The 70883-nt window shown below is 35.2% G+C and overlaps 8 protein-coding genes across 16 annotated transcripts; 3 read left to right on the top strand and 5 right to left on the bottom strand.

Annotated features, from left to right (window-relative positions):
* Positions 1-9431: 9431 nt before the first annotated feature.
* On the bottom strand, positions 9432-10272 carry LOC105955097 (hypothetical protein). The gene has a single exon (XM_088818273.1). It carries the CDS (start codon positions 10153-10155, stop codon positions 9604-9606), a length of 552 nt encoding a protein of 183 aa, XP_088674399.1. The 5' UTR covers positions 10156-10272; the 3' UTR covers positions 9432-9603.
* A 2918-nt stretch (positions 10273-13190) lies between these two features.
* Positions 13191-14007, bottom strand: LOC148770772 (late embryogenesis abundant protein At1g64065-like). Its single transcript, XM_012978794.2, has one exon. The coding sequence runs from the start codon at positions 13936-13938 to the stop codon at positions 13360-13362; it is 579 nt and encodes a 192-aa protein (XP_012834248.2). The 5' UTR covers positions 13939-14007; the 3' UTR covers positions 13191-13359.
* Positions 14008-22564: 8557 nt separating this feature from the next.
* LOC105955078 (LURP-one-like protein (DUF567)) lies at positions 22565-23524 on the top strand. The gene is made up of 2 exons (XM_088818272.1): positions 22565-22896; positions 23013-23524. Exons 1-2 carry the CDS (start codon positions 22606-22608, stop codon positions 23400-23402), a joined length of 681 nt encoding a protein of 226 aa, XP_088674398.1. The 5' UTR covers positions 22565-22605; the 3' UTR covers positions 23403-23524.
* A 646-nt stretch (positions 23525-24170) lies between these two features.
* Positions 24171-29961, bottom strand: LOC105955132 (uncharacterized). Of its 8 annotated transcripts, none has more exons than XM_012978834.2 (6): positions 29425-29961; positions 27920-28255; positions 27327-27479; positions 26403-26737; positions 25732-26236; positions 24171-24964 (listed from the first exon to the last, which is right to left on the bottom strand). In XM_012978834.2, exons 1-6 carry the CDS (start codon positions 29582-29584, stop codon positions 24501-24503), a joined length of 1953 nt encoding a protein of 650 aa, XP_012834288.2. In that variant the 5' UTR covers positions 29585-29961; the 3' UTR covers positions 24171-24500. The 8 variants fall into 8 exon arrangements, with proteins under 8 accessions (XP_012834288.2, XP_012834289.2, XP_088673929.1 ...); XM_012978835.2 differs by having other exon boundaries at positions 25732-26224; positions 29425-29935; XM_088817803.1 differs by having other exon boundaries at positions 25732-26224; positions 27920-28228; positions 29425-29873.
* A 3023-nt stretch (positions 29962-32984) lies between these two features.
* On the top strand, positions 32985-41960 carry LOC105955134 (RING/U-box superfamily protein). 2 transcript variants are annotated; one of them, XM_012978838.2, is made up of 16 exons: positions 32985-33394; positions 33985-34057; positions 35203-35268; positions 36594-36659; positions 36749-36831; positions 37224-37275; positions 37368-37439; positions 37569-37636; positions 37728-37776; positions 37866-37950; positions 38043-38144; positions 38311-38362; positions 38788-38839; positions 39400-39516; positions 39803-40567; positions 41084-41960. In XM_012978838.2, the coding sequence occupies exons 1-16, from the start codon at positions 33186-33188 to the stop codon at positions 41696-41698; spliced, it is 2526 nt and encodes an 841-aa protein (XP_012834292.2). In that variant the 5' UTR covers positions 32985-33185; the 3' UTR covers positions 41699-41960. The 2 variants fall into 2 exon arrangements, with proteins under 2 accessions (XP_012834292.2, XP_088673931.1); XM_088817805.1 differs by having other exon boundaries at positions 33146-33394; positions 35203-35806; positions 36242-36659.
* Positions 41961-43295: 1335 nt separating this feature from the next.
* On the top strand, positions 43296-45681 carry LOC148770771 (DET1 complexing ubiquitin ligase). Its single transcript, XM_088817800.1, has 4 exons — positions 43296-43484; positions 45088-45148; positions 45308-45369; positions 45456-45681. Exons 1-4 carry the CDS (start codon positions 43410-43412, stop codon positions 45537-45539), a joined length of 282 nt encoding a protein of 93 aa, XP_088673926.1. The 5' UTR covers positions 43296-43409; the 3' UTR covers positions 45540-45681.
* A 1719-nt stretch (positions 45682-47400) lies between these two features.
* Positions 47401-48603, bottom strand: LOC105955098 (heavy metal-associated isoprenylated plant protein 39). The gene is made up of 3 exons (XM_088818270.1): positions 48470-48603; positions 48152-48227; positions 47401-47824 (listed from the first exon to the last, which is right to left on the bottom strand). The coding sequence occupies exons 1-3, from the start codon at positions 48476-48478 to the stop codon at positions 47535-47537; spliced, it is 375 nt and encodes a 124-aa protein (XP_088674396.1). The 5' UTR covers positions 48479-48603; the 3' UTR covers positions 47401-47534.
* Positions 48604-51916: 3313 nt separating this feature from the next.
* Positions 51917-53412, bottom strand: LOC105955100 (protein ROH1A). Its single transcript, XM_012978799.2, has one exon. It carries the CDS (start codon positions 53172-53174, stop codon positions 51921-51923), a length of 1254 nt encoding a protein of 417 aa, XP_012834253.1. The 5' UTR covers positions 53175-53412; the 3' UTR covers positions 51917-51920.
* Positions 53413-70883: the final 17471 nt, after the last annotated feature.

Genomic DNA, 70883 nt, shown 5'->3' with positions numbered 1-70883 from the left:
CCTCACATTAACATATGAGGCTATAGATTGTGCGAGAAACAAATGAAGAAATGAAAATAAATTGACCCGTTCTTCGGCAGTTAAAACTGATTCTTCCGTAGATTTAGTACGTCCGCGACCACGACCTTTGAGGTTCGATTCGTTCCTTCATTCGGTCCTTTAGTCGGGATTTTGCGCCCCCTTGACCCCGGAGATGATTTAACTTATGTTTTTCGATTCATGATGTGCTCATATCCGGACAAATCACTCTTCATCGCGTTACTCTTAGGTCGTACCTTGACCTTCACAAATGACGACTCTCCCAAATGTGTTGAGAAAGGATTATTTATGTCCCGTAAATAGTTGGCTGCATTTTTTTGGGACATGTAATCCTTCTTGGATAATTTCTCGAACTCGTCAAAAATAAATTTCTTAATTGCAATTGCGCGATCAAACAGTTCCTCATCTTGGTATGGAATTGTCATCGGCTCAATGGTCAATGTTCTCCAGAATGGATGTATCATGTGTTCTACTTAGGTAGCAGTTACATCAGTCCGGATTCTGTTGCAATTTCTCCAACTATTCATCCAAAAGGTTCAATGCATTATGTGATACGTTGCATATCAACGCACCAAAACACGGATATGAAGTACCGTACATTCTGACCATTCTACTTCTCTTGTTTTTTTACCTTAAATCCATTAATTTGAAGGTGAACTTGCGCATCAAGTTGATTTTGCACAGTATCAATAGCTCCAGTCGATGATTGCTACCAACTCTTCGATGGACGATGTGCACTCTCCACCCTGTTTCAACAAACGATCAATTAATACATTACATGAAACATTTTACGTAACAAATATTAAAAAAAAAAAGACAAAAACCAGTTGTATATCTGTGTGTCGTTGTGTTACCAAAATGAACGATGTTGTTGGTCCAACACTTTACAAATCTCTCCTTGTAAAGTAACCATTAACCACGTGTGATTGATGTATGTTATCAGCTTGGGATATTCCCCGTACAAACTAACCATCTCGCTATAATTGAATCCATACTCTTCATCATTCTCTAAATTCACTAACGCTTCCCAGACCGTCCTCTGGAACAACACACCGTGATTTTTGTTGCCCAAGAACTTTGACGTATTTGCCTCAACGTTTCTATTTATGTGATATAAACATAACATGTGATTCGACTGTGGAAACACGTAAGGCAATTCTTTCAATAGGCCCAACTCACGGTCTGTCTGTATCACTTCCGGTTCTACTCCGGACGGTAATATATCTTGCAGACATCTCAAAGTTCATGCATAAGTGCCCTCATCTTCACATGACATAAAAGCAACAACAATAGTGAAATTCCTTCCCACCGGAGTAACCCCAATAATTTCCAAAAGAGGCATTTCATATCTACATGAAGGTAACTATAATTTATCAACTCGTAAATATAATATAATAAATCAAAATTCACATTTAAATATATATTACATGTTAGTCTTGTAAGTGCAATCCATCAGTATAACGTATGGAAATAATTGTAGAAGGTTGATTGAATGGGGGTGCACGAACATAACGTCTTGGATCTTATGAATTAGCTATAAATCGTATCTACTCGAGACGATGAAAAGCGTTTTCACCAAGGCGTCTCTCATCTGCAAGGCTGCTCGCCGCACCTCCACGCTTTCTAGTGGGCCCATTGGGCCTGAGTCTTTTTCGTCCAAACCCGACTTGAAGTTACTTCAGGACAAAGCTTTCTCAATGGAGAGAGCCATCATTAAGACATATAAAACAATCGCTGAGACAACCATCCTTAACACAGATAAAGCAATCCTTGAGTTGAAGGTTTCTTTTTGGCAAGTCATGTGCGGGATCTGCTTATCAGTTGGCTCTATCGGTGTCGGCACTTTGCAAATGGTTGTGAAGACCAGTATCACTTCCAAAGCTTCCAAGCAGGTTGGCAAACGAATTTTTGATCTGGACACTAGGAGAAAGTGATCCGGACTGTTTTGTCCCATATAATAAAAGGGACAGGCCCAGCTGAAGTTAGCCCAAGAGAGCTCGTGGGCCCAAGATTGAAGAGGCCCAATGCCATGATGGACCAAGACAGACAAGGTAGACAAAGAAGAATGGGGACGAAGTAAGAATAGGGCATGCGAAATGACTAAACGAGATAATTTTATATCTCGGAGAAATGGTACTTTCTCGGCACTGCAAGAGCCGTTCAGAGGACAACTCTGAGAGACAGTAAAAAGAGCTAATGAGAATGGGCCACATGGCAAAATAGGCAGAAGTAGGGTGGCGGCTTAGGAAATGTAAAGCTGAGCCCAATAAAAACCCATGCTTGTAATAGTATATATACTAGGTTATTTTTCAGGTTAAAGGATTCCACTTTTTTGGGATAAGAAATCCAGATATTATAATTGTTGCTTGCCCTTCAAGAAATACATACTTCCCCTACATACGATATAGGTTGGTTTTTATAGTATGATTGTCTCAGCCCATCCTAGATCCAAAGAGTAGTATAGTGCCGTATATTGTAAATAAAAGCCTAACATTGTTGCATGTGGTCAATATGGCCTCATCAGAAAGTCAGATAAAGGTTTGGTTAGTCTTCAAGCATCTCTCAATGCTTCGATAACTGAAGTAAATCAGTTGATCTACCAACACAAGACATGTGCGGAACACAATGCTAGAGGGGAAGCTGCTGGAGCTGTCATCAAACCATGAGTGTTCCACCAAATTTGTTTGCAATCTTTTCGAGTTCACGTTGTATACTTTTTTCCGGAATGTACATAAAATTATCTTCCCTGTTTTGACTTGAAGAAATAAATATAAATCAACTATGTGTCAAACATTCTATAAAAAAAAAAAAAAAAAACATAGCGTCTAATATTGTTTTTCTTTTCATTTTCCTCTCGTCTAATACTGTTTTTATTTTAAGTATTAAATACTTAATGTTCAAATATTTTAGATTTTGAAATACTTGATAGATAAATAAATTAAAAAAATTACTTTTAAATAGGAAATATTAAAAGAATTAAAAGAATCGCTCAACGTTCAAAGATTAAAAGAAATATTTTTTTTTTAAATTCGGGTGAACTGCCAGGTTGAACCGGCGGTTCACGGTTCACATTATTCAAGAACCGTTGCTCGTCCCGAGGGACACGAGCTGGTTCACGGTTCCGGGAGCCAAGTGGTAGAGGACCCAGATCGCGATCCGGCCCTTCTAGATCGCGATCTGGGGGCAAAACCTGTACTTATACGAAAGAAAAACCTCTCTTCTTCTCACTTATTTCTTTTATAAAATTCGAACACCCCCTTTTCCCCCAACCCTAGAACTTCGATTTTCTTTCAAAATTCCTCTTCAAACTTGCATGTTCTTAGATTTTCAACAACTATTAACGATTATTGCTTGCTTATATTGAGAATTGTGGACGAATCTTCAACAAAGGTATGTTCTTGACCCAAATTTTTAGGTTTTGCTTGAAAATTCGAATTTCATCCATTTTTCTTGTCTTGTCCCTTGGTTCTTCAATTCTTATTACTTGTACGTAATTAGGTACTTGATTTTGGGATTTAAAGGCTTGTTTAATTGGTTGAACCAATGTTTAGATATAGGAATTGCCCTATTATGCTTAATTTTGAATTTCTTGTGAATTTTTGAATGGGTCGAGTCATATTATGCTAATTTTTGCTCGTTGATCGTTATTAATTGTTGATTGTTGTGGTGATTGATGTAGGAGGGTTAGTTTTCGAAAGGAACTAACATTCAAGGAGTTTCAAAGAACTTGCGCAAGCCAAGTGTTCGACGAATTGCCCGAACCAGTTTCAAGTTTCATTTTGTGCCCTCATTCACACCATGACTTCACCGGCAAACAAACTCCAAAAGACGGGCAAGAATTCCAAGAAAGCCCAACCGAAGGGCAAAGGAAAAGCACCGGAAAAGAAGAAGGGCACGGCTTAATGCAAAAAGGGGGGAGAAGGCTCTTCACACTCGCCTTCACGTTCGGAGGGACCAACCGAGCAAACCATTCCAAGAACCGGTGACGTGCCACTCAACACGTGCGCCCGTGCGAATCAACGCACGCTCGTGAGCGAAGTCACCTTTGACGAACACGATGAAGACATCTACGTGAATGTCGAAGCGAAGATCGAATTTATCGACCGCCTCCCTCGTCCGATCGTCCCAGAGCGTGAGTTGTGTGTCCGTACGATTGGATGCCCCTCGGTCGTCAACAACATCCACGAAAGGTGGTGGAGAGCACTCGTCGACAAACCGGGCACCTACAACGAGAACTTGGTCCGGCTCTTCTACGCCAATTCCGGTCAGTACAAAGGCTCGGTGGTTTTCATCCGGGGCGTCGAAGTTCGTTATGACGCAGAAGCCATCAACTGAGTCTACAAGCTGATCCCCCCCCCCCCCCCCCCCCCCCGTGTTCCAGACATCCCGACCGAGCCGTTCCAGGCACTAAAGATGGAGACGACGTACATGGACCTCATTCAGGCCCTGTGCCCCCGAGGATCGTACTGGGCAAAAGGAGATAAGTCGTTCTATCGAGCCGAGCTCTCGAGGGAGGCAAAGATTTGGATGTACTTCGTCTGCTCCCGACTCATGCCGACGGTTGCAACGGCCAAGCCCTATGCCACTCGCCTCACGTTGATATATGCAATCATGAAGGGCACCCCTCTGAACGTGGGTGCCATTATCCACTCAGAGATTCGACGGTGCATGGGCGACACCTCTTTGGGCCCGATGTTCCCCTCCCTCATCACCACCTTGTGCAAAAATGCCAACGTGGCGATGTTTGCCGACGACAAGGTCACAAAGGCTCCGAAGCCAATCTTCCCGTTCAAAAAGCTCCAGCCAACTTCCGGTCCACAGGGCGAGGGCGATGGCCCTGAGCCAGACGCGCCACCATCCGAGGATTCCCGACCGGCCCGATCCGCACCACGAGGCGGCAAAATACAGTCGACAGCAGCATCAGCAGCTCCGCCACTTCCGGAGTATATGACCGAGTGGATGGATGCCATGGAGGAGAACGTGGGCTGGTTCAAGAAGATGATCAAGGTGATGGCAGCAGCACTCCAGTGCAGGACGGACGACGTCGTCGAGCCACGACCATTCCCACCACGGCCTCGTTTTGACGGAGCATCTACCTCCACCGCAGCCGCAGAAGAAGCTGCACGAGAGGCTGCCACCACACTGGTGAGGCCCCTCTGGGAGGAGCACGAGCGTGAACTTCGAGAGGACGAGGACCAAACTATCGAGGAAGACCAAGACTTCTAGGGACGTTGTGTTTTCTATCCCTTTTATTTTTTATTCTACTTTTGAGTATAGGGACTATGCTAGAGTTTGAGTTTGAGGGTGGTGTTTGTTGAACCTCTTTGTTTTTGTTTTTAGTCGTTTGTTTTGGGATAAGTTGTAGGATTGATATTTCGTTTACGATGTATCTTTGCTAGACTTTGTTTTTATTTTTATTTTTTTTATCTTATTTTGATTTGGTCTTTTGCATGCATATCATATAATTTAGTTTCGTTTATGTATTTCGATTTCCGTAATTGTGTTATGTTTGTCACATGCATTTCATTTAGGATCGAGTGTAATTTGCATTTACGGGTTATATTGAAGCAAAGCAATTAATGAATTAGTAGATGGGCTAGTTGATTTTAAAATTGAAATTATGGATCACCGGCTAATTATAGATGAACCTTCCTACTGCGTTTTTGCAACTTGTGTGGATAGCCTTTTGAATCCTTTCCGATTAAGTTTGAGCGCATTTTTCTGAGGGGTATAATAGCCTGAGGTTTGGGGGGCGAGTTAGAATTGAATTATGTGTTCACGATTTCGAGTTGTTGGCTAAAAGTTCTATCAATGGTCTTTAAGTTTTTATTTTATGTTAAAAAAAAAAAAGTTGTGATGAAAATCACAATATATTGTTGTTGTCATTTCTTATTGAATAAAAAGACCTACTTATGCCCAACTCGAGTTTTTGAATTTCACAATCAAAACTTACTTTTCACCCACATTTCTACTCAAAACCCTCGATGATTGTGTTTATTGTTTAATTACGGATTCTTGAGTCTATCTTTCATTTTGGTGTAGCAACAACTAATTACGGATTCTGAGATTTTAGGTTATCTAGCTCATTTTATCTTTGGAATTAATTGCAATGCTTTGACCAATCCGGCAACTTTGTGGGTGTGTTGTCTGAAAACCCTCACGAGGCACAACTCATCCTTTGGGGGTACCCAGTGGTTCAAAGGCTTGTTGCATATGCTAAATGCAATCGTGATTCCCTACGTTAGTGGCTTAGTTTAGTTTGTTGTTTTTATTTCCTTTTTGTTGTTGTTTCGTTTTGATTTACTCGGGACGAGTAAAGATCTAAGTTTGAGGGTGTGATAAGTGTTCGTTTTGCACGATTTTTGCTTATCAAATCTTCGAGTTTTGGTCTTCGTTCGTCCGAGTTTCGGCTTTATTTGTATATATTATTGTGTTTCTTGTTTTATTTCTATTTCAGGGTTTTATTAGGTATTTTTGCCGAGTCGAAGCCATTTGGAATTGAAACCGAATTTTCAAGCCAATTTTGGGGCCAAGAAGACCCAGATCGCGATCCAGCATTCCGGATCGCGATCTGGGGGGTTGTCACAGTTCGAAAATGGATCAAGACCCAGATCGCGATCCAGCATGCCGGATCGCGATCTGGGGGTGCTGATAGAGAAGAAAAATGGGTCAAATCCAGATCGCGATCTGGGGGGTCCGACAGAGCAGAAATGATACAGGACCCAGATCGCGATCCACATTCCTGGATCGCGATCTGGGCACGCCTTTTGAGGTAGATATTTTATTTTACAAACTTCTTGAGGAAGCTTTGCATTTCACTATAAATAGAAAGGCCCTTTCATTCTTCATTCCATCTTCGACTTTTTACGGTTTTTCGACAGTTTTTCGCGGGAATCATCAACGGGGGTTCCGACTTGGGTTTTTCTTACGCAATTTCTTTACGTTTTGTTCTTCATTTCTTTTGTACATTCTTTTGATACTATGTTTGTTATAAACTAAGAACATTTCCTTCTAGGGTAATGAAGCCTTGTATATATTGATTTCGATCGTCATTCCTATTATCTATTTGTCGTGTTTTGATTTCGTTTATGTTTTCTTGTATTAAATGCTTCTGATTGTGTTGATCAGCTCTCAGATTGATATTAAATAGGAATGAACTCGAGAGAGAATTTCTTGTTTGAAGTTACGAAAACATAGCTCGGGGTGTGGAAACGGAGACGTGATGCACTTCGGGTAGCCCTTAAGGACTTGACCTAAAAGCTCTCTTAATAGCAGGTTCTGAACGGAGACGTCGGACCTGTGGGTAGACTCTAACTACACTGGAGACAGGGGTTAGAGTACATTAGCGTCTGGGTTAACGAATTGTGATTTTGGATAGCGGATTTGTAGATCGTTGTTGATTATACATAGGTGGATTTGGCCCTAGAAGTCCCCTTTAAATCGAAGTCCCCCCGCGTTGAGTTGTCGTTACTTTATTTACGTACATTCTATATTTGCATGTTTACGATCTTGCATGCTTTTAAATTAGGGTTTCTCACAATTCCAAATATTTACGATCGGCTAGATAATATAACGATAATATAATTACACTACTCAGCATGTGAATCTACAAGGTCCCTGTGGATCGATATCCGGAACCACTGTTCTGCAAAATGCGATACTGTATACTTGCGGTAATTTATACGTGAGGAAAACGCGTATCACTTCATATTCCAATAGACCAGAATAAAAAAGTGTAAACAAGGACTGTCACAAAATAGCAGAAACCTACATGCTAGAATTCTCAAAATCGAACGAAAAATCGGAAACATGCTTAACCACATTCACAACAGCAACAGAGTTAGAAGAAAATATAAACAAGAATATACAAGGTCTGGCATAAAATACCCACAAAAGTGATGTCAGAGGTAAAGTAAAGCAAAACACTCAAAATCGCACGAAAAACCCCAAAAAATGCAAGAACAGTATATCCAACAGTACATGAAAAAAAAAAATTATACTATACCTTAAGTGAAGCAGCTCAAACACTCAAAATCGCAGAAAAATCACAAATAAGCAACAATACTCGTTTTGTGTAAAAATGCAATTTCTGGTGCACCACAATTTGTTATTTACAAATCACGAGGCACATCTATGATCATCTTATTTGAAAATGTGGAGCTCGAATGGGGCAAAATTGAAGAATATTCAGCATAATCTAGAAGATTCCATTAATTTCAATACGCCAACATTTCATACCGTTTATCGAACTGGATATACAATTTAGTTCGATAAATAACCGAATTACATAACTTGTATGTAAAAATATTTAAAAAGTGTGTTTTTCCGTAGTTTAATCTTACCTCATGGGGTGGTGGTATAATCGAGAAAGAAGAAACAGATTGCAAATCGCATTGAAACTTCAAATAACACTGGAATATTGTACTATAATCGAGAAGAAAGGGAGTGCAAACCCTAGGACAAAATAAAATGAATTGAAATTGGGGTAGTGCAAATAATATTGGGGAATCTGCTACATTAATACGACGTCGTTTTGTTCTTTAAGGGGACGACGTCGTTTTGTTGTTTAAAGGGAGTTAAGGGTATTTTTATATTTTCCTGTCTCAACATTGCCTAAAATACACGCCCACTCACACGAAACGCGAGTGCACTTCACTAGGGATGGCGAAAAAACCCGAACCGCTAGCTATCCGCGGGTATCCGCTCCGTTTAAAACCCGTTACCGAAACCATTAGGGTTTGGTAGTGGTTTTGGTAAAAGAAAAAAAACTGTCATGGTTCTGGTATGGTTATGGTTTTACCTTTACGGTCATGGGTACCCGACCATTTAATATATATATATATATATATATATATCAACAATATGAATAAAAAAAAATTAATTTTACGAAATTTTAAATAAAGTATTAAATAATTTAGGGAGGATATATTTGTATAATTTTTTTTTTCTTTTCTTTTTTCTTCCTCTTTTCTGAGAGTTACTTAAACGTTATCAAGACCTAAAGTTACTTTTGTTTTATTACCATAATTTAAATGGTAAATGGGTACCCGTGGGTACCCGGATATTTGTGGTAATGGTTCTGGTATTTCCATGAACTTTTTAAAAGGGTTTGGTATGGTCATGGTTTGAGCTATATTAAATGGTAATGGTTCTGGTATTGCACTTTTTTTAGGGTATCCGCCCCGCTGCCATCCCTACACTTCACGTCGACCTCTCAGGGTTCTTAATGTCGTTGACTATCTTTCATAGGGGGTATGTGCTAATTATTTTAACATATGGACTCTTTTAGCCATTAAACATTACACAGGGGTACCGAATGCTAAAACCTATACTTTTAAATAATAAGAACAAAAATATTTTTCATAATTCCCCTAAATTTGTGAAAAAAAAAATTTTAACTCCTAAAAAATCAAAGTTATATTCATTGAATCAATCATTGTACATAAAGCCAAACCACCAGAACTGAAATTACAAGCTGAGGAGACAGAAATTTACCTACAACGAATACAATAAATGAAATAAATACTGAGAAATTGAAAACATATAAAAAAATAAAAAATAAAATCACTTGCAATTCAAATTCTCCACCATTCTAGTAGCCAAATTGACAATCCAATCACAATTCATGTTTCCAGATTTATTCTTCTTAATAATCTTCATTAGATGCACCTTCCCATTAACCCTAGCTTGGCTGCTCAGCCTCAAAACCCCGGAATTTATGTCATTGCCCAAATTCGTATTATTACCGTTCAACCTGTCCGAATTTAAATCGAAAGAAACGTTAAATTTCAATGTTTTTCTAGCTTTAACACGTCCCCGGGGAATAACAGCTTCACCGAGTGGTACCCCATTGTACAAGATGGCAAGCGTGGCGTTGTCGTACTTGAATTGCCCGAAATTGGTGTTCTTTATTGTGAGCTGAGTCAGCAGCCTCATGTTGATCGAAGGTGTGGGGCCCGCGTTGTTGCCGTTATTTGAGGTGAAGCTTTCGACCGCAATTGCGTTGAATCGGATTTTCGGACTTTTTATTTTCAAAACCGTGAGAGCTAAAACCATAATAACGGCTGCTTGGAACAACACGAACACCGCCACGCAGGCCAAGCATTTCTTCGCCATTTTCGGTTAATTAGTACTATATATGAACTAACTTTAATTCGATCAAATTTATCGAGAAAAAAAAAATCTATATAATTATATATAATTATATAGATTTTTTCTTTTTTCTTTTTTCTTTTTTCTTTTTGAGATGATGAAATGATGAGTTTGAAAGAACGGGGTTGTTTGTGTAGATATATATAGAGAAAGGAGTAGTTGTTAATTTGAACATGAAAAAGGGATTTATGTGCAATTTTAGACAGTAAAGCGTGTTTTGGAGGACTTTTGAGTTTTGACTGTGTGATAAGGCGTGAGAAGGTTCCATCAGTTAATCATATGCTAATTATTAATTAATTAATACTTCATCAACTTCATTTGGCAAAAGATTAGCTTTGAAATTTTAATATCTACTTTCATTGAATTTACAATTTAGTCAATTTGAGACAACCCACCTCCCATAATTTAAAAAAAAAAATATAATTAATATCAAGTGGTAAGAATGTTTTATTATCACGTTCTTCTCCATAATTTTATTTTATTAATTACTTCCTATGTCTCATATTGATTGTCTTTTTAGAAATTTTTTTTTTTTCATACCAAATTATCTGTCATTTTACATTTTTAATGAATCATTAGTTGCATTATTTTTTGTTTTACTATTTCATCACTCCTAATTAATTAGTTATAAAACAATTAATGTCAAAGATATTTAAGTATTTTTTTATAATAATATATTCACATATATTGATTTTCTTTATATGTGCGCAAGAATTCAAAACGTCATTTACATTGGAACGAAAGTAGTATAATAGTTAATTTCTCGGTATTATGTTGGAGATCAATGAAGCAATTGCCAATTGTAATGACAATTATACTATTTTCGATGTATAGGGAATGTTTGGATTCGTTTTTGGACTTATTTTATTTTGAGGAAATACGTTTTGATTGAATAATTTGATAATGAAAGCAATGCTTGTTTATATTTTGAGATGAGACAAGACGCATCGTAGTAATCAAATTATGTTTAAATGTATTAGAAAATAAGTTTTTAGGATAAGAATATGAAAACTAAAGTGTGCCGATTGTTTGTTTACTATCGCAATCAAATTGTCTCTGAATGAGAAATAATTTTTTTTAAATTTAAAAAAAAATTGTTTCCGAAAATCTTAACAAATAAAAATTCATTTCTCGGACAGAATAAAATTGAGATGAAAACCGAACCAAACATTACCTATACATCACGCGGATTCTCAACTTATATACGACCATAATTAAAATGGACTTACCTTAACAAAAAATTGTGTTAAATTGGAATTGATCATAGATCTCTAAGTTGCTTTAATTGAATAATTGATGTGGAAAGAAAGCCCTCGAGTTGTACAGGTCTTCCACTTGCTTAGGCCTCCATAAATTTAAATATATATATATTAGAGGTATTTTTGTAATTTTATTACTATATATTATCAATTATAAGAATAATAATCGCTTATAGTCGGTGGCTCACTTTCTCTCGGACACATCTTGAATTGAATATTTAAAATTTAATAAAGTTTTATGTTTTCTATTCTTTCTTTTATTTAAAGGGTTCAAGTTAAACTGTTATGTTTTTCTAAATTCAGTCTAATTCGAACGTACATAGTGCGAAAGAAATAAAATCACTCTGCAATACTGAAAAAAAAAAAAAAACTATATTTTCCTACAAAAAAAAAATTATTATTATCTCACTAAAGCATCTGATTGATGAATCTTTTATTGTAATTGATGAAAATGTTCGGAAGAAAAATATATATTTCGGATAACTTGCTAACAAAATAGTTGAAGGAACTTTATGTTCCTTTACTTTTAATTTGTAAAAGAATTTTTTGTTATAAAAAAAATATAATTTTTAAGTATGTTAATGAGATGTATTTATATTTTTGCACTTTGTAGTTTCGAAAGGATTGATGAATATAACTTTTTTTTTTTAATTTGATAATTGTTATTCTAAAAAATAGGATTAAAAATATTTGTTTACCTTCACTAGCTTTAAAAATTCATTTTGAGTGCATTATGCATGATTTATTGTGTTTGACATTAATATTTTTCGAGGGTGCAAAGTACAAAAAAAAAAAAAATTAAGGGTGCAAAGCGAGTTTAAGGTGTTTTTAATATATAATCAAGAGAAATATGATAGAAGAACTTGAATATTGTGATTTAATTAATTAATTAGTCAGTAGAAAAATCTCATATAATCTAAACTTATCGGATATAGATAATCATACGAGCCCTAAGTTTTCCTAAAAATAATAAAGAACTAATAAATACTATAAGCATGGTTGAAAGTTAGATATGAAATGGCCAAAATAATTAGATAACTCTTGTATTTTCTCCATTCGCTAATTAGATCAAAAGTGTTGTACATTGAAAACATGTGTTTATCTATCTATATATATATATATATATATATATATATATATATATAGACTCTAGTTGGGGGCTGCTTAAGCTAACTACTCTGTTTTGTTCTGTTGGATGAACTGTTATATTCTACTCGTTCAACATAAGACAACTAACTATTTGCCCTTATTCGCATATTTACACGCAAGCATAATTTGGATTCATATTCGAATTCGGGACATTTTATTTCGTTTGACTCTAATACTATATTAAATGATCAGCTCAATCAAAAATTCAAGTTGCTTGTTAGATGTATCATTTAATATTAATATATCGAATAATATTTATGTACTATTCACCCGATAGATTATAATTTTAAAATTCGTCGGCCATATACTAAAGTAATATTAAATCAACAACTAGGTAATTGCGAATTTAATTAGATCGTTTGTCACCGTCGGTTAATTATTTAGTGAAGTTTCATCATGACTTATCAATCAATTTTCTGATTACGACGTTTTTACTATAAATCAATCACGAACAAAATATTAAAAATTACAACTCAAAAATTAATATTATATCAACAACAACAAAAATTGCCCTTGGCGCCTTGTTCGTGGTGGAATAATAGAGCGTTGTGTCGATTGATCTGAGTTACGAGACTAAAAAACTCATTTTGCCGAAAAATCAAAATTTCACTCATTGAATCAATCATTTTACAGAAAACCAAACCACCAGAACTGAGATTACAAAGGAGACATAAATTTACGTACGACGAATATATTAATAAATGTAATTGATACTCCGTAATTACATAAAAGTAGAATTATAACATCAAAAAAAAAAAAATCACTTGCAATTCAAATTCTCCACCATTCTAGTAGCCAAATTGACAATCCAATCACAATTCATATTTCCAGATTTATTCTTCTTAATAATCTTCATTAGATGCACCTTACCATTGACCCTAGCTTGGCTGCTCAGCCTCAAAACCCCGGAATTTATGTCATTTCCCAAATTCGTATTATTACCGTTCAACCTGTCCGAATTTAAATCGAAAGAAACGTTAAATTTCAATGTTTTTCTAGCTTTAGCACGTCCCCGGGGAATAACAGCTTCACCGAGTGGTACCCCATTGTACAAGATGGCAAGCGTGGCGTTGTCGTACTTGAATTGCCCGAAATTGGTGTTCTTTATGGTGAGCTGAGTCAGCAGCTTCATGTTGATCGAAGGCGCGGGGCCCGCGTTGTTGCCGTTGTTTGAGCTGCTGAAGCTTTCGACCGCAATTGCATTGAGTCGGATTTTCGGACTTTTTATTTTCATAACCGTGAGAGCTAAAACCATAATAACGGCTGCTTGGAACACCACGAACAGCGCCACGTAGGCCAAGCATTTCTTGCTGCTCTTTTTCCCGTCACCTTTCGACATTTTTTCGTTTTAATACTAAGTATGTTATTGGATGTTATAAATTGGTTTGTTATATGAGAGAAAGGGTTGTGTGTGGATATATATAGAGAGAAATTAAATTAAATAAAAGTTGTCAAAGACATGCATAAATAGAACCGGTTACATTTTGAAACAGTTAAAAGCGTGTTTTAGAGGACTATAATTTTGACTATGTGTAAAGTGTAAGAAGGTTCCACTTATTATATATTTGGTAAAATCGAAATACAATTAAATTTATATAAATTAATATAGTCGGGATCAGAAAAATTTTATTAATTTAACGAATTATTAAATTATCGAGTTAATATTTTAACACGTTTTCACCGAGTCATGACTGGGAGAAACTATTATTTAATCGAAGTTATTAATTTATCGAGGTTCTACTGTATTTGAATTGTTTCACTCATTTTAATTTTTTTTTGTTTTTTCGATAAATGACCTGGCGGACAGGTTATTGACTGGGCCGAAATAGAGTTTGAGGACCAAATTATAAAAATAAAAGGCCTTTTTTTGGAGGTATAGTCCATTTATACTTGCACCAAAAGGCGAAATCCCTCGCCCCCAGGACCCCCATCCCTTGGCTTGACAAGGATTGATGGAGGAATGTAAATCATGGTAACTCAACGGCCCGTTAAGGTAGCGGACCCGGACCTGGTGCCCACAAGGAACCAACCGTCATTGAAGTTGAAATTCCCACACTGCGGCTGCCAGGATTCGATCCTAGGACATTGCACCAACTTACCACTTCTGGAACCAGTTGAGCTACACCCATACGGGCATAGTCCATTTATACTTGTAACAATTAACATAATATATAGGCTGCATATATAGATAATTATACGTATCAACTATTTAGTCTAACATTAGTATACTACCATGAGGGGAAAATATGCCAGGTGCACATTGATGACATGGCCTCTTTAGAAGCTCGCTGGAAGAAATTAAAGGTTGTTAGTACCAAGTTCGTCGAACGATGTCTGGTTAACGAGCTCGACAGCCCCATCCAAACAAGCAAGAGATAATTAATAGAGTAGGTAGCAAGCTGAATGAGAGTCGTGGAGAAAAGAAGATTCAAAAATAATAATCTTCCTAAATAAATTATGATTACTAATTTAGCAATCAATGTACATCTCAAACTTATAAAGAGATTCAAAAATAGAAACGTCTATTAGGAAATTTTTCCTATATAAACAAATGAAATGACTCGATTAGGGTCACAATTCAATAATGAATAAAAGCACTTCCTTATGGATTCTCCATCTCTTTATTATTTTCAGTCATTTTTCTTATCTTTGTCGGTCCAAATTCTAGCGTTAGATGAGTTTTTCGATGATCGAGATAGTAGGGTTCAAAGAAAGGTTTCAAGGGTGCAAAATTTGCTCCAACACCCACTATTATTATTTTTTGTCATTTTTTTTTATCTTCACCGGCGTTACGTGAGCTTTCCGACAATCGAGCAAGTAGAGTACGAAGAAAGGTTTTCACGGTGCAGAATTTGCTCCATGACCCACTAATTAAATCCATGCTCATCTACAATACTCCATGGTATAGAAACCCATGAAAAGGATAAAATCTTGTTATTTTATTTATTTATTTATTTTTAAGTTCTCATAAAAAGGGGTTAAGCAGAAGACTCTAATCTTTATTAATTAAAGATAAATCTCTCTTATAAGAGATTAAATTATGAGCGGATCAGTCGATTTTAATATAAATAGGATTCTACTAATTTTTTGATACGTGGCATTCTTAAGTCTTAACTCTTAATAAATCACGCTAATGGACTCGTTCGGTTACCACTATAATGTGCTATTAACTAAATAGTATGTGCTAATAACATGTTTGGTTGACAAGATTCACATTTTTTCAAACACGCTACTAAAATCAAAGTCCGCTATTAAATGTTACTATATCATTAAATTAGTAGCACCCCTCTCCCTGAGATTAATTTTATAGGGGGTGACTAAAAAGGAAAAATACAATTTTATTCTTAAAATTATATTTTCTTATTGTAAACTAAGTGGTTTTATTGACAATTCATGTATAATACCTGATTTTAACAAATTTAATAGAAAATATAATCTAAGAAACCGAACATGCTACTAATTAAATAATTAATTAGTCAGTAGGGAATTAATTCAATCTCATATAATCCAATTTAATCCAATATAGGTAACAAAATGAGCTAGGGCTAGAGGGGTTACGGATTCTGCTGGGTTTTTCTTTTTTTTTTCTTTCCAATTATTAGAATCATAATTATATTTTTATTTAAACTATCAACGTGTCAATCATTCTATGGCTTCCGATTTTCCTATTAAAACATGTCATCCGGTCTAAATTTGCATCCCTCTTATAATTCCAAATATAGATCTAACCAATTTTAATTATGGGCGAATGGCAAAAAGACCCATCACAATGGACTTAAATACACATTGGTCCACAAAAAAAAACAATCTCTCAATTAAACCCATCCCCATGTCTTTACTCTAAAATAGCCTCCATAATATAATTCTTATCAACTCCATCCTTTATGCTCTAACTACCTTAATATTATACATTGACCCCGAATTTAAACAAATATATCACATTAACCTCAAAAAATTCTGAATTTTGTTTTCCGACCAGATTCAGACGTTGACTGCCGGAGACCGCCGGTCTCCAGCGTTGACCTTTTTTTTTTTTGGAAAACATTTTTTTTCTGAATTTTTTTTCCGGCCGGTTAACCACTGTTGACTTTTTTTTTCAAATTTTTTTCCTTCTTAGAAAAAAATATTTTAATTAATATTACTGTCTTGGCTACTAAATTACTGTCTCAGACAGTAATATTACTGTTTGGACAGTAATATTATGAATATTATTTTCTCGAACAGTAATATTATTGTCTAAGACACTTACATTACTGTTGAAGACAGTAATTTAGCAGCCATGGCAGTAATATTAATTAAAGTAATTTTTTTTCAGAAAAAAATTTCAAAAAAAAAAAAAAAAAGTCAATTAACAGTTAAATTACTGTCTCCGACAGTTAAATAACTTCTGGAGACAGTAATTTAGCAACGAATACAGTAATACTAATTAAAAATATTTCTTTTAAGAATAAAAAAAATCAACTAACAGTTAAATTAATGTCTCCGACAGTTAAATAACTGCTAGAGACAATAATTTAGCAACGAATACAGTAATTTTAATTCAAAAAAAAATCAATTAACAGTTAAATTACTGTCTCCGTCAGTTAAATAACTGCTGGAGACAGTAATTTAGCAGCCAAGACAGTAATATTCATTAAAATACTTTTGAAGAAAAAAAAATGTCAATTAACAGTTAAATTACTGTCTCCGAAAGTTAAATAACTGTTGGAGACAGTAATTTAGTAACCAAGACAATAATATTAGTTAAAATATTTTTTTTAAGAAAAAAAATTATATATATAAAAAAAATAATAAATAAAAAAATTCAACGCCGGAGACCCGGCGGTCAACGGCGGTTGACCTACCGAAAAAAAAAAAGGTTTTCAAAAAAAAAAAAAGTCAACGCCGGAGACCGGCGGTCTGCGGTGGTGGCGGGTCAAAATTGGGATCAAAATAGAAATTATGATTAAAATTGGTTAATTGATAAAATTGGGCTAAATTGTGGTGTAAATCATGTAATTGGAGTTAAATTAAGTTTCAATGAATTGGGGGTAATTTTGGTATATATAAAAGGATTTTCTTTATTTGCAAATAGATTTGAATAGGTTGGATTTATTTGATAGACAAAAAAGTTGGATTTCCCGCATTTAGAGCAACTCCAATGGAGAAACTAAATGGGGTATCAAACTAAAAAACTACCACTTTGATGCTCCAAAATTAAAAAATCCTCCTCCAATGGAGGCATTAAAGGGAGAACTATTTTGATATTCAACCACCCCGAGGTGCAAAAATACTCCCTGGAAAATGAGGTATAAAAAATGTAACCACTCTATTAACCTATCACAATTTGCCACGTGGCATTTAATAATATAATTATTCATATATTTAAAATTTGATAATCTATTTGATACTTGTGGTTGGAGTGAATTTTTTTTCTAGAAGTATCAAAGTATTATATCAAGTATCAAATGAATGTTTAATACTCCATTTTGATGTCTCTTCATTGGAGCTGCTCTTAATTAAGTGCCCTTATTATGGGCTTATTTGTCATTTGCCATTTAATTATATATATAGTCCACGTGTACATGCAGTATTTGTAGAAACCCATCAAAATTGTGATTGTGTATGAACGTAACCCTAAACATTTTTTCTTAAATTTATTTATATTGAGAGTTTTTAAGGAAACATTGTCTAGTCTAGAAGTAGTAATTGATTCGTACAAGATGTGATTGTGATTGTCGCGTGAAATCTCACACCGTCCTCTAGAAGTACTAATTCAAGCTTTTCGGTTTTCAGATCAGCTGGTCACCTAGCTACCTCACCTCATATGTCCTTATCTAAGGCATACCGAGGACATATGGCGAACTATCCTTGCCTTTTGCATTGATTCTTATATTTTGAACTATGACCAGGCAAGCTCCAGACGTATAGTGTGAACTATTGGTTTTCTTTAATTTTTTGTAGTTTGTCGAGTTTTTGACCTAATACCTTTAAGTATTATAAATCTAGCCTAATGGTGCCGAACTGTCCTTCGTCAGGTCATTTGAATTTTTTGGGATCTACTGATTTTTGATTCACTAACTCGATATGAGAGTTCGACCAAATGGTGTCGAAATGACCCCATCATGTTCATTTCTTGTTTAATGGGGAATTTCTTTGGTCGGTTTTAGAGTTTTGTGTTGTGAAGGCTAAAAGGGGCGAATTCGAATGAGTTCATTTTTTTCGTTTTTTGTCTTCTTTTTTTTTTGGTCTTTTTTGTTTTTTTTTCTTGGGTTGTTTCTTGAAAAATGACATGGAGGACAGGTCATAGACTGGGCCGAAAGAGTTTGAGGCCCAAAGAAACAAAATAAAGGCCTTTTTTGGAGGTACTTATTAATTATAATCCGTTTTATACTTGTAACTAGGGCCGGAAAAAAAATATCGATTACCACATACCATGGTATACCAACCAAGGATTACCGAAAAATTACCGAAACAACGGTTACCATTGTCTACGGTACGGTATTAGTACCGTACCATTACAATATGGTACGGTATTGGTATTGTATTTCTAATACCACGGTAATACCGTACCGTACCGCAATTTACATTTAATCCGATTAATATATTTTTTTCGATATTATTTTTTGTAATTCTATTTTGTTTACTTAGAAGCTTATAAATGGCATCAGTTATTTTTTCCTTAAGTTAGTGGTAGTGTATTTGCTTTTTTTTTTTTCTACAAAGTTGCATTTTGTAATTGAACATATATGTTCTACTAAATTGTCTTTTATGTTACTTATAGCCAACTAATTTTATTATATATGATGCATGAATATTTTATTCTTTTACCTACATGTATGTATATATAGCATTAGTAAAGTATTTATTGTATGTAATAATTATTAAGTACAATCAAGTTCCTAACAAATGCCTAGTTGTTCCATTAAACAACATTTACATTATCATGGTATATGTTCTTGTTTCAATGAAGAAAATTATGTTAATTATTCTCATTATACATCGGACCTTCTTAGAAAATAAGATATAACTCATACAAGAGTAACTAGAACTATTTTCAATTAGGATATATATATATATATATATATATATATATATATATATATATATATTAAGTCATTTGTTCTTTAATCTTTGATGCATCACCTAGTACGATAAATACCACGTACCGATTTTGCCGTACCGAAAATAACGGTATACCGAACATTGGTATACCGAAGTTTTTGGTACGGTAACGGTATGAATTTTTTCAATACCGCAATGTACGGTAGGTACACGGTATTGAGCTAAATGTTTGGCAACCGTACCGAATCCACCCCTACTTGTAATTACAATTAACATATTAGGCTGCACATATCTGTACATCTACTACACTTAAATATCAAAAAATTAATAATTATTCAGATCAATCAAATTTTATTAATTTATCAAAATATTAATTTAGCATGTTCTCCTCAAGTCTTTTTTTTTTTTTTTTTGATAACTCATGTTCTCCTCAAATCGGGACCAGAAAAATAATATTCTATTAATAGATTATTAATTTAAATGAGGTTATTAATTTATTGTGTATTAATTTATTGTGTATTAATTTATTGAGGTTATGTTTAAACTTCTATAAATTAATACAATCGGTACTATATTTTTTATTGAGCCTTACCAGAATAAATTATTATTTAAACAAAATGATTAATTTATCGAGATTATACTCTAGTCGGTCTAATATTATACTATTACCCGCCTGCCCGGGCAAAAAGACCAATTTTGAGTTGTCTTACTAATACTAATTAATTAATAAACACACATAACGATATTTTCTCTAGAGCAAATTACCCTTTTAATTATTAACTTGTCTCCCAATATAGATCTAACCTATTTTAATTATATATACAAAATCCACGTGTACATGAAGTATTAGTAGAAACCCATAGAATTATTTGTCTTGTTTTTCACAGACCACAACAAGAGGGAAGATCTTGCTGGGAAAATGGGAAAAAGATTTCTCATCTTTCTTTTTTTAATTTTTTGTTTTATTACATGAAACGTGTGTAGACAACAATCTGCCACGTCAGTTAATAAATTATAATATTAATATTAATTAATATAATCGCCAATGATAGACAGCATCGTGGTACAACAGTTGTGCAGTGATATGAAACTTAAATTAATATATCATATGATATTTTTTTCTGGTATGTTCAGTTTTTGGTCTTCTTTGACCATATATAGATTAGTTATAGAGAGAACTCTACGTGAGAAATGAGTAATTGAATAATTAGGGTTTTTTGGTTTTCTCGAAAAAATGTTGTAGTCGAATTCGATTTGTAAATTATACGAGAGACATATTTTCTTCTGTTTTCAGCTCTCGTATAATAGTTTGTAAATTATACGAGAGACATAAACCACACCAGACTAACTATGTGTGACAAACTCGATTTATGGATCGTTAGTAAGGGAATTCAAATTTGGGTCAATTGACACCAGAGCCGGTTCTAACTATAGGCGAAAGAGGCGGCCGCTTCGTGCTCCTGATTTTTAGAAAAAATAGGGGGCCCCAAATAATGTTTATATATATACTAGGCATAATATTAAATGATACTTCAAATTTAAAAAATAGTTAAACAATTTGAATAACTATAAATATATTATTTTACATAGGTCAAGTATTTATTGTAAATTCTTACATTATTCTAGCATTTGATGTGAATGAAATGTCTTAGATCAATTACAATTAGTTAGATATTGAGTTCTTGTATCAAATTTTTTATAACTTTTTATTTACCTTAACTTCGTCAATATTTTAATCATGCTTTCCCAAAAATCCTAACTATTAATCAAAGTATCTTGTCCAGACGTGCTCATTAGAATGAATTAATGTGTATATTATACAATACAAATCGGGGGCCATTTTTAACAAATTCTTAAAACTCGCCTAGGGTCCTCAATTTCTTAAGAACGACACTGATTGATACAAACTCACTTGATCCGACCGCTAGCGTACGTCATCCCTTATCAGATATTTTTTTATATACTTCAAATACAACAAATGTGTTGAGTTAGTTTATTTTATTATTTTCCAAAAGAGGATGCTGAAAAATATATTTTCTTTTCTTCTTTTGTAGTCAAAGGAAATGGTCAATGATTTTCTACATCAAGATTATCTTTTCTTAGACTCTTACCTCTTTAATTTATTTTTTTTTTCCAATTATTATATTCTTCAATTTTAGTTTTGTTCATTTGTCTCTTCTGCTAATTACTCAATCTTCTTCCAAGAAAGCAGCTTGTTTAGACATATACCTAACTCTTATTCCAATGTTGTCCTAATTAACCAAAAAGTTGAATCCAAGCATTGAATTTTTCTGAATTATATCAATTCAAGTGCCACTTTAATTTCTCCAACACTGTTGATTGAATCATTACACTCAATGAGCATTACATGATATTGGAAATGGATATAAAAAGTCACGATATGCACTCTATTTCATTAATTTTGACACGTGGATTTGAATCGGTGGCGGAACCAATATAAGGGCAATATGGGTTATAGTTCCCCAACATTTCTCAAATCTCTAAAAAAATTTAAAAATCATGTGTCTTGCATTATCGACCCTCGTCATAAACTTCTTAATGCATTATCGTCGTAAAATAAATAAATAAATATTATTTGAGAGAAATAGATAAAATGTTGGAAAGTGAATTGCCACCGGTGTAAAATTCTCATGCATGCATGCAAACTAGGTATAAAATTCTATATATATACACTTTCTATATATATATATATATATATATATATATATATATATATATATATATATATATATATATATATATATAATCGGTTGTTAAGTAATCAATGGTGTAGATCAGGCCACGTTCTCACCAACCATATATCCTCTTAATTAATTAATTAAGCATATATAATAAAATTTTAATTACATGTTTAATTTATTTTTCTTCTTCTTTATAAATATCTATGACCACTTGATCTTGCAGTACTCTATAACAAAACATAATTAAGACACATAGCAATATGCTTCTCTTACTGAAATCTAAATCAAGAACAGTCCACCATTATCAAGAAGAACAAGAAAACAACGACGACGACAATATTATTAATATTCGTAATAATCGGATAAACAAATTAGAATCTATTTTCCTCACAGTTTGGAGAAAATCACTTATTTTTAGCTGCAAAGGGTTCACTGTGATTGGCTCCGACGGTAGTTTAGTCTATAGAGTCGATAATTACACCGGCTGCCCTCATCGAATCGTACTCATGGATGGCTCGGGCGAACCAATCTTCACCATTTGTCGTCCCAAGGTATATTTATATATATCGAAATTAATTATATATCTAACCATGTTTTAATTAATTAATCTTAGTACTATATTTTTTTTTTTTGGCTTATATTTTTTTTCTTCTTTTTAATTGGTTAGAAGCTGAGTATAGTGAACAACTATTGGCTGATTTACGAAGGAGATGAAGTAGGGAAAGACGGTATAAATTCATCGTTCAAGAAACCTATTTTTTGTGTGAGGAAAAATCTAAGCATAATGAAGTTCACGAGACCGAGTGTTATTGCATATGTTTATAATGGGGTGTCGGAAAAGAAGTGTGTGTACGTGATTGAAGGCTCTTATGAACACCGATCGTGTACGGTTTTCGACGAGTCGAGAAATATCATGTTTGAGATCAAGAAGAAAGAATGCTCGAGAGGAGGTGTGTCTTTTGGTTCGGAAGTGTTTCATTTGATTGTTAGGCCTGGAATCGATTCGAGATTCGCGATGGCTATTGTGTTATTATTGGATCAAATGTTCGTATCATGACTTGGATATAGTTTATATAAATTCTCTTGTTTTTTTCTTTTTTCGTTTTTGGTTTTGGGGTTTTTTCTTTTTTTTTTTTTTTTTTTTTTTGCGCGTTTATAAAAATTCAAATCTTGTTACAAGTTAGGAAAGTAAGGGAGCTGCAGGATTTGAACGATAGAGTAGATTTTACTTTGTCTTCTGACGATACATACTAACAAAGTCGATGATTTGTAAATATTAACAAACACGTGGTAATGTTGTAAAGAAAAACTTCTGGTTTTTCCATATGTATTCTAGGCGCCATGATTTGGTAAACTTTGAACACATCAGAACAAATCCACTAATTTTGATTGGATGGATTCATTTTTAAGTCGTGTTTCAAATAAATATTCTAATTTTTTAGCTATCTTCGAAGCGCCTGTAAGAGTAGCGTAGTTGGCTGAGTAAGAGAGCCCTCAGTCAAATTACACAAAATCGAACTTGCTTGTTTATCGAGCTAAGGTATGTCTGTAGATGCTATTGTAGATGCTATACACCCAGGTAAAATACATCGAGTAGTGTGTGTATATATATATATATATATATATATATATGTGTGTGTATGTGTGTGTGTGGATGTGTGTCAAATATATATATATATATAGATCTATACAGGTGCATGATAAAATATAACCCAATAAAATTCTCGAAGTATAGCATAAAACAAACCGTCAAATGTGCATTTGTTGTTGCCTTTGATAGCAATCATTTTGTTTAAAACTGCAAAACTAGTAAAGAGATTTTAAATTGTCAAAGTACCCCTCAATTTTTGTCGGAATCTTCCTCACCTTTTCGAGTTGGGACCAACTCATAAATATTCCATTGCCCAGCGCAAAGGCAAAGACAACGGAAACGTTAAAACGATTGTACAACAGTACAACATCTCGAAACTCTCGTCTCTCATGAAGAAGACACAAGGATGAAAATATCACAACACAACCTCTCTCTTTACATGGTGACACTATATACAGGATCTAACAATTGTACATGATATCGGCACCTAAATACTCTGATCAAATAACAATTTACGAGCAAAGAAAGAAACTGTGTGCTGCGGCCTCTACGTTTATAGCCACTCTACTCGAACGACTTCCAGATCTTCGGTTTACTACTGGCGGGCTTGTCTTCTCTCCTCTGGGTTTTCATGGCAAACGGTTTCTTTACAATGTTGGCACCATAAATATCTGTATTTGCATTTGAGTCCCTATATACCTTCCTAGGGGGTGGTTTGAATGTTTCTCTCTTCACAGGCTCGGTATGACTGATGTAGTAGCCATTAGTAGTAGTAGTTACGTCTGTGGAGAGTTTGAGCTTCTTGGATGAAAACCCTTCACCTTTTAAAGGATTTGTTGGTCTCTTTGTTGATTTCGGTGCTTGATCGAGCAGTTTATCCGATTGCTCAATTGCTTTCGACTTGCAAGCTTTAATGGCTGTCTGGGGATGTCTTTTCAGCGACTTCACCGATGCACATGGATTTCCCTTGGCGAATGCAGCGATGTCTAAGAGTGTTTGAGCAGCAGCACGAGCAATTGAGTGCTCATCTGGTGTTATCGAGAGAACAATGTAAAGAAAAGGACAAGTGAGATTTCATATAAGGTCTGTAAAAAGAACCGCATACGCAGTTAATGGTATGGGACAAAACTGGCATTTAATAGAAATTAATCGAGTTAAATCGCACATGATAAATGGAAGACGAGAAACAAATTTATATGAACACCCAACAAAGATTGTACAGAGAAGTATTATTATTGAGTCAACTTAAAAAACATTTGCCAAATGAACCAAATTCTTGATTGTAGATGGATATTCTACATTAATTCAATTCGTGCGATCAACAACTATTTGCGTAAATAAATGAAGTTGTGAAGAGCATTTTGTTCTGCTCAAAACAAAGCATGTTTTTACAAATTCTTATTGGTTACTATTACCTTACTTTTCTGCTTAAAGTTGTACATGAAGCTACTGAAAGGCATAAAAAAGTTGCACCGAAATGACGGTAACATTTAATAATAGATTGCAAGTCTCAGCAGTGCAACGCCTCAGAAGTGTACCCTACAGGCCAAATATTCAGCGAAGATAGCACGCCTACACCTAAGTTGTAAATTCCACAAATTTGATGTGATGGGAGACATTCTCATAATATTCATATGCATATTGCTGCTGACAGTTAAATTTGACAAAAAAAATATTGAAGATAAATATGTATGCAGGAAATACATGGGAAATACATGGGAACGTTAAGAGCAGAAGCGAGATCCTGATAAATACAATAATAACTAATAAAATTCAGGAATTAGATGAGATTTACCTGCAACGACCTTTGAGGTCGAGCATGCACCCGAAGCAGATAAAACCCTTTCAATTGGAGCAAATTCATTTGCTGGATGATTAGATGTAAGACTTGATGAAGGAACTAAACTTTGGTCAAATGACAGAGATTCAAAGTCTGTCAGTAAGTCAGCAGAACCTTTCTGAAAAGCAGGGGGTTTAACTTTTACCCATCTACCTTGGCATATTGTCCGAGTTGTGGATAGCTTAACAGCATCAGATCCCAACTTATTATGCCCGGAAAAAGAATGAGACCATGGAAAGGGTGGAAGTCCAGTTCTGTGAGAAATTTGTTTGCCTGGACGATGATCAGTACTATTTTTTGATGATGAAGTATTTTTGCCCGTATCTGAAAGTAACAAATCCAAATCCTTCGGTGGAGGAAGTGCAAGACGCTCCAAGACATCTTTTGGTTTGTGTAGCGGGAAATCGGCGATGTTAGAAAGTTTGATCTTCTCATCAGATTCTTGAACCTTCAAATGAAACTGCAGTCAATTCACTACTCAGATATTATACATTTTCACGAGTATGACTCGTTCTTAGTTTTATAAGAATATAACTCCCATATATCTGCATAATTCGAGTTTTTATTATTCTGCCAGTTTAATACATCATAACATCAAAAGAGTTGACACAAAAATTTAGACAAACCTTGTCAGAGGAAGGCAGCTCTCCGGTGCAGCCATCTATTTTGTTGCCATCAGTTTGGGCTATTGCAGAACTTACAGTAACCAAGCCAGTCGAAAAATTCCGCAAACAACTGCCATCAATCTCACCACAATTTTGGGGCGGCGAGACCTTTGGAGCTTGAAGAACAGACCACGCACTTCTAACTGACTGCAAAAGACTGGTGTTCGGATTTGCAGCTTTTTTTCCTTTGTCTTTGGCAACAGGACAGTCATAATTTCCATGGAGTAGCTCATCTAAAGACAGCTCATTGACATGTTTTGTGATGTCAAACTCATCAGGTTTTAAGCCATATATTCCTGAATAACTTGCCTAAAGTCAGATCAATACTCTAATAAAGTAGTTTCTTGAGAATTGATAAGTGAACAACAAACATTCTTCATCGTCCATAAATGAAAATAGAGAATGCAAATAGTTTCATCATGTACATTGAACTGTTCAGATAATGCCAAAAAAATTATACAAATTCATCCATTTTCGAACATGCGCCTATGAACCAGAATCTTGAGACCACCAATAGCTGAAAGGATTAGATCTTCAGACAAATACAGGATTCGATTATCAAATAAATCAGGATAGCTCAGTGGCTTCTCACACATATATTAATTCCAATTAAAAACTTTAGTCAATACTTTATAACACACAACTTAAGTGTTTCAAGAAATATTGTTCAAAAGCGAGTACTGGTATTATGAAATCATGAGAAGAAGCGAGTTTAACACGAACTGTAGCTTCAGTATCTGATGGTGGTAGGCGTGGTAGCTAAGCTATTACCAATTTGTCCAAAAGAAATTTGTCAACAACCCTACACTCGAACTATATCAAGCGGAACAAGATATAAACCCATGATAAACATTGAATTGGATAGAAAGAGGAACTGTTTCATACCCAAAAAGTTATTTCCTCCAGCAGCTGAATTAAAGCCGATCAAGCCATTTTTAAGAGAGAAGTCACATTTTATCTTGTTCTTAGCTTTACTGTTTCTTTTGTCGCCACGTTTGCTGATCGAACTGTTCCTTTCCTTAACCAGTTGATTTTTCTCTACAACAAAAAATGGAGAGAAGTGTCACTTGTGCAGATTAAAGAAATTAACTGAAAACTCAAAAACAGAACAACAAAAGCCAAGATGGCTAAATGTTAATAATCAGAGATGTAAACTTATAACAGCCAAAAAAAAAAAGATAAGTATAAGTGAGTTGATATGCCTTTCTGATAGCAGACCTCATAAAAGATGTGCGGCAATAAAGTTCAATCATATATCAACCTGTCGCTTTGTGATAAAGCCAAGTATTGTCATACTAAAAGCTCAACAGCGATCTTGTTAAATAGGAAGATATTACTAATATTTCATAACAACGAGGTCATTGAACCAGAAAGATTCTAAAAGGAAAAGCGAGTAGAAAACGAAAGAAGATATACACTTTAGTCTAAATAATAGATTGAAAATGCTATAGCAACAAAACTATTAAGACATGCCGTACCTGATATATTGCAGCTTGCAGATGATGAGGCAAGCTCGGGAGAAATTCCTTTCACATCACGTAATCCAGATTTACTTTTAGAAACTTCCAGCTGTACCATCCCTGATCTCTTAGTGCTTCCACTATTTTTTCTTACCACTTTACCAGAGTTCTGCGCTATAGGTTTAGCATCTCGATCTAGAGTAGAAGAAATAGACTTCATGTTTCCAAAACCACGTTCATCTGAAATAACATCACTGTGTAAACTGGAGGGTGGACGAACCTCCAAACCAAGTTCAGAATCAGGAATCTTCCGCAAAAAATCTGGCGCTGAGACATTAATAGCATGAATGTCATCTGAAACAATCATATTTTTGGGCAAGCATTATATTATTGGAAGAAACATATACATCATTTAATAACTTTATCACTCAAGGAATCAAAATAAAAAACTATATGCATGCTATTTTTTTGTTTTCCTCAAGGAACCCATCAAGTCAAAGATAATAGGCTTTTATCCACAATACATAAGCAATGACATGGATTCAATATAGCAAAATTATGAACAAAAGATGAGAGAGGTAATCTAAGATGACCTTCACAGTGCACCTAGATCATGATAATCCCTTCGTAGATTACGAATTACTTTTGGCATAACTACAAAATCATATTGAGCAAAAAACCTTCACACTCATCTGAGTACTGTCAAGAAGAATGAGTGTGTATGGCATTCTAGAAATACCTGAAGTTAGGAAAAGTAATTATTAAACAACCGTTTCATCAATTGTAGCTTTTCCATATCATGTTGTCACTTTAGAATACCAATTTTTGCTTTAGTAAACTTTTTTCCATTTTAAAACGCAAAGGAGTATTTTCTTATGAGTGTATCGTCTCCTCAACATTTAAAAGAAAAAATAACATCACATACAAAGTAGGAGAAAATCAGAAGAAGCATAAAATAAACATTTAGCTTACACGTGTAAACAAAAATTAGCCCGGAAACTAATTTGATTTAATACGTTTCCAAAACGACTTGTTCTCTCTGGTCAAACATATTCAAACCATCATCTCATATCTACGGAATGATATAAACACGTAGTACCACTTAAATGCTGCAATTACTATATTCTATTTCACCCAACAGACTTGCAAACAATACCCCCTTTATATAGTGATAAAAGCACGAAGCAAATCAATTAATGAACTCTCAAACCATATCACTTCGACCGATACTCACTACCAAAACAACGGACGGTCAATAGACTGTATCATACAAATCAAACGTGTAACAACATTCAGCTTAATTATTAAAATTCACAGGCATAAACAAATTCAGATCAACTTTTTTTATTTGTCGATAAATCCAGATCAACTTTTCGAGTAACTAATGGTTGACAATTGAACCTCAAAAATCCACTTTCCAAAAAGAATCGATAACTTCTCACACCCAAAAAAATAAAAATAAAAATAAAAATCTTTAAAAAATACTTCAATAAAAAACAGGAGCTGATCATGTAAACACTCACCCTTTTTACCTCCAGAGCTGCATGCACCTTGCACATGCCACCGAACTTCCCCAACCGCAACACCGCCGCCGCTGCCGCCGCCGCTGCCAAAACCCTCCTGTGATCCCATGAGCCTCTCCGCAACCGCTGCCGGGAGAACCACCTCCACCGGCGATTCCATTCACCTCCAGAAACACCAAGTCGCCAAAACCCCGAAAAAATTCAACAATATTTCCATATCAATCAACAGCCACGAATAGAACGATATTCCCAATGAATTCTCTCAAATTCGAGCTGATTTCACAGAATTGAGAGCGGGGCTGAGGCAAACGGCGGCGAAGATCGGAGCTCCGGTGGAGTAGAGGAGCGATTTGAAGGGCTAAATTGGATTAGTTCAGGCGGGGTGACATGTTGCGGCTGAGGAAAGAGAAAGTCTAGGGCACGAAAATGAGGGGAAAGAAGATTAGAGTATTTATAGTTTTCGGGAAAAGCAGATAAAAAAAGAGGGGTATATTCCAGTGCGGGTGGCGTCACCGTGATCCCGTCAAACCCGATTATTTTATTATTATTTTTTTGTCTACGTGCTTTATATATGCTTCATTTTTTATTTTTTATTTTTCTTTTTTCTTTTTTCTAAAGTAGACACAACATATACTAGATACGACATTTTTTATTTATTCTTAGTCCCTAAATTTTATCGCAATTTTACTTTTAGTCCCTTATGTTCCCAGGTGAACAAATTTCACTACCAGTTTATCAATTTATAACACTTTTGGTCTAATTCGTTAGTTGAACGTTTAATTAGGACTAACGAAAGATACATGTTTGGGACTAAAATTAGAATTTAGGGTTTAGTTGGAGCCATAAATAGAGTTTTTAAGTCTATTTTATTTTTAATTAGCACAATTAGCTGCCATATTAGTATAGAATTGAGGTGGTGGTCGGGACTTTTACTTGCTCGGCCCGATGCATGCCCCTTAGGTGAAGAGGATTTTTTATTTTTCCACGTTGTTGACACATCTTTTTTTCGTGGATGGTGGCAAAAATTGATAATATATATGAGAACGCCATTGTTGCTGAAGTAAGTGTGTGTACGCGCGCGCGTGCATGGTGTTTATTGTACAAATATAAATTGAGATCTTATTCAATAAATTTCATCGGTTGTACGTACAAATCCTCCTTGCATGGGGTTATATAAGCATATAATCTTCATGTGGTTCTGAGTGGGCAACGTTAGTTTATTCTGTTAAAGTTAGTAATTTGTAATTTAAGCCACGGAAGTAAATTTTCAAAAATACCCAAAATGGTCTTTTTATTAATGGAAGTCCCGCACATTTACTTTAAATAATTTGTTTCATTGTCTTGCTGGTCTTCTTCCTCAACTTGTATCTGAAATTTATTCACCTTGTAAATGTTTGCAAAACTACAATAAATAGAAAAACCTAACTTATTTAGTTGTAGCAAAAAAAGAAATGATTAATTACATCGTAATCGCGATTGCCAAAATTTCCGTCATCCCTTTAAATTTCTTCTTGTCATTGTGGTCACGGTATTTTGAAAATCCCAACTCTTTAACTATGATGATATGAAAACCTTAATAAGTTTGAAATTCTTTTTAGTCCTCTATGAGTTTTGATGATATTTGAAAACCCTAAGTTGTTTGATAGTGGAGTGTATTGTGAGTTTTATGTTGTTTACATGTAGTTTCTTTTACTTATGTATGATACTTTTCTCTGGTTAATTGGAGTCAATGTTTGTGTTTGCCGATGCAGTATAGTCGTTTAAGGTTTGTATAGTTTATTATCATTTTTTCTGTATAGATGTCTACCACATTGATGATTTTATTGAGGTTTTGAGGTTTTGAGGTTTCGTTGTTGTTAAAAAATGCTCAAGTCGTTGACTTGGGACACACTCTTGGATTTTGCGAGTTCTAAATATGGACAGTTGAACAAACGTAACATAATGTTAACGTATATTTCGGAGGTGTATGGTGAGTGTTTTCTTTCGGACGACGATGTCATGGTTTCGATGTTTGATATGATGAATGTGTTGTCGTTAGAGAGTATTGAGGTCATTGTCAAAGAAAAAAAAATGTTTCTTTGGTTGGCACAAACATTTCTTTTATGATCAAGCACATTTCCCCTGATTGAGGACAATAAGGATGTGGCTGTTAAAGAAATGAACGTTGAGGGAGTTGTTGACTCCTTTGTTGGTAAGAATTTATTGAGTGTTTATTGACTTACTTTGATTAAAGATGTTGGACATGTTTGATGAATTTAGAAAATATTTGATTAAGTTTTTTGTTGAAATGATTTTGAGTTTGCGTATGTGAAGAATGGGTCGTATAGAGTGACAATTGAATGTAGATTTAAATATGAGAGGCAATGTTCACGAAGAATACATGCATCAATTTCTAAATCGAATGGTTTGTGCTACATTCGAAAGTACAATAAAGTCCATGAGTGTGGAATATTTTTGGAACTATAAGTAGGATGGGGTTAACTTCCCGGTCATTATTGCCCTAATTAAAGGTGACATCAGAGCAATGCCAATCACAAACGTCTCACGAGATTAAAAAACATACGAAAATTTTATGGGGTTGAAATTTGTTACTTTGTTGCGTGGAGATCAACTAATGCAGGTAGCAGTAGAATACTTTGTGATCATAGTAGCTCGTACACATATCTAACATCGTATTTTGCAAAAGCCGAGAGGACAATTTCTTTTGCAAAAGCCGAGAGGACAATTTCTTATAGCATTTTCTATTTGTATATTAACGAGTCCAAGAAAAAAACAAGTTTTAAAATTCCCTCTTTAGGGATTATTTCTTAACTGAAATAGTGACAATTGAATGTAGATTTAAACATGAGATGCAATGTTCACGAATGATACATGCATCAATTTCTAAATCGAATGGTTTGTGCTACATTGGAAAGTACAATAAAGTCCATTAGTGTGAAATATTTTTGGAACTATAAGTAGGATGAGGTTGACTTCCCGATCATTATTGATCTAATTAAAGGTGACATCAGAGCAATGTCAATCACAAACGCGTTTACATGAAATTTTTTTAGGGTTGAGATTTGTTACTTTGTTGCGTGGAGATCAACTAATGCAGGTAGCAGTAGATCATACTTTATGATCATAGTAGCTAGTACACATATCTAACATCGTATTTTGCAAAAGCTGAGAGGACAATTTCTTATAGCATTTTCTATTTGTATATTAACGAGTCCAAGAAAAATGCATATTTAACAATCTCCTCTTTAGGGATTATTTTTTAACTGAAATAAAGAAATATAAATTAAAGTTATGTGAGAATTACAAAATTTAGGAAGATTTATGTAATGTTTTATAATATAAAAGGATCCATATATATGTAATTAGACCTAATTTTAAAGGAGAACAATGTAATTTACACAATATTTAATCAAGATTCAAGGGTGGCAATATCATTAAAAAAAAAAAGCCAATCAAGAGAGTTAAATGTTAGATAATATCGAATCTGAAGGACCATATGTAATTTCCAGAAATAAGAGGCGGTCTAGTTATAAATATAATTAACTTCGAGGAGGTATATATAATTTAACCTATTTTTAAAACTTTACCATTCTACAGTAAAACGTTTTCCACAGTAAAAACCTAATTTTACCTCGGTAACCCTCAAAAGTTTTTGAATTACGGAGGATAAAATTCACTCATTCCAAAATCCAGGAAAAGGGGAAGAGAAAATAATTCACAGAAATTTGCTGTGGAAGAGGTTTCTAGAGTGAACGATAAGAATGGCAGGTATGGCGCTAACGCCGGCTCCGGTGATCGGAAGAACATTGAACGGCGGCGGCGGCGGCCGCCTCCCTCACAACAGCTTAAACTCGTCGGGCGTGAACGCCCTCCGAATATCTGCCATGATTGAGCGCTTATCTCGTTTCGTCAACAACAGCAGTGAAACCGACGCTTCGCAGTTTTTAAATCTCTGCCTTTCTCTCTCTAGGTACTCCGATTTACGCGCCGTTTTTCTTATTCTGCTTCTGATTTCGTAGATATTTGCTGGTGTAATAGCCAAAACGAGTTCTGGAAACGAGGGCTAAATTAAGTACCAAATTGACTTAGTTGTATTTATACCGATGGTGTGCTACACTAGTTTTAGCTTGATTGATGCATATGCATGCATTTGGCAACTGGTTTACTGTTAATCTATTTCTGTATTTGTGCATATGTAAGATTCTTTGAGTAATCTGTATCCCATTTGCCCACGGTTGATGGTGTATAGTGGTATACATGAAGGGAATGCAATTCTTTCAATGTTTTTGATAGACAAGTGATGACAACCAAAATCTATTTTGGGGATTCTGCGAATCATGTTGGTATTCAAACTCTCATATACTTCGTCTAGTAATGTGGTTTGACATGAAACTTTTTCCCCGTAAATTTGATACACTGTTTTATTAGGTCTTCTCTGTGTTTTTTAAATAATATATCTGTAGAATCCTGTAATATCTGTTTTAACATGTACATTGTTGTTTCTGGATCGATTTTTTTGTTTGTTTAATATGTCTTCCTCCTCGTTTTCTGTCAATGCAGAGGAATTGATTTTGCCATTACAAACCATGAGGTTCCGAGCATGTCGCATGACTTACCTTCACTAGTAAAGCAGGTAACAATATTATGAGTGATTCTTTGACTTTTTCAGAGATATGTATCAGCACTTTGAGGTATAATTAGATTAGATGATTAAAAGGTTTTTGACTTCTGGGTATAAAATGCTGTCCCACACATATGTAGATATGTATGTATACATATATATCTGCAACTACTGCTTAGATTATCATGTCATAAAACCATCTTTGCTATCCTCTAACTTCCTGATGCTCAGTATTTGGATGTAGTGATAATAGACATATTTGCTATGTGCTCTGTGCATGTGCTTAAGTGGAGGGATTCTGATATTGACAGCAGAAGTAGGTTGGGAAGCCAATCGTCTTTTCAATTGCCTGTAAAAATCAACAAAATGCCGTCGAAACCCCAAAATTTCAACTCTTGTTTGGTTAGCTTCGCCACGTCAGCTCATTTGTTTGAAACCTGACTCATATTTCTGTTATAAAAAAATGATTTAGCTTGTTAAGTCAAAATCTCATCCAGCTTTCCCACCGCGATAGCTTTGAAGCTTGTTGGAGACCTGCCAAAGGATGTTATTAGTACCAGTGGAATTGTACTCACTAGGAGATTTTTCATACAAGCTCCTACCTAAGCTTAGTGTTTTCTGCATTTCCATGCATCACTTGATTATGTGTGGTAAAAACAGTAGTTAGTTTCAGGTTATATTCCATATATTTGAGTATGGAATATAAGATCATACCCATAAATATATTCGCTACTAGCATGTGCTATATAACTTTTTGCTGATACCCTGTGCCTTGACTTCATTTTGATTTAGTTATGTTAGATCTAGGTGCCTGATTTAGATGATGCCATTTATCTGTCATTTGCATATCATGGAAACTTTGGCCAGTTATGCAACAACTCTGATTATTTTCTCACGTACATTACACAGCATAATTGTTGTTTATTGTACTTCTTTCATTAGATTGAAAGGCTGTTTGATCTTATTCTATGCTAAGGTTTGTGTAAACATTTGCTGATATTCTCTGTACTACCATTAGTTTTTCTGTCTCCCACAGGCCATTTGTGCTAGTCATGGCCCTTGATATGGCATCCTTAAATTTTTTTTCAAATGTTAAATCTATCTGATCTGAAGCTTTTTAGTCATTCTATTTCAATAATTTTTTCTTATGTTTTCAGGTGTGCCAAAATAAAAATGATAACTTTCTGCAAGCAGCTATTATGGTCCTGATGATTTCTATTAAGGTACATTCTTTTGACCGGCCAATGTTTCTTACTGATTTTGTACTTCATCTCACCACTCTGATATAGCAAAGAATAGAAGTATGCTATGTGCGGGAGCACCAGATGTGTCATATATATGATTTTTTTGGAGACTTATGGTGTTGAGAGGTAAAAAGTTATTAGCCGTTTATGTAAAAGCTAGTTGGTGGTGAGAGCAATTATGAGAGGGTTAGAATTCGTTTTCCAAAGTATGCATATGATTGAGAATTCCAAGTATAATTAAGTTCCATGAAATGGAAATTACTATTAATGAAGTCATCTTCTGGGCTGCACCAGTCAGACCTACCTTGTACCTAGTTCACTTCTTTTACGATGGTAGACTTGTTCAGTTTCATCTTCTGAAGCTGGAAATAGGCTGACCTATTTAGTTTTTTTTTATGGAGGTTTTGGTATAGCTGATCTGGGTTGGGTTAATTGATTATCGCCCCGACCCTACCAACTTACTCGTATCAATATTCAGAACCATTGTCGGTCCTGAATGTTGTTGGTATTATTAGCCGCTTTTTTATTATATAAAAATAAAAATTATTATATTCTTTTGTTTTAGATATAAATGTTAAATGATTCACCTAATCACCTCACTAGAAGTTTAATCTTTTAGATGGTATTAGAGCCATGCTAAATGAAAGGTTCAATCCCACCAGCACCCATTTAAAAAATTCCACGTGCAAGCTTCATATCACGGGCGTGTTGGAGATATAAATAATATATGATTCATCTCACCAGGTTAAGCTTTTAGACGAGGTGGTTATTTAACATTTTAAATTGATATTCGTATTTTATTATTAAATATAAATGTGGAATTTGATTTATTTTTTAAATAAAAAATACTAATTGTTAAGTAACTGCTTATATACTAATAAAAAAAAAATATATAACTGCTTATATAAATTATTTTTACAAAAAGTCAATTGGTCGGGCATTATGAGCCAAGCAATTTTCAAAATTTTAGCAACTACCAACCAAGCTAGTTATATGTGGGTCGAGTCTGTCTTTGATGGTTGATTATCGGCCATAATTTATGGGTAAGAGATGGGTTGGTTTTAAGGTAAAACCTACCCATGAACAACCCAAATTAGGTACATCAGGGGCCCAAGTAATATGAATGTGGAAATTGCCTTTTATATCAAATTTGAACATGGTATTTATGTTATTACATGTTTTTATTTGTTCATACAATCCTATAATTTGGGATACTGCCTTCGCGTGAAGCAATCTAGACTTGAATACAAATTCTCCTTTTCTTTTACTGGTTATTTTTCTGAAACTGAGTACTATTTCGGCAGAGTGCTTGTCAAAGTGGGTGGTTTTCTGATGTAGATTCTGAAGAGCTCAGCAATCTGGCAAAGGAGGTCGGTTGGCATTTTATTAGTTTGTACTAATTAGTTTCTTCTCTCATTGATTAGTTACGTAATTCTCCTACCTTTTCTTATCATTGCAGATTGAGGGCAGTTTTTGTAGCGTGTCAAATTTTAACTCTGAGCCAAGCTGTTCGCTTTCGGTTATCTCTACAATTATGTCAAGGTGTACCATGTTTATGCTATTTTATGGATTGGACTATGATTTCAGTTTATCATGGGCGTAAAAGTTGTATATATTTGTTTTGATATTTGGTACTGTTATGCAAATTGTGGTAGATCGAAAAGACATGCCACAGTTGTATGTGTAATTTGTGTCCTCAAAGCGTCTAGTGTTGCTTGTTAGGTGTGTAGTCAATATATTTAGGTATTTTGCATGTTGAACTTTTTTCTATTTTGTCTTTTATGGGTGACAATTAGACTATATCTAAACCATCCGCCGATGCTTACTTCCGTTGTTAATAATAGATTTATTTCTCCTCAATGCAATATACAGATTTATTTTGTGTTCAAGTCCACTTTTAACTTGCAACTGAAAGAATGTGAATATGAATGCAGATTCTATCCGAGAATGAAAATGGGTCATATCTTTGCTTTTCTGGAAGTCAAGGTGGGTATTCCCACTCCCTTTCTCCTAAGTCCTGTCCAGTTCTTATCTGATGTTTTTCTGCTGATGGTAATGGTTTGTGTTGTTCATTGTAGCCTGGATACTATGCTTATGTGAGGGACTTCCAGATTCCAAAGAATATTAAGTCTTCCCCAGGAGATCAAATAGTATGTCCAATCATTATTCTTGTGTTCCAACAACTCGTATCTACTTCATTAAGTTCATGAAAATTATAGGTATAGATAGGACTTATGGTGTTGATTGTTTGCTCATCTTATCATTCCTTTTCCCTGCAGAGGTTGTTTGTTGTCCAAACGGATAGTATTGAGACATCTTCCTGCCTTATTAGTCCTGCCAAAGTAAGGTAAGGTTTTTTCATCCCTGCCAACACCAACTAGAAAGGAAATGCCTTTGATTGCATCTCAACCGGTTACCAATGTGTATTCCCTTTGCAGCTTTCTTTTGAACGGGCATGGAGTGGAGAAGAGGACTAATCTTTACATGGTTCGTTCCAGATTAATTATTAAAAATACTTGTCATTTTGTTCTGTTTGCGTGAAAGTTGAACTTGTATGCATCTTTTGCCTATATTAGGATACAGGGCCACAAATTCCAACAGTTGTAACACCTTTGTTGAAATATGGGTCGAATCTCCTTCAGGCTGTGGGCGAATTCACTGGTATTCTGGGCTCAACTTTTCTTGTCTGTCATTTATGGTTTTCGTGTTGAAGTAACCGAATGTGCTTACTCTCGATATTGATTATTCTGAAGGAAACTATATGATAGTAGTTGCTTCAATGGGTGAGATGCGAAAGCCTGATAGTTACATCCTTCAAGATTATGAGCAGCAGGCTCCTGCAAGTGTGGATTCAGGTGCCTGTTAGATTTGGGAATATTTCAATATTTTTTCTCTGAAGAGCAACAATGTTTATATATGAGAAATCGTCGTTACAATCTTTTCTTAAATGAGAAGACATTGCCATTAACTGCTGGATTAGTCATAGTTGTTTGCTAACTTCTTTTCTTTTGCTCGATGTAGATTCAGAAGTAATTGTGGGGTCATCACGGATATCGCTAAACTGCCCTATTAGGTAACACCTCTATAAGTGTTGATTATACCTCTCTTATTTATGCTGCTTGATAAAGCTTCAAATGCAAAGAAAATTGATCTATTTGGGTACCTATCCAATTACAAGACAAAACATAACAATATGAAACTCCAGTAGATGCTTTAGGTCATGTCTGGATTTACTTAATGTCATTTCAATTCCTCACCTTTTTTCTTTGTTGGCATTTGCATGATCTTCTTTGCAGAATTTCGTCATCACCACTAATGTAAATTTTAGTTTATCTTTTGTCACTACATAATGTTCGAGATCTTGCCTGAGTTTCTTTTCACAATTTTCTCGTCTCAACCAATATGAATTTCAGTGTATCATCGATTTTGCATCTAACATTTAGTTGCATCTTTTATGTTCTGCTGATCTTTTTTTATTGCCTTTCTTAAACTTGACAGCTTCACGCGTATTAAAACCCCTGTCAAAGGACTTTCATGCAAGCATATTCAGGTAATTGCAAGTGTTACATACTTGAGCAGAAGTTGCCCATATCAAGTGTTCGAACTGGACGCCACTTTTTCGTTTCACTTATTATTTGACAGTTGAAGTAGAAATTAAGTTTGTCTTATCAGGTGGTGTTTGTAAAAGCTTTTAAAAACTGATTATGAGCTCTTTTTGGCTCATATTCAACTCAAAAACTGGATGTGATGATCTTGCTTAATCAGTTCATGGAGTAAGCTCGGAAACAGTAGAAGTCAAACCAATTAAGATATATATTCTTGGCCTGTTTCTTATGATATTTCATAACTTACTGACTCAATTTTGTACATTCTGATCTGTTTAAATATTTTAACTTTTATGTTACCACAACACCGATCATGTTCGATGTTTCTTATGATCTTCGATAACTCGTTGATTCAGTTTCGTGCATTCGGATCTATATATATATTTCAACTTTTCTGTTACTGCAATGCAATACTCATCATGGCCTGTGTTTTTTATGATCTTTGATAACTCATTGACTCTGTTCATGCATACTGATCTATTTATGTATCTCAACTTTTCCCTAGTGTTTTGATTTTGACAACTTTGTGGACATAAATTCAAGAAGACCCTCCTGGCGCTGCCCACATTGCAATCAGTATGTCTGCTTCCCTGATATTCGAATTGATCAAAATATCGTTAAGGCAAGTAGCTCATTTGCATTCACATTGATTTTTGTTACAGACACATGGGTATGAAAAATATACAGTTTCCTTATATTATTTAAACTTATCTATTTGCATAGAAATTGATGTACACACGCGTGTATATAAAAAATAGTAGAGTTGTGATTTCATTTTTGCGGGCGAACTAAACTGGCACTGAATAAAAAAAGGAAAGAAAAGAATGATGGAACTGTTATCAATAATAGTTATAGTATATATATATGTAACCATAAAAAGATGATGTTGGAATTTTGAATTTTCTCAGGTCTTAAAAGAGGTACGGCCCAATGTCTCCGACATAATTGTCTCCTCAGATTGGTCGTGGAATGCTGTTAATGAAACAGAGGATACCTCAAAGAAGCCAGAAGAGGATAATACCTTCAGTATTGGCCATGATGAATCACCACAACCTGCTGATGTAATGGATCTCACTCAGACCGAAGATGCAATGGTTGCTTTCCCCACTCGCGAATCTGAAGACGTAAAACATTTCCCAGATGCCGGTCAAAGTCAACCTTTGACTCAGACCGCAGCAGTCAACACGAACGATGCTAATCAAACCGGCGGTCCTCTTGCAAACAACTTCTGGTCTGATATGTTAATGTCAACGTTTGTTCCACCATCAAATGCCCGACCCAATGCACAGATAGGAGGCGGTATTCCCATCGACACCTTCACTAATACGAACAGAGAACTCGAGGCTTTCCATGGTGGTAGTAATAATGCTGTCGATACAACTTCTGCGGCGAATACATTGCCATTGCAGCAGTATCAATTTAGAAATACACCTGTCAATAATGAGTACGGAAGGTTCCAATCCGCGCCCAGGCATATAACGAGAGTACCTAATGCAGTTCAGGCCCTTCCTGCTCATCCCACTTCAGTCCTTCAACGAGGCTCCGTAAATAGCCACAACTCCTTTAACTCAAATAGTCTCTCAACCACTGCACCAAACTTCTCTACAGCTTCTCGTGCACATCCACATCAGGTCCCACCGGTTTCGTCATCTTCTCTGCTCCAGCACATACAGGTTAATTAGTGCTCTTTCGTAGTTGACTAGTGTTTTTGGCCCTTGACTTTGTGAAATTGTTCCTTATTTGTTTTTTTTAATCATGCGCCATAATATCATCACCTGCGTAACTATGATCCATGTTTTTCTATGATACATATATGATATATTGTTGTCTGTCTCTGTCACCATACTCTTTTATGTCTCATATGGTTGGCAATATAAACAATGATTAATTAAATAATACACTTCATTTTATGTTTGGTTAGTCCAATAATTTTCTGGCCGGTCCAAATTTTTGGACCTACCCGAAAATTTGGGAGAATTTCACCCTCCTTTCATTGGAGAATTGTGTATTTTGGTCCGACCCAAAAATTTGGGGAGAATAAACTTTTACCATTGTGTATTGGAGAGTTGTCCATTGGAAACAGTTAGGCCCTCGCGAAATTGCATAACATCATCTTGGCTACTTCTATGTTTACAGTCAAATGATACCTGTATTGGATTCTCAAAGTCTCGTTTTGGTTTTTTTGGCAGCAACAAAATCGTTCATTCTCATCTGCTCAACCGCCACAACAGAATGCTGGTTTTCAGGACTCGAATCAGGTCCAAAACACATATAGACTTCCAAGCGGACACAATCAAAGCCAGCAGATAGCAAATCTCAGGATGTCTCGAACAATGAGCCAACCTTCCATGCAATCTTCCGGAAGCTTCGCGCGCGCCCAAACCCATGCAGGAGGAGCTCCACAAACAACTCATCAAACAGCAGCTCTGCCCAACAACTCCCAACAATCCCACCTCATTGCAGCTGCAAACAGAGCCGCACATATGGCCTTCGATCCTTCAAGAACTGCACCATCATCTGGAGTTGCACCGCAACCTATCACGAGGAGCGATGCATCTGATCCGACGGCCGATATGACGTGGCGCCCTGCTGGACGTATGCGCGGGGCCCTAGTTGGCCAGGATTACAACAATGCATATAAGCAGTACGTTATACGGCCTAATCAGCAAGCCCACCAAGCTGGTAATCCAATCGTGCCTAATCAACAATCCCAAGCTGTCAGACCAAACTCAAATGCAGGCTCGGTTCAGTTCAGGCCTGTCAATTGGGATGGTTCGCCACATATCCCACATGGGACTCGGTGACTCGTAGAATTTGCTCTATTTTTTCTTCTTTTTTCGTTTGGCGAATGAATCAAGAATGCTCGTGTTGAAGCTTAGCTCTCTCTTATTATGTCTATATATTTGGAGTCTGATTGGGAAATTAGGAAATGCAGATGTGATGTTTATGTATGCAGAAACTTTGGTATATATGACGTGGCTAAGAAAAAAAGAAAACTAATTCGATGATTATATAAATCTAAATTAATGTTGGTATTTAATATTATAATTTTCCTCTTTCACAAAATCAGCTTATTTGAAAGATGTGATATGGTTTTGTTTTCATTTAAAGCAGTGATGTCTAAAATGCCTGTGGTCTGACGTGTCCATTGGAGGAGCAAGATTTTTTCTGAGGTGAAATACATGCACAATTGTTTTGTGGGGGAGACCATACTAAAGCTATTCAAAAAATACCATATTTTTATGGACAAAATGCATTTTGCACCCTAGAAAATTTTAGTTTTTGCACTTTTCCCCCTACAAATTCGAAAATGAGATTACCCTCTCTTCAAAATTTTGTGCTAGATGCATTTTGCCCCATATTCCAAATTTCGGCATATTTTTGAATCCGTGCAATTGAAGGGCATTTCCATTATTTCAGGGACGAATCATCTTAAAAGCTGTTAACCGTAGAAAAAATTGAAGGTTCTCACAATTTTGGGACCGCAATAAAGGCACAATTCAATTTACCATGAAACAAAATCTTTTTTTCTTTTTCTTTCTGAAATTAGTGAAACGGGTTTTATTTTTCGCTTATTAGAAAATATAAGGATATTAGGATTTGGATGGCTATAATAAACGACTCAAATGCCCTTGAAGCGGACTGATAAACGGCAATTTCGATGAAAAATACGTCGGAATTTGTGATTGGTGGCAAAGTGCAACTGGAACAAAATTTTAATGGGAGTCTTTTTTAATTTTTTTTTTAAATTTTTTTTATTTGTAATTTGTAAGAAGAAAAGTGCGAAAATAGAAATTTTCTAGGGTGGTGAAGTGCATTTTGTCCTATTAGTTATTATATATAATTTTGAATTTGTTATCATATCAAACTAAGGGTGAAACTCTTACAATATTCGAAAATTTCGACTTGGAATCAACCAAAAAAAAAAAAAAAATTCATTCCAATTTTCACCGCTAATATCGAGTACAAGAACACTAACTGTTTATCATATATATATGGTTCCTTCGACCCTACACCCGGTGAAAAACACCGGGTGGGTCTTCTGCTGCCACGTGTTCTTTTTTTTATTTTTCTAAAACCCCTAAAGGTAAACCCTAGCGGGGAATCTATTATAAAATACAAAAAAGAGACACGTGACAGCAGAAGACCCACCCGGTGTTTTTCACCGGGTGTAGGGTCGAACAAATCTATATATATATATATATATAAAATATACCCTATCTCTATCTGAATTCAAAAGTAAATAAAAAAAAGATTCGCGCTGGTAATTAATATAAGAAAAGAAAAAAAACTCCGAAGGTTCCCTTGATAAAATGGTATGGTTTCGCCCATAAGTCATAACACTTGCCAACAAGGCCAATCGCCACCTATCTCTCAATTCACCTTCCGCCGCCGCCGCAGTATATATATTCCTTCAATTCTTTCTATTTCTCTCTGTCTTAATTTTTTCTCAAACCACCATTTTTATATTTAATTTATTATTATTATTTGAAATTTTTGTTAAAAAACGATACAATGCTTGGGAGTTGGCCTTCGTTCGACCCTCTGAACTTCACCCAGTTCAAGCCCAATGATCCTTCCAATCCTTCGGTATGAACTCTTTTTTTTTTTTAATCTCCATCAAATATTTTAATCTTCCATTTGCTCAGTTGGAAGAATTCTTTCTAGATTCTGCTGTTTTTTTCAATGAGTTTGTGCTTTGTTTGATTTTCTATTTTAATTGAAAGTTGAAGGTTTTTGACTTGTGGGTTATGAGTTCTTGTTATGTTTTGGGTGAATTACGGCCGCCCCTCTGAAATAAGGTCAAATTACGAAAAACTCCCTCCTATTTGGGTAATTACAATCACCCATCAACTATGAATCTTCTTACGTATCCATCATTCTGGTGTCAATTTCAACAGAATCTTCTAGTTTCCGTGGAATGTTCTCTAGTTTATATTCGTTTTGTGCGAAATGCAGTTTTTCATGCACCACAATAAATATTTACAAGCAAAAAAAAACATCTTATGTTCATCTTATTTCAAAATGTGGAGTTCAACTGGGGTAAAACTGGTACAAACTGGAGAATATTCCATATTATGTAGAAGATTTCACTAAATGTGACACCGTAAGGATGGACGTGTAAGAAGATTCATAACTGAGGGGTGGTTGTAATTACACAAATGAGGGTTTTTTTTCCGTAATTTGACATTACCTCAGGTGTGACACCGTAAGGATGGACGTGTAAGAAGATTCATAACTGAGGGGTGGTTGTAATTACACAAATGAGGGTTTTTTTTCCGTAATTTGACATTACCTCAGGGGTGGCCGTAATTTATCCTTTTTTTCTTTTTTTGGTGTAACAATTTGCATGAAATTTGTGGTTTCCATAAATGGATTTGTAATTCGGTGAGAATGCTGAAGTGGGTGAAAAGTATTGATCTTGATGAACTTATAATGATTTTGAATAATGTTCGACTAAAGTTGATCTCAAGCTTAAATAATAGACTTGGCTGTTTGTCTGTTAGTTAGATTGTAACAGAATAAATAACGGAAATTTTTCGTATCTCTATAGCGCGAATGCTGACAAGTGTAAACAAGATCACTGCAAGTTTCGGATAAACCGACAGAGTTTACAGATTTGTTGGTTTGATGAAGTGAACTTGTCTTGCAATCTAAATTCTTTAGCCTTTTTTACGGAGAGTTGAATTGACAGATGTTCTGCCATTAATGAATCTACTTTTCTCGAAGTTTATAGGCGTACGAAAGATTGTCATAAATGACGTGTTTTTGTCGTTTATAGAATTTAGGAGTGATCTCTTCTAGTGTTCTTCGGGGAGTTAATGCAGAGGACACGTTTTCTTATGCCTCCTCTTACATTCTTATTCCATTGCCAGTTCCCATCCTTTTGATTTTATTACGTTTGTTTCGAGTTATGGCATTCGTGTCGGGCCAAAAGTTGATGAATGAAAAATGTATAAAAAAAATATTGCAACTTCTATACTACGGGTAGTAGATGATTCCGGAAGTATTAGGGTTCTAGAAGACTTATCAATCTCGAATGAGAATGGAAAAAGTTAAAACCGGCATTTTGTGCTATCTTGTGCATGCGACAAAGTTTATTTATTTATTTTCAAGAACTAAATTCCACGTCATCAATTCGGACTTGTGATATTTCATTACTACAAACTATATTGCTCGTGTCGGTGCCCAGAAAACGACGCCCGTTACTTATTGTCCGACTCATGACCGCACCCTTCCACCGCCTGACCAGGGTAACATACTCAACTTCTCTCTCTTAATTTAAATTTGATTTTCAATTTGTTTTTTTCTCGTTCCGCTTGGAATTATCGATGAATCAGTTGGAGAAATTTTTCCAGTTGCATTGATTTCTGGAAGATGCTCGTTTCACCGTGATATTTCGTACTTTTCAGTTATAGCTTCTGAAGCCAAAAACATTCTTGTAAGAAACTTTTATCAACAAGCTGAAGTGAAGGTTAGCATTAAATATAAAAAGAAAACGAAAAACAAAAACCCGTTTTTCGAATGCATTAACTTAATCACTTCGTTATCTACTTGCAGCTGAGAACAAAGAGAGCTTCTTGTGAGAATCCGATAACAGAGCGTCCATCCAAGTTTCCGAGGGTTTCTAACGAAAATCCCTAATTCGATGCTTTAGTATAGAAAATATTCAATTTTTCTTTTTTAACTGGAGTGTATGTTTTAAGCAGATTGAAGTTGATGGAGTTCGCCTATTTGCATCTATACCGATAATGAATGAATGCCGTAACTGCCTAAATTGGGGGTATACGCTACTAGTCGAATATATTTTGTGCGTGTACTTTTGTGTGTGCGCAAATGTGTTTTTATGTGTATTCAAATGAAATAACAAGAAATGCATGAAAGTGGTGATCATCCAAATCTGCGTCAACTTCATATATAGTAGTGGGGGTATTTTTGTCTTTTTGATACTAAGGGGCGATTTGGTGGGGTATTTTTGTCTTTTCGGTTCTTAGGGGCAATTTGGTCTTTTCCCACAGAAAATTTGAGAAGAAACCAATTTAGGTAGTAGAGCTAGAACCATTGGATCCAAGGGGTCTTTTTCTTCAACGGAGGGTAATTCAGTCATTTTTGCGCACGAGGCTTTTATATTTGATTATTTCTAACTTTAATTGAATATCCTCGAAACCTCTGTTATGCAATTACTAGAAGAAGCAATTAAACCAAGCAAGTTTAGTGAAATTTTCCAACACTTCATGAGCTAAGAACATTATTACAACATATATATACACATACGCAAATCAACTCTAAAGCAATAAGATATGATCAAAACACAAAGGATTTAAGTGGTTTGATTTGTATCTATTGGAGATATTAATATTAAACGATACATTTCACTGACAACTTAAGTTTTTTGTACTCAATATGGTATCAGAGATAGACCAAATCAAATGTCCTGCGTTCGAATCCCACCGTCATCCATTTCCAAAATACTTACAGATTACAAGATCAATAATCAAACACTTTGAAACTCTACAATTAAAACCTAGTTGCGAGCTTCACTCATCAGTGTTTTCCAAACGAGTTTCTCTCTTGTTTCCCAACCCAACTCTCAAATCTCAATTACGAGACATATGACACAAGAGAAGTGACCACACTTCCACGTGGCTTTCAGCGATTGGGCGTGAGTCATCAAAATAAGTGGTTGGAGTGAGGTCTTGGTCTACATTTTCTAGTGTGTTTTCAATTTAATTAGGCCATTTTTTTTTTAGTCAGTCAGTCGTACTAATAGATACAAAATAACTTTCAAATGTATATTGTGTAAAACAACATAAATATTGTCTTTCTAGAGATTTTTTTTTATTTTTGTTTTTTGTTTTTTTGTTTTCATTTTATAATAGTTATCACTTTATAATTTCAAGCGTAAATTACAACTACACCCTTGAGGTATGTTAAAATAACTTTAAAATCCTCGTGGTATTGGTAGTTACAGCCACACAACTAACACAATCACGGGAGCTAAGATTTCATGTCGTGGTGACCGATATGCGCTATATTTGTTTCGCGCGGAGCCGTTAATGCTACCATAGATGAAAATGTATAAATGGTATATAAAATATAAGGATTTAAAAAGTGTTAGGAGAGACATGGCATCTCTAACTCTATGTTGTTTGCTCCACTGCCAGAAACTAATAGTCCGTTTAGAACCATAATGGAATAACTTATCAAAAACATTATTCCGTTAGGGTTTCTAACAATGTTTCAGGGGGTGATTGTAATTATCGGTACTACAGGTACCTTAAAGTTATTTTAATATACATCTGGGGTATAAGTGTAATTTACCCTACAAAAATCATTTATAAAAAAAAAAGCAATATTAAATACAGTCAAATAATGATATATGTTGATTTATATACGGGAAGGATATTTTCAGTACAAAAAGTGTAGACGGTCTCACAAATGATGAATTTTAGAGTGAAATTAATTATATTTATTAGCGGTTTGAGAAGCTTATAGATAAAGACCCTTTTATCGTTATATATATTCCACCTATTTTCAATTATTTCACATACACAATAATTCCCTTAAACAAAATAATAAATAATTTATTTCTTGTATTTGATATTATATTACAAAATTGAAAATCTAGTATAAAAAAAATCAGCAAATAACACAAGAATTAGGATTCTCCTCAGCACTGTAGACATGGTAGTACTGTGTGTAATGAGGAAAGTGATTGTTGTAAAGTTTCATAAGCTCTTCAATTGGCTCACTATTTTTATTTTCTTCCTTTTTTACCCCTTCCTTTTTTTCCGGCTCTTTTGAGGGCCCCACAGTCAGTAATTCCACGTGGCAATATTTTTTCAATTTTCCCACAATTTTAATTGGATCAGCATCTCCTACTACTGTTAGCTTCTTCTCCTTCATGTCCATTGCAAGAGACAATATTCCTGTATATTAATATTAATATCAATTCAAAATTATTAATATTATTAAAAAATACATAATAATTGGATACTTTCAGTTCTAACCCCTCAAGTTTGCATTGGTTTCCATTTGGTCCTCCATGTTTATAAGAAACACATTTGGTCACCCATGTTTTAATACTTTTAATATTTTTTATCATTTCCGTCAATTTACCGTTAGTTCGTCACACCAAGACAGACATGGCCATATGCCGTTGTATTTTTAAAATTGACGGAAATGACTTAAACCGTTGTATTTTTAAAATATAAGGGACCAAATATGAAATCGGTACAAACTTGAAACTTTCGTACCTGAGAGGCTAGAAACTGATTTCATGGCCTTCTTTTTCTCCTTTTCATCATGAACATGTAACTTCAACACCACTTTCTGCATAAACAAAAAAAAAAAAAATAAATCAGTAATTAATCGTTTTTTACTTTGGGTTTCTTAATTAGATATATCTGGTTAAACCTTAAACAACAAATAATATGAGAACGACAAATTCATTATACTCTCGTTTAATTTTGATGTAACTTCCAAGAATTAAATATCCACGAGACATTAAAAATTAGACGAGTACTATAAAAATAAAATCAAATAAAAAGAAAAGAAAAGGAATATTTAATTACCATGGCCATCTTAGAATATAAGTGTTGAGAATTCTTGAGAAATTAAATGCAAAGGAAATTATATTATAAATGAAATTTAGTTGATGGTTTTATGGAGCAAAGCATATAAATATATATAGTAGAAAATATGTGGAATTTGGTTGAAGGAAGAAGGTGGGGGGAAATACCTTGCTGGACAAGGAGCTAGTCTTTATATTTTAATATTTTTTATATAAATATATATATTAACAAGTCAATATATATACATATTTAGTGAGTGATGAGTTGGACAGCTTCTTGAATACGTAAAGGAATTCAACTCGTTTGGAACTGAGCTAAGACTCGGTCTCTGTTGGGCTATCAAATTGCCAAGTCTTAATCTGGTTGAACCTATTTTCAATTTATATTTATTATCCTTCTTTTTTTTTTGAACAAATTGTTTTCTGGTACTACTATACTGTGTATTGATGCAAAAACATGTGTGTGTGTTTTTTTTTTTTTTTTTTTTTTTAATTTTTAATTTTTAATTTTTAATTTTTAATGTAGCATTTTTTCAGTATTATTGGAGATATTAATATTAAATGATATATATGATCAATAAGTATGTTATACATAATTTTCGGTAATAGAATCTTGGATTCGCTAGTAATTGTAACGAATAGTCATGCACTCATGTCACTATCTATTTAGATCAGTAGTGTTCTAAAAATCGGTGAAGGAGACCGATTAATTGGTTGCCGAGGCAGAGGCTGTCTGAAACTTAAAGATTCTGGTGTAAAGGTTTGGAAATTTAGTTTTTGGCATGTGAGGTGGTTTGAGGCGGCCAGAGGCTGGTAAAACGTTCGAGCTAAAATCGGGCAAAAATCGGCAAAAAAATCTATTTTTTCCATTTTTCAGGGTTAGTTTCACTTGGACGCCTCTTAGTTATGAAAGTGCAGACTAAGAGCAACTCCAACGGGAGTATCAAATGGATTATCAAACTCATAAACCATCTTTTTGATATCCCAAAATAAAAAATTTCCACTCCAATGGGAGTATCAAAATGAATAAGTATTTTGATATTCTATATCTTTGCATGTAAAAATACATCCTGAAAATTGAGTTGTCAAAAAAATAACCACCAAAACATCCAATCACAAAATGACACGTGGCAATTACAAATAAAACCACTTAATAACTTCCAATTGATTATTAATTTTGATAACCATGATTGGAGTAGATAAACTATAAATGGATATTAAAATATTATCTTAATTATCAAATGAGTAGTTGATAATTCAATTTTGATGTTTAGCATTGGACTTACTCTAATCCTCTCCTAGTAGAAAAATTGCCCATAACTCCCCTATTAGATGTTTTCACTTTCCACTTCCTTCGTTGATCAACCGTCCAGTATTTTATGAAAATTGATGACGTCATCAAAAAATTGAATTGAACTTCCTATTTTACCCTTATGACTGAAGTTGACTATTTTAACGTTTTAGGACCAAAAAATTGAATTGAACTTCCTATTTTGCATGGATCAGTTTTAACCACCAACCAACCCATTTTCAACCCACAATTTGTGATGGTTAATCAACCAACAACCGGCCCATTTAAGTTGGGTCGATAATGTCAACCAACCCATGTATAGTTGGGTCGATAATGGTTTCTAATATGCTAAAAAGTTGGTTAGTCGGATAATATCGGCCAACCAACTTTATTCATTAATTTATTATTTATTAATTTTAATTAAAATATATATTTTTAAAATTTCAAATTTCTATTTTATCACATTTATTAAATTGTCTAATATTGACTAAAATCCTAAAAGCAATAAATCTAACCTAATTATCTAATTTGAACTATTTTAATTTTAAGACATATAGTCCAAATATTTGGACGATTATTATTTGTTGAACTATTTATGTTTAATTGCAATATATATGCCCGTAATGTTTTGAATCTTTTATTTGAATATTGGTGAACTAGTCGCATTTAATTTATAAAAGATATAGCGTTGTAACAAGTAATAAAATATTTAAAAATATTTAGATGGATGACCCATCAACCAAACCACCAACCGACCCATTAAATTGGTTTTCAACCATCACCCAACCCATGTAAATTGAGTCGATAACGGTGTTCAATATTTACCAAAGTTGGTTGGATGGGTTGTGTGGTTTTATAGCTGGTTTTTAACCAAACCAACCAACACACAGCCCTAGTTAGAGGGGGTGTCAATTCCAATTTGTCTATTTTTCCTCTATTTTTGGCCAAATTATTTTTATTTTTAACCGTAGAAAATGAGGATAAAAGTGGCATTTCACATGCTCTATTAGTCATTATAAGCAGAACTATCTAACATGGGAGTAACATGGGAGGTTTGTGCAATTTGTTGATTAAGAGGGAAGAAGTCTGTAATTTCACTATCTAAAAGGGGTCGAAGTGAAATTAACCCTTTATTTATTCAAAAAGAAATTAGGGCAATGTTTGGTAACATTTTCTATTTTGTTTTCATTGATTCCCAAAAACAAAATTATATTTATTACACTTCTTAAATAATTTTCTCAAAACAATCTTAAAAGTTTCTCTCTTCTTCAGACATGTGACTGCTACAGTAAAATGATTTGACTGCTACGGTAAAAAATGTTTTCACTAAAAAACAAATAAATATCACTTCATCTTTCAATTTTTTTCTTCTAAAATACATTTTTCTAACACTTTTAAACATGATGTGACTGCTACAGTGTATTTTGTCTCCTTCCAAAACATAAACAAACATTACTTTCATTCTCAAATTCTTTCCCCAAAACACATTTCCTCAAAATGAAATCAAAATAAGTTCCAAAACGCTTCCAGACATTACTAGAGGCTTTTAACTCAGACGTGTTTCTATTCTTCCCTCTTCTCTCTACTCCGTTCTTCCCGTAAGAAAGAAAGCAAAGGGGCGGACTCACCCAAAACAGCCAAATATATTATTATGATCTTATTATTATGAAACCACTTATATTATGTGATTAAAATATATAAATGACTATCCAATCATGTTTAAATATATTTTAATTAAGTTTTGAGTATTTACATGAAATATATTACACTAAATCTGAAAAAAACGATTTATTTTCGATTTTATCGTCGACTGATTACCCCCTCCGAGCCGAACCGACTCACGTTTTTTAGAACTTTCATGAAGATATACATTCCATTTTCTTCTTTCTTACATCAAAAGAATTAGAAAACATGACATGCATCATAAACTGATTTTGTTGGACTAAACTTTCTATTTATCCATAGGAAACAACATATGGAAGAAGAACAAATACATTATATATGGATGCTAAATCAAACATCTTTTCAAATAATCTAAACTATATATAACCTTAAACAAACACAAATAAATAAACCAAAACAATTACCACATTCTAGAATATTCTTTCTTTTTTTTTTTTTTTTTTTTTTTTTTTTTTGTATGTGCATTAAAAATTTAAAATTAATATGGAACAGGCACAGAAGATTTGCTAACTTGCTCAAGAACTTCAAGAACCTCAGCCCTACTCCTCACCATCCTATGAAACACTTCTCTAACCTGCTGCTGTAGGGGCACCAGCCCCTCCTCCATCTTCCGGCATATCTCCGCCAGTTCCGCCACCTGCACCGCCATCTCCGCCGCCTTCTCCTCCTCCAACGGGAAAACAAACGAGTCCGCGAAATCGATAAGCGACTGAGCCACCTTCTCCATCCTCTGAATCTCCTCCAGCAATCCAGTGCCACTCCCTTTCTTCTCCTTCTTCTTCCACTCCTCCCCCATTTTCTCGAGAAGCCCGCCCATCGGCTGGGCCCACCCGAGTTGTTTCGGTACGGGTAAATGGGTCGCCAACCCGTTTCTCTCCTGGCAGGGTACCCCCGCCACCAGGGCCCACATCACGAACACTAGGATTATGCTCATGATGTATATCGGCATGGCGAGCCCGGTTGACTCCGCGCCACGTGGCGCCGCCAGGTTGGTCGACATGGCCTGGATCTGCTTCGCGGCGGACCAGGACTTGGCGACCGACCACGACAGGGAGCGGAAGCTCCCGCGGCGGTCCTTGGCGGCGGCGGCGGATTTGCCGTGGGGGTTGTCCTTGTCGTCGAGGACCATGGAGGTGAGGAGGGTGGCGAGCGCCTTCCTGGCGCGGCGGACCTGGCCCTCGCCGATGGGGGTCTGCTGCAGGGCGGCGGCGGCGATCTGGCCCAGCTTCTGCCAGTGGCGGACGAGCTCCACCCCGTGGGAGACGGCGTTGCAGACGTCGAGCGCCTTGACGGCGCGTTCCAGGAGGTCAGGGATCAGGCGGTCGAGCGGCGGCTTGGAGAACTGCGACGGGTCGCGGCCGGAGACGAGGACGGCCTTGAATTCCGCCTCGCAGCAGAGGAACGTGTCGAGGAGCGTGCGGAACCAGTTGATTGACAGGAACGGCGGCGGAGGAGGCGGGATGTACTTGTCTATTGCCGGCGCCGCGGCGCCGGGGGAGTCGGTGTCTGCGGTGGCGGAGGAAGGGGTATCGCCGGAACCGGCGGTGCTGGCATTATTAGCTGCCGGGGCGGTGGTGGAGAGGGAGGAGAGAATATCGGAGAAGCGGATGGCGACGTGTTTCTGGAAAAGATCGAGATCCTCTAATTCTTGATCGGTTTCGATGGAAGGAAGCTGGTTGCGGCGGATGCTAATGAGGTTGAGGAAAGAGCCTTGATTATCGGTCGCCGGCATGATTGGTTGGTGTTTATTCTCTCTCCGGTGAGATTGAAAGAAGTTTGATTTGGTTAAGGAAGAAGAGAAGAGGAAAGAAGAAAAGAAGGAAAGTTGATCGGTTAATATATTTGTTGACCGGTAAACGAATGGGCTATAAGCTTTGTCGGAAGCATCACCGTATTTCTCTCCTCCTGCCGCTGACTAGGTACTTTTTTTCTTCTTTTTTCTTCCTATTTTGCCCCTGCTAATTCCAACTATTTCAATTTAAAAAGAAAAAGAAAAAAAAAAAATATATATATATATATATATATATATATATATTAATTCTTGAATTAATAATCTCGCTTAAATAATAATTTTTCTTTATCCCTGCTCGGTGAAAGCGCATTAAATTATTATCTCGATAATTTAATATTTTGCTGAATTAATAAAAATTATAGTCTCGATTATATTAATTAAGAGATGTAAGTTTAACTGTATATTGACCAACTGAGATAACTAATTATCCAAAATCGGATAATATAAAGTGAACCATAATGTTAATACACAACCAGATGTTATAGGGATAATTACAGTTTTGGTCCCCCAAGTTTGCACGTTTTTCACTTTTGGTCCCTCATTTACCGCCGTCAACAAAATACACACTAATGTTGTCACATTTTAACACATTTGGTCCCTCCGTCTGTTTGACCGTCAAGAAGTAACGGTCAACTGTTGAATTAGGGCTGAATTTGAGATATTTCATATATAAAAATTGCACTCAGACCCCTGCATTCTTTTAAAATATTCTAAAAACCCCTAAAATTTTATTCAACCCTAATTTAACCCCAATTTCATCATTTAATCAATTTTGACAAACGACCCCGATTTTTACAAGCATTTTCGCTGACCGTTAACCGACGTTGTTGTTGTTGTTGTTGTTGTTTTTTTTTTTTTTTTTTTTACTTTTTTCTTCGGCATTGACTTTTTTATTTAATATGATTTTGACGCCATTCACCGACATTGTATTCTAGGTTAACAATATTGACTTTTTTTATTTTTCTTGATTTTTTATGAACTTTTTTCTTGTGACTTTTTTTTTTCCTTATCAACACAACTACCGTAGAACATAATACTAATACTATATTAATATCTAGTATCATAACATTAAAATTACGGTCTAAAAAAAAAATCATAATATTAAAATTACAAACTTCTAACAAAGTTTTTATCTAAAATTTTAGGGCCTAACCTCAATTTAAAAAAATTCTAAAATCCATAATTTGTTCCCCTCAATTTTTTCTTCGTGGAACTGCCAGTGCATCCCAATTTTCTTCCCAAAAAAATATGAATACGATGAATTAGGCATGTGCGGAGTAATTTGGAATGAGATAACCACTCTAGTACAACGGTCGGTTTTTGGGGCTAACACCGGCCGTTAATTTTTATCTTATTTTTTGTCTTAAAATTTTTCTGTTATTGAGATGCGTTGACTTTTTCCTTTTTTCTTTATTTTGACTTTTTTTATGATATTTGTTTCTTGCCGATTATCAGCTTTGAATTTTTTTTAAATTATATTTTTCCATTACTCAACAATTTAAATAAAAATAAAATAAAAATCAAGAGAAAAATGTCAACGATGTTAACCCGACATTCAACATTGGTCAACAACGGCAAAAAAAAATCAATCGAAAAAAGAGTCAACCGAGTTAAAAAGAAAGTCAAGATCAGATTACCCAATTTTGAAAAATTGGGGTCATTGGTTAAAATTGGTTAATTGATGAAATTGGGGTTAAATTATGGTTGGATAAAAGTTTAGAGGTTTTTAGAATTTTTGAAAGAATACAGGGGTCTTATTGCAATTTTCTCAAAGAAAAACCCCAAATTCAGCCGTTGACCGTTACTACTTAACGGTCAAACAGACGGAGGGACCAAATGTGTTAAAATGTGATAACATTAATGTGTATTTTGTTGAGGGCGGTAAATGGGGGACCAAAAATGAAAAACGTGCAAACTTGGGGGACCAAAACTGTAATTATCCCGATGTTATACTTATATTTGGTGTACATGCACTTAGCTTGGTACATTATTTTTCTTCTTAAATTAATAAATATTAAATAATTTAATCCACTGACGATTTAAATTTTTAGATAATGCATCAAAGCAAAGAATCCTACTTGACCAATATGCTGATCATAGTAATTGGCTAATTGCTAATAAATGGTTCTATGGAGATTGGAGTACTTGAAGTTGGAAGGGCCTCTAAATTTGCAATTTCAAGAGTAGGAATATAAAAAGGCTAAATTACCGTCACCTCCTCATGTAAGGTTAAATTATGAAAAAAATTCCATTTAATTTTGGTAATTACATACATCCCTAAACTATGAATTAACTTCCATAGACTAATTTTTACTTGGCGTGGTAAATTAAAATCCTATTCTGTATGGGCTCGTTCGAAAATTTTACCACAAATACCCTTATCAAACCCAAAATTTACAATTCACCAAATGCGAAGTTGGGTCTACTATCGATAAATGTTGATATTCTTGAGCATCAAGTTTAAAAACTAATATTGAACTTTCTGCTAACTAATTTTAATTTGGAAGAAACCCTAAGCTCATTTGTGTAACTTTGGGCATTTTTCTTGTCCTTTTGACACTAAAAACACGCAATCACTCGAAATACATTTGATCTATATACCGAGTCCTCATACTAACTTACAAACCATACGAGAGATGTCATATCATAACTTAGGGATTCTGTTTTTTAATTTTTGTCATTTTCTTTTGGATAGGTTTGTTTTCGATGGATGATGGTGTAAAAAGCAAATTTTTGAATATACAAAATATATAAATACAGGACAAGAAAAATAGCAAACAAATAATATTATTAATCAAAATGAAATGTGGATTACAAATTCCGGAAATTCCCCTGTTTCTTCTCTCCTATTCTAAAATCGATTTAGGGGTTTAGAAGCTTGTTCTTGAACCGAATAAATATAAACACCTCAAATTAAAGTCCAAATATGCTTTGGACTTTAATTTGAACTCTAATTAGTAACTAATTTATTTTGACTATTAATTAGTAATTTATCTTAAAATTCGTCATGATATTAATGCCACCTAAAGTAGACCTATTTCTTAGCCCAAAGTATTTGGGCCACATCTAAGATTAATTTGAAAGTCCAAAATCCAATCAGCCGACACGTCATGGGTTTCTTTGAGGTATTTATTACCATTTAACTTACCCCCATCAAATAATAATAATAATAATAATAATAATAATAATAATAATAATAATAATAATAATAATAATAATAATAATAATAATAATAATCTTATATATAAAAGAAAGAAACGCTAGGGCAACCCTAAGAAACCCTAATGTCATATTTGTAATTCTTTTTCAATTTTTATCAAATTTTTATCTCCTTAATATTATTTTAAATATTATTTTCGAATTTTATCATATTTGTATCCCCTAAATATTATTTTAAATATTATTTTTTATTTTTATCATATTTTTGTCTCCTAAATATTATTTTTTATTTTTATCAAATTTTTATCTCCTAAATATTATTATAAATAATATTTTTTAATTTTATCAAATTTATATCTCCTAACTATAATTTGAAATATAATTTTGAACTTTTAGCAGATTTTTATCTCCTAAATATTATTTTCGAATTTTATCAACTTAATATCTCCTAAATAATATTTTAAATATTTTTTTCGAGTTTTATCATGTTTTTATTAGTTTTTTATCTCTTAAATATTATTTTCGTTTTTTATCAGATTACTGTCTCCTAAATATTATTTTCGATTTTTATCAAATTTTTATCTCCTAAATATTATTTTAAATAATAATTTTGATTTTAATCATATTTTATCTCCTAAATATTATTCTAATTATTATTTTCATATTTTATCAACTTTTATCCCATTAACATTATTTGAAATATTATTTTCGATTTTTTATCAAATTTTTATCTCCTAACTATTATTTTAAATTTTATTTTTGATTTTTATCAGATTTTTATCTCCTAAATATTATTTTTTTGATTTTTTTATCAAATTTTATCTCCTAAATATAATTTTAAATATTCTTATCGATTTTCATCAAATTCTCCTAGATATTATTTATAATAATCTGATTTTCGATTTTTAGAGAAAAGGGTAAATGAATCTGATTTTCATCCCTAGCGGATTTTGTGACATCGTTTTACAGAATGTCTGCAACATTTGAATTTTATTTCTTCCCTACCTAAGGCTTCTTCTTTTGGTAACCCGACTTTAGATTTTGTTTCTTATCTTCTTCTTCATCCTATGACTGTGTGGCAATTAGTTTACATCTTTTTCCATCATGGCTTATAGGTAATTTCATTTTGTTAAATTATGTGTTTCATTAATTTATACCAAAGTTTTCAAATTTTATGTATAACAATTATTTCATTTTATATGTTATTGGACATGTTATTGAAATGGATGATTTGAGAAAATTAACCAAAAATGGGCGGAGCCACAAGCTATTGGAAGTCGACCTTCAAGACTTATTGTTTGTATGCGATATTTAATTTATTGTTTATATTTATTTTTATTTCTTAATTTTTCAATTGTTAATTCCAGTGGCAAAACAGCCTTAAAATGAGGCAGTGGAGAAGGGCTTAGTTCCGATGCAAGATGTATAGATGGCCTTTTACGATGGTATGTTGTCGATAGTTTAGTTTTGATTATGTTAACTTAGTTATTAAATCTAATTACTTTTAAGCTCAACATGAAAGACATAATTGATGATTTTTTTCCTGGTTCAAATTTTCAATCTACTGGTATTAGCTGATTCAATTCATTTGGAAAATTATTCAACAGTAAAGTTATGTCATTTTTTTGTGTGTGTAGTATACTTAATAATGTTCCAGTATAATAGAATTTTGATCATACGATACATCAAACGTTTGTTTATATTCTTACAACATCAAAACAATGCAATTTGTTGTCCCGTGCATCGCACGGGTACAATTACTAGTAATAATAATAATAATAATAATAACTAATTACATTTCATCTAATATTTATTTATATGAGATTATTTCACAAACGCCGCTCATATGCATTGTCCAATTAAGAGAGGTCCAAATTATTTTTTCATTTTTAAAATAAATTCAAAATATCTTTTAATTAATTATAAATAATTTAATTCACTTTTATACTCTTCACCTAATCCTATACAATCCACGTTCTCAATTTTTTTTTTTACATATCTCTCTCTCTCTCTCTCTCTCTCTCTCTCTCTCTCTCTCTCTCTCTCTCTCTCTCTCTCTCTCTCTCTCTCTCTCTCTCTCTCTCTCTCTCTCTCTCTCTCTCTCTCTCTCTCTCTCTCTCTCTCTCTCTCTCTCTCTCTTCAACAGTAGCAGTCGTCCCCTCTCTTCTCCACATTATCGATCTCTTTCCCCAAGTATTGGTTCCTTCACCGTGGGTGAGACCTCTCACTCCACCGCCTCCCCCATCTTCACCGCTCAAAAGACCGCCTCTGTCTGCCTCCTCGTCATCCACCACGACAGCATTGCGGTTCCTTCATTCTCTAGGGCGGCGATCTCAATCTTCCCAGTCGGTGGAGGAAGAGGCGGCGATGTTTTGCGGCGGGTCGACGAGATGTATGGGTAATACGAAAAAATAGAGAATTTTGATTTTTTCTTGTTTATTTTTTTAATTGTTTTTTCGGAGCCTTTCAACTTTTAATTGGGTAATTTATTTTCTTCGATAATTGGGAATGTTCGTACGAAACTTAGAATTATGTTCTTTAATTCGGAGTATAATTATTTTTCTTCAATTCGAATTTCTTGTATCAGGTAAATATTTTATGGGATTCCTAATATTGTTTATGTCGATTTGATCCATGAATGTTTGGTTTCGTCTTTGATTTCGTCTCAAAACTCTAGTATTTCTATCACCAACAAAATTGTATCCTTTCATGTCGAATCTGATGATTTTTAGGCTAGTAAAGTGTTAGAGTAGGTGACCAACAAGCCAACATGTGGTTGTGGTCTTTCGTATTTATTATTGTAATAAACGAACCTTTATTCGTATTAATGATAAAACACCTTGGCATTCTATATCTTTGTCCCTTTGTCACAAGCATAGATATAGTCCTTACAGTTATTACAAGTACTAGTAATTGATCGTTAGGATCGTGAGATATTTACTTAAGTATTATAACTGTTAAACGTGTTCCTAGTCGAAGGGTTACGCCACTAATGAGGATATCGGCCTTTCCCATTAAGACTAGCACTTAGTGTATGTGTACTGCATCTCATCAGTAAACGGTATTGTGATATCGGCATGCATAAGTGGGTGCTCGTAAGTTGACGAGTTCACTGAACTCCCTCACCCTAGAAATCTCTAAGTGGTTCCCAATAATCGAGTAGAGATATCTATGGTATAGTTGTACACCATTAGTCCTTATGACCTAGACATCACCGTGACTTCACTAGAGGACTAGCTGTATCGTGACCTGTCCCTGAGTTCCACCGAGGACCATCCCAAGGGCCAGTGTTCGTGCAGTCCGAAATCTAGTGGGAGGTCTGTGCATTGTAGTCGGGGATTCGATCGCTAGAATAGTCTTGGATGTCCTGTGTGTTCTAAAAGTTTGTAATCATTCTAAGTCTCTGGCCAGAGCTGACTAAGTGATGATTAGAGAATTCGATTCTCTAAGTCATGCACGTGACGATTACAACACTTGGAACGATCGCACCGTCATCGAACATATAAAGAGGTCTCGATGAACCAATGCCTCTAGTTCGATCGGGACATATGAATCGAAGGGACCGTACTGTACGTTAACTATATCTGAAGGTTCTTGCAGGCACTTCATTTGTATCTAGGGAATCATGACGCGTAGTTGCTAGACGCCAATCTTGATTCGTTGGGTGATTAAGGTGAAACGAGTTTCATCTTAATCGTAACTCTAAAGGGACGAGTTTTGACCACAAAGGGTTGTGGGCCCACGGCTAGCTTACACCTGAACCATCGAGGGTCACACTGCTCGTGCACATGAGATCTTTGAATAAACGGTCAAAGGTAAAATATGTTTATCTTTGCATGATTGGAAGTCAATATGATTGGGTCCAACATTCGTAATTTGGAATTATGAATGAGAATAAGAAAAGGAAAAGAATAGGCGAACGTATTAGTGAACCTTCTAAATCGGGAAGTTTCCAAATTTAGAAAGTGCACTGAATTAGGGTTTCCACTTTTGGAAAGTTGGAAATCGAGAGTTGGCACTCGTAATGACGAGGACATTATAATGATTCCGAAAATATAATCGTTACAGTTTTCCGATCATCTAATTGAGAGAGATGAGCAAGTAAAAGAACTAACGAACTTAAGCTGTTGGGCCCGGTCCAACTTAAGCCCGTTAGGGTTTTTATGCAAGACATATAAATACTTGATTTATAGGTCTTGCACACACACAACTAAGAGAACACACGTTCATAACCCTAGCCGCTGCCTCTCTCAATCAGCCACCCTCTCCCACGGCCACCACCACCGCGCCGTCACCGGAAATTCGCCGGAATCGACCACATGTTGGCCGATCTCTTTCGGTATTCCTTTCCTTCTTTCTTTTCTTCCGTTATTCTGACTATTAGGTGTCTAGTGCCACGTGTTTAGTAGATCGAAGTATACGAGGTGAAATCCAAGAGGAGGAAGATCGAGGAATCGAAGATGCGAGAAGGCAATTCCGAAAAACTGCTCTCGGATTTTCTGCGCTGCCCAGCGAGAAAATTCGCCATAAATCAACCGGTCATCCGATGGACAAGAAATTTTGACAGAAGCTTCACGACTCATAAATCTACCATCTTCCAGAAGGAATTGTTTATCCAGTAAATACGCATGGAGATACTGAAGTCGGAGCAAGGCTGTACTTTCAGATCAGCAAACAGGTTGGATCAATAGGAGTGGAAGAGCAGCTAGCCATCTTCTCTGCGCGTGAATCACATGCGCCGCCGTAGCTCGGATCATCGCCGTCGCTGCATTGCCGTTGCTGCCCCGGATTGCACGGATTGGTTTCCGTAGCAATCTCGTCTTGCTTAGCGCTCCTACCTCACGCTTCAAGAGGTAAACCTTTCGACTCAATCATTGATGAATTCGATTATGTTTAAATTAAATAAGTATGTTCGTTCTTGTATGATTTTATGTGGCTACATGAAATTGATTTATATATTACGAGCATGTTATTTGATTTAAACGCGAGCATGCTAATTGATTTAAATTCGGTTAAATAATTTAGCATGTACGTTGTTTTTAATTTCGCTGGAAGCGCAAAGGTACGCAATTAATTGATTAATATTATCGGGCATGTGCTTATGTGTTTTAAAGTCGTTTAAATCGCATAAAATTTTTGTTTTCCGCTGCGTACGCGTGCCCGAAACCCAACAGTGGTATCAGAGCTCGTTGCGCAATTAATTGCGTTATAATATGCTATGATTTTATGCATGTTCGATTTATTAAAGTAGTGATTGTTGTATTATGTAATTGGGAGTTTTCGTAAGTTTAAAATATTTTTTAAATATTGTTTAGAATTTTTCCAGCTTTAAAATTGTTTAAAATTGGAAAATCGGATCTGAAATTATTTTTAAAACATCGGTTTTTAATTGTTCGGATCGAACCAGTCGAACCGGCCGGTTCGATGGTTGTGTGCGATTTAGTTGACCGAATCCACGTGGATTCGGGTCGGTCAGACCGGTTCTCGGTCCGACTGACCCGGCCCACTGATTTGGGTCAGCTGGACCGGACAGAACCGGACCGCTTCGGTCCGAACCGGTCAGACCGGTTGGGCCGAACCGGTTCACTGAAAATTAAAAAAAAAAAATATATATATATATATATATATATTTCTAAAATTAAACTTAAAACTAAATGATTTTAATTTTTGGAAAATTATTTTCAATTAATCCCAATTAGATAATTGGATCGACAATCATCTATTTTAGTAAATAGGTGTTAGATTAATTAAATTGATTTAAATTGTTAAATTGATTTCAATTAATAGAACACATATATAATATTGATTATAAGTTCAGCTTAATTAATAGTACCTCAACATTATTTGATTGATTTATGCAAGTTGAGGTTCTATAATTATTTTGAAAAACCCGATAATTAATTAATGTAATTAATTATATAATTAGGTCGTGTGTTCCTCTTAGGACAATATGCGCTTCCATATACCTTTAGAGAACATAGATGTAGGAATCACATAGACCAATCCGAACCTTCTGATGAGATAAAATATTTTAATAAAAATCCCTCATTCTTAATTTAATTAAGAATCATTTCAAGCTATAAAGAAAAACCCAATCTGTTGAGTTATTTCTTTCCTTCTGCCAACGGTTGGATTATGTGTAGCCCTTTACTATAGTGCAGTAAGCCGTGTTAGCGGGGAGTGCTATGGTAGAGTAAGCTGTAATTCAATTGACATAACGATGAAGGTAGCCATAGAAAAGGGTTATGTCGGATTAACGTGGTCGGCTAGATTAACTAGGGACTGCATTAGTTTGGCATAATCAAGTTCTATGAGCATCTTTGATTGGTAGGTTAGACTTGACACACGACGATTTTGATATTCGCGAGATTAACTTAGGTCATTATCAAGTGTGAGGAAAATTAATTTAGGGTCATATTGTGGATATGATTGATTGTGATCTACCTTTGGGCAAATATAATCGGGCTAGATTAACTACGGGTTATATTTGTCTATTGGACCTAAAGCCCATTAAGAAAAATCAGTTTTCTCGTTTGTCTACTAGAGGGAAGTGGAACTCGATAAAATTAGTGGGAGAACAATTAAATAACATAAGTCCAAACATTTAATTGTAACAATCATTTAACGCGAATCTCTAATAATCCTCTTCTCTATATGTCTCAGATAATCATGTCTAAGAATCCCATAATGTCAATCCTCGACAATAAACTCAATGGCCCTAATTACCTAGATTGGTTGCGTAGTCTTAAGCTTGTGCTAACCGTTGAGGGGCGTCTCTATGTTTTGAACGAGAGACTTCCCGCCACTATACCTGCCACATCGACTGATGCTGAAAAGGAAACTTATGAAGCATGGAAGAAAGATGACACACATGCTAGGTGCTATATGATAGCCGCCATGGAGCCCGCGCTTGCGAGGAAATATGAGTCTCACATGCACGCTTTCGATATAAAGGCTCATCTCGATAGCATGCATAGTGAGAATATTAGGGCATCGAGGTACGCTGCTACAAAGGAGTTGATCACAGTGAGACTGCGCGAAGGGACTTCGGTCCACGAGCATTGTCTCAAAATGATCACTCTCCTTGAAAAGCTAGTGCATCTCGATGTCACCCTCCTGGCCGAGCTCTCGTTGGATTTGATCATGTTGTCTCTTCCTAGTTCCTATGAATTGTTCATAGTGAACTTCAACATGAACAAACTAGATCCTCCCTTGAATTAGTTAATGAACATGTTGGTCAGTTTCGAGTCCACCATTAAGAAAGAGAAGTCTGTTCTCATTGCTGTTACTTCTGGAAAGAATAGTTCTCCCCAAAAGAAGAGAAAGGAAAGAGTTCCCTTTCCAAACAGCAAGTTCGAAGTGGGTGAAGGTAGTGGGGGCCCCTAAGGCGAAATTCAGCAAAACGTAGTGACATATTAATGATAAAGAACTTTGGCATTCCCGGAAACCCAACTACAAACATATTAGGATATGGGGTTTTCCCGCTTATGTGAAGCGATTAGTGGGAGATAAGTTGGATAGTAAATCCGACTTGTGCTATTTTGTGGGGTATCCCGAAGATTCAATGGGATACGAATTCTATTATGTCAAGGAAGCAAAGACGTTTGTTTCAAGAAATGCCACCTTTTTGGAAAGGGAGTTTCTATCCGATAGAAAAGGCAGCATGATAGAACTTGAAGTAGTTCAAGAACCACAAAGTGAAGTTCAAGCGCAAGAACAAGTAATCGAACCAATACAACAATCCACTAATATACCTCCTGAACCTACGGTACGTAGATACGAAAGAGTTCGGAAATTGCCGGATAGGTTATTCCTCCTCGAAAATGATGAAGATCATGTTGATCTTGGACGAGATCCAAGAACATACAATGAGGCCGTATCGGATGCGGACATGGGACATTGGCTAACTGCCATGAAATCCGAAATGGACTCCATGTACTCCAACAAGGTATGGACCTTGGTAGATCCACCCAAAGGAATAGTTCCTATAGGCTGCAAGTGGATCTATAAGAAGAAAATTGGAGTGGATGGAAAGGTATCGACCTATAAAGCTAGATTGGTAGCGAAAGGATATACTCAAAGGCAAGGTGTTGACTATGAGGAAACCTTTTCGCCAGTCGCGATGCTGAAGTCCATTAGGATTTTGCTGGCCATAGCTGCGTGGTACGACTACGAGATATGGCAAATGGATGTGAAGACCGCCTTCCTTAATGGAGATATTGAGGAAGAAATTTACATGGCGCAGCCGGAAGGCTTCATATCTTCTGGAAGTGAGCAAAAGATTTGCAAGCTCCAGCGATCCATTTATGGATTGAAACAAGCATCCCGAAGTTGGAACATTAGGTTCGACTCAACTATCAAAGACTTTGATTTTGAGAAGAATCCGGAGGAACCTTGTGTATACAAGAAAGTTAGTGGGAGGGCAGTGATATTTTTAGTGCTTTACAATGACGACATTCTACTCATTGGGAATGACGTAGGAATGTTGCAGCAAACGAAAGCATGGTTGTCCACACGTTTCTCAATGAAGGATTTGGGAGAAGCATCTTATGTATTAGGAATACGCATCTATAGAGATAGAGCGAGAAAGATGCTTGGTTTATCCCAAAGCCTGTACATAGACACCGTTATGAAACGGTTTAGCATGGAAGAATCCAAGAAAGGATTCTTGCCAATGTCCCATGGGGTTCGTCTATCGAAATCTATGTGTCCGCAAACACCTAGTGAAATCGAGGAGATGAAAAGGACGCCCTATGCTTCTGCCATAGGAAGCATAATGTATGGCATGCTATGTACAAGACCCGATATTGCGTATGTTGTGAGTGTCACAAGCAGATATCAGTCTAACCCCGGCCCGGCACACTGGAAAGCCGTGAAAGACATCCTCAAGTACTTGCAAAGAACTAAGGATATATTTTAGGTCTATGGGGGTGCCGAGTTGAAATTAGAGGCTTTTACTGACTCTAGTTTTCAATCGGATGTGGACGACTCAAAGTCAAATTCCGGATTTATATTCACGCTTAATGGTGGTGCCGTGTATTGGAAGAGTTCCAAGCAAAGCACGACGGCCGATTCCACTACCGAAGCGGAATACATTGCAGCATCTGAGGCTGCAAAGGATGGGACTTGGATAAGGAAGTTCATCCAAGAGTTGGGTGTCGTTCCTTGTGCTAGTGATCCAGTACCGTTGTACTGTGATAACACCGGAGCCTTGGCGCAAGCTAGGGAGCCGAGATCTTATCAGAAGTCGAAGCATATTCTGAGAAAGTATCATGTGATCCGAGAGATCATTGATAGAGGTGAAGTTAAAGTAGAACGAGTCACCTCGGAAGAGAACGTTGCAGACCCCTTTACGAAGCCTTTACCGAGATCGGTCCATGAGAAACATCGAGAGTCGATGGGATTGCGATTCATGGGTAGTTGGCTTTAGGTCAAGTGGGAGATTGTTAGAGTAGGTGACCAACAAGCCAACATGTGGTTGTGGTCTTTCGTATTTATTATTGTAATAAACGAACCTTTATTCGTATTAATGATAAAACACCTTGGCATTCTATATCTTTGTCCCTTTGTCACAAGCATAGATATAGTCCTTACAGTTATTACAAGTACTAGTAATTGATCGTTAGGATCGTGAGATATTTACTTAAGTATTATAACTGTTAAACGTGTTCCTAGTCGAAGGGTTACGCCACTAATGAGGATATCGGCCTTTCCCATTAAGACTAGCACTTAGTGTATGTGTACTGCATCTCATCAGTAAACGGTATTGTGATATCGGCATGCATAAGTGGGTGCTCGTAAGTTGACGAGTTCACTGAACTCCCTCACCCTAGAAATCTCTAAGTGGTTCCCAATAATCGAGTAGAGATATCTATGGTATAGTTGTACACCATTAGTCCTTATGACCTAGACATCACCGTGACTTCACTAGAGGACTAGCTGTATCGTGACCTGTCCCTGAGTTCCACCGAGGACCATCCCAAGGGCCAGTGTTCGTGCAGTCCGAAATCTAGTGGGAGGTCTGTGCATTGTAGTCGGGGATTCGATCGCTAGAATAGTCTTGGATGTCCTGTGTGTTCTGAAAGTTTGTAATCATTCTAAGTCTCTGGCCAGAGCTGACTAAGTGATGATTAGAGAATTCGATTCTCTAAGTCATGCACGTGACGATTACAACACTTGGAACGATCGCACCGTCATCGAACATATAAAGAGGTCTCGATGAACCAATGCCTCTAGTTCGATCGGGACATATGAATCGAAGGGACCGTACTGTACGTTAACTATATCTGAAGGTTCTTGCAGGCACCTCATTTGTATCTAGGGAATCATGACGCGTAGTTGCTAGACGCCAATCTTGATTCGTTGGGTGATTAAGGTGAAACGAGTTTCATCTTAATCGTAACTCTAAAGGGACGAGTTTTGACCACAAAGGGTTGTGGGCCCACGGCTAGCTTACATCTGAACCATCGAGGGTCACACTGCTCGTGCACATGAGATCTTTGAATAAACGGTCAAAGGTAAAATATGTTTATATTTGCATGATTGGAAGTCAATATGATTGGGTCCAACATTCGTAATTTGGAATTATGAATGAGAATAAGAAAAGGAAAAGAATAGGCGAACGTATTAGTGAACCTTCTAAATCGGGAAGTTTCCAAATTTAGAAAGTGCACTGAATTAGGGTTTCCACTTTTGGAAAGTTGGAAATCGAGAGTTGGCACTCGTAATGACGAGGACATTATAATGATTCCGAAAATGTAATCGTTACAGTTTTCCGATCATCGAATTGAGAGAGATGAGCAAGTAAAAGAACTAACGAACTTAAGTTGTTGGGCCCCGTCCAACTTAAGCCCGTTAGGGTTTTTATGCAAGACATATAAATACTTGATTTATAGGTCTTGCACACACACAACTAAGAGAACACACGTTCATAACCCTAGCCGCTGCCTCTCTCAATCAGCCACCCTCTCCCACGGCCACCACCACCGCGCCGTCGCCGGAAATTCGCCGGAATCGACCACCCGTTGGCCGATCTCTTTCGGTATTCCTTTCCTTCTTTCTTTTCTTCCGTTATTCTGACTATTAGGTGTCTAGTGCCACGTGTTTAGTAGATCGAAGTATACGAGGTGAAATCCAAGAGGAGGAAGATCGAGGAATCGAAGATGCGAGAAGGCAATTCGAAAAACTGCTCTCGGATTTTCTGCGCTGCCCAGCGAGAAAATTCGCCATAAATCAACCGGTCATCCGATGGACAAGAAATTTTGACAGAAGCTTCGCGACTCATAAATCTACCATCTTCCAGAAGGAATTGTTTATCCAGTAAATACGCATGGAGATACTGAAGTCGGAGCAAGGCTGTACTTTCAGATCAGCAAACAGGTTGGATCAATAGGAGTGGAAGAGCAGCTAGCCATCTTCTCTGCGCGTGAATCACATGCGCCGCCGTAGCTCGGATCATCGCCGTCGCTGCATTGCCGTTGCTGCCCCGGATTGCACGGATTGGTTTCCGTAGCAATCTCGTCTTGCTTAGCGCTCCTACCTCACGCTTCAAGAGGTAAACCTTTCGACTCAATCATTGATGAATTCGATTATGTTTAAATTAAATAAGTATGTTCGTTCTTGTATGATTTTATGTGGCTACATGAAATTGATTTATATATTACGAGCATGTTATTTGATTTAAACGCGAGCATGCTAATTGATTTAAATTCGGTTAAATAATTTAGCATGTACGTTGTTTTTAATTTCGCTGGAAGCGCAAAGGTACGCAATTAATTGATTAATATTATCGGGCATGTGCTTATGTGTTTTAAAGTCGTTTAAATCGCATAAAATTTTTGTTTTCCGCTGCGTACGCGTGCCCGAAACCCAACATAAAGATTGTTTTTAATGAAAATTTTATGGTATTTTATTTGTTTATAAATGGGAGACGAGGATCATTATGTATTATATGTAGTTAAATGGGGTTGTCGTTATCTTTTCTCCATGAATATGTGCTTTGTTTATTTCGTATGATGATGAAAAATAAGTATGTTATGTTTTCTGAAAAAAATAATTAATTCAATAGTGGTTTTCAAGCATTAAATCTTAATAGTTATGTATGATCGAATTTCAATTTTAAATTTCGATATATAGTTTGGTATATGTGAATCCTCTAAAATTCACTAATATTTATAATGAATTTCGATAAGTATGCATAGTAGTTTTCATGTTTATATAGTTGTTTATACATAGTGGTTTTCATGTTTATATAGTTGTTTATACAGAGTGATTTTCATGTTTATATAGTTGTTTATACAGAGTGCTTTTCATGTTTATATAGCAGTTTATATAGAATGGTTTTCATGTTTATATAGTTGTTTATACATAGTAGTTTTCATTGTTGTTCCCTCATTCATTTTTCTTTTCAACAGATTTATGCAATATTAGTAGGTTGAAAAGAATTCTTTGACGAAAGCTTCCTGATTTTTTGTTCCCACCAACGATGGTGTGACACCAAGGTTTGCTTTTGAAAATTGGTTTTCATTTGCTAATTATTTTTTTTCTTGTCCAGATTGATTTAGTGATCATCGTCGGCCTTGTTGGTGGTGGAGTTCTGATCCTGCAATTTTTCGTGACGATAGTAGTGGTTTACATTTCAAATAGTGGATTTTCGAATATTTAATTTACTTTTTTTTTTTTTTTTTTTTTTTTTTGTTATTTTTTCAGTTGTGTTAGTAGTGGATTACGTATGTTTTTAGTGGATTTCGATAAGTTTGTTGTGGATTATATTAATATTAAAGTGGATTACGTTATTTTTACGGTGAATTTTACGATAATTTTACAGTGGTTTTCGATAAATTTGTAATAGTTTCCGATGAATTTTAATTTCCGTAACCTTGGTGAAAAGATTAAAAAAAAACTTATATTTTTAAAAATAATAATAATCAAATTGGGGGTTAAAAACCATATTTTTTAAACTTGGTGGAAAAAATAAAAAAACTAAATAAAAAACGGAAATAAAATAAAAGTAATATTTTTGTTTTAAAATTAAATTAAAAAAAAAACATATATTTACTGGAAAAAAAAGAATAAGAAAAAAACTGAAATAACGTGAGAGTGAGATTTGTGAGGAGTTATTTTGGAGAGAGAATATAATAGGGGCATTTATGGTAATTTTAATCAAATGGATTTATGTCAAATACCAAATTAATAAAATAGATTTATAATGAAGTCAAAATTCAATGAAGGATGTTTGTCAAATAACCCCTATTTATATACCACACAAGTTGTAGAGGTAAAGTTACCCAATATTATCAAGTAGTCAAGTGTACAAAAATGATATAATTTGGGACATAATAAATGTAATTTGGCTTGATGCGCAAGCGTGGGGTCGAGAAAATCCCGATTAAAGTGAAATTATATGTTACACTGAATTATTTACACTTGGTAATTACTGAACATAGATCTACATATAATTATATATACATGTATATGTGTGCTTAATGGATAGTTATCTCACTCTATCTACAGTTAACAATTAAGCAGTTGTAATAACCTGTTGTAGCATGTAACTTCCCTAAAAGATCGAAGTAGGCATACGATTTTCCAAAATAGAAAAGCTTCAAAGTTCTAATGATGGAAACAAGACATAGAAAGGGATTATAGAGAAGAATTGTCTTTTCTTAATCATGTGCGATGGGTCCAATTTATGGGGCCAAATTATTTAGTGGGCGTAATTGACAAATCTATGAAAAATCAAAGTACTAATGACAGAGAAAGGCATACTCAAGAGAACCATAATTGTCCCGTAAGGAATGATCTAATGGTTGGAATAAGTAAATATGTGTCAATTGACTCATGTTCGAATTCTATTGCCAACGGTCGTTAAGTGGAGTTTGTCACACATGGTTAGCCTAGTCTGGTTTACGTTTCTCGTTTGGTTTGCAAGCTATTATATGAGAGTGTAAGTTTAATTAATTTACTTATATGGTTGACTACGGATTACTTCATTTATCAAAAAAAAAAAAAAAGAATCGTAATTAAATTAATTGGGTCATGTACAACCTCCTAGGGGTGAGCAAGTTGGACCCATCAACCCGTTGAACCCGTCAAACCCGTTAAAAACCGCCCCGCTAGGACCGGACGAATAGATCCATCTGTAGGATTGGGTCCTGAAATGGACAAGATCCGCGGGTATGGATCTAAGACGGGTTCAAAAAAATTTAATACCCGTAAGACCCGTCCCGCCCCGCTATACAAAACGACGTCGTTTTGTTTATATTATGTAATATAATAAATTAATAATGTATAATACATGAATAAAGTATATCTTACATGTCAAAACTTATATCGATCTATAACATCGACATTGTCTCGTTTTGTCTACGGTTATCTATTGTATTTTAAATCTTGTCTTATAAAGATTTGAATTTAGTTACTCTTTTTTGGATTTATGGTTAAAACTTATTAATTTTGATTTACTCGTGACATTTATCATTGATGTCACGT

Source organism: Erythranthe guttata, chromosome 5, assembly GCF_056151865.1.
Source record: "Erythranthe guttata isolate IM_541 chromosome 5, IM_541, whole genome shotgun sequence".
Taxonomy (NCBI): domain Eukaryota; kingdom Viridiplantae; phylum Streptophyta; class Magnoliopsida; order Lamiales; family Phrymaceae; genus Erythranthe; species Erythranthe guttata.
The sequence above is the reverse complement of the archived record's forward strand: the minus strand, read 5'-3'. Positions and strand labels throughout refer to the sequence as shown.

What these genes read in the sequence shown, in the direction of transcription:
- LOC105955097 (XM_088818273.1), bottom strand. Translation starts at nt 10,155, where the DNA reads ATGGCGAAGAAATGCTTGGCCTGCGTGGCGGTGTTCGTGTTGTTCCAA.
- LOC148770772 (XM_012978794.2), bottom strand. Translation starts at nt 13,938, where the DNA reads ATGTCGAAAGGTGACGGGAAAAAGAGCAGCAAGAAATGCTTGGCCTAC.
- LOC105955078 (XM_088818272.1), top strand. Translation starts at nt 22,606, where the DNA reads ATGCTTCTCTTACTGAAATCTAAATCAAGAACAGTCCACCATTATCAA. An exon ending in TCACCATTTGTCGTCCCAAG is followed by an intron (nt 22,897 to 23,012) that starts GTATATTTATAT and finishes TTAATTGGTTAG; the next exon opens with AAGCTGAGTATAGTGAACAA.
- LOC105955132 (XM_012978834.2), bottom strand. Translation starts at nt 29,584, where the DNA reads ATGGAATCGCCGGTGGAGGTGGTTCTCCCGGCAGCGGTTGCGGAGAGG. An exon ending in AGCTGCCTTCCTCTGACAAG is followed by an intron (nt 26,237 to 26,402) that starts GTTTGTCTAAAT and finishes AATTGACTGCAG; the next exon opens with TTTCATTTGAAGGTTCAAGA. An exon ending in GACCTCAAAGGTCGTTGCAG is followed by an intron (nt 24,965 to 25,731) that starts GTAAATCTCATC and finishes CGATAACACCAG; the next exon opens with ATGAGCACTCAATTGCTCGT.
- LOC105955134 (XM_012978838.2), top strand. Translation starts at nt 33,186, where the DNA reads ATGGCAGGTATGGCGCTAACGCCGGCTCCGGTGATCGGAAGAACATTG. An exon ending in ATCTCTACAATTATGTCAAG is followed by an intron (nt 36,832 to 37,223) that starts GTGTACCATGTT and finishes ATATGAATGCAG; the next exon opens with ATTCTATCCGAGAATGAAAA. An exon ending in GGCTGTGGGCGAATTCACTG is followed by an intron (nt 37,951 to 38,042) that starts GTATTCTGGGCT and finishes ATTATTCTGAAG; the next exon opens with GAAACTATATGATAGTAGTT.
- LOC148770771 (XM_088817800.1), top strand. Translation starts at nt 43,410, where the DNA reads ATGCTTGGGAGTTGGCCTTCGTTCGACCCTCTGAACTTCACCCAGTTC. An exon ending in CCTTCCACCGCCTGACCAGG is followed by an intron (nt 45,149 to 45,307) that starts GTAACATACTCA and finishes CGTACTTTTCAG; the next exon opens with TTATAGCTTCTGAAGCCAAA. An exon ending in ATCAACAAGCTGAAGTGAAG is followed by an intron (nt 45,370 to 45,455) that starts GTTAGCATTAAA and finishes ATCTACTTGCAG; the next exon opens with CTGAGAACAAAGAGAGCTTC.
- LOC105955098 (XM_088818270.1), bottom strand. An exon ending in ATCAGTTTCTAGCCTCTCAG is followed by an intron (nt 47,825 to 48,151) that starts GTACGAAAGTTT and finishes ATTAATATACAG; the next exon opens with GAATATTGTCTCTTGCAATG.
- LOC105955100 (XM_012978799.2), bottom strand. Translation starts at nt 53,174, where the DNA reads ATGCCGGCGACCGATAATCAAGGCTCTTTCCTCAACCTCATTAGCATC.